The following is a 72,089-nucleotide window of genomic DNA, read 5'->3' as shown; positions in this document are numbered from 1 at the left end:
AAACATAGACTTCACTGGTTCGTGATGTTACCACAGCAATGGGTGCTTCAGTCACAGTGCTTGACCTGTCAACAACCCCCAGAACAAAGGCACATTTAACATAAAAAACTATATCAAAGAAAAATGCTTCCAGTCTGTTCCCAGAGAAGAACCGCCAATTATGGTATGAGAAAGTATGTTCTTTCTCGACAACTTATTTCAACCCTCTATCATAGCAGGCCTTGCAATTCCTGCCTCAAGGCTTCATCACAGCTCAGCCAGATCAGATTCCAGTCTGGTCCATAACACCTACACTTTTCAACTTTCAACATTCATCATGGTAATGATGTCCACTTCAGCAAGAGGATGAAATTATAGCCTTCTGTTTTCTCAGAAATGACTATCTGACATTTATGCGGATGTTGGCTTCTCAAGGATGCCAAAGGCTGCTTACTGGGATCAAACAATGCATGGACCAAAGAAAGAAAGACCCCCTGATGGTAATTTAAGAGGTATCACTTTTTACGAGTCTCCTGGCATTACCTTGGTCTTTTTGTAGGTGCGTTAAGCAGTGTGACTTTTTCCTCCATCTCTCTACCAAAAGAAAAGCAAAGATACATGAGTGCAAGAATAGGTTCCTACATTGTACCAGTGTCTCTTTAATACATTTTACAGATTTAATCCTCTATAAACCATGTGCCTCCACAACGTGACAATACTTTTGGAAAAGTACCTCGATATGATTCAAACAGTTATACGGGCCTGGCTTTGGACATATCATTAGATAAGAAAGGGCGAGCCGTTTGGGGCCATTTGTTTCCTCTCTCCAAGAAACATTCCCACCTGGAACAGAGAATCTAGGGAACCTGTGTTGCACATTTTAGATACCTGCTGACCTCTCTATCCAGGCTGCCCACTGACTTCCCAAACTCACCATCTCTAAACCTCAGCTCATTCTCTTTCTCCCACACAGCTTTTCTTTCTGACTCTCCTATTTCTGTAACTGGCACATCCCATTCTCCCAGTGACTAAGCTTAAAACCTCGGTCACCTTTGACTCAGCTGTCTCCCTTTCTTTAATATTTGAGTCCTACAGATTCTACCTATCTAACGCCCTTTATATTCACCTCTCCTCTCCAGGCTTGCCACGTTAGCTCTGGGCAGCTTTGCTTCCCACTTAGACTGCTGCAGCACCTCCTAACAGGTTTGACTTACCACACTGCCAAACCACTTCATCAGTCCTATACAAATTTAACACTGAGATTAGTTTGCTAAATGAGTATTCCTTAGGCATGCCCCTTATCACACGAAACATCCACTACTGTACTATAACTTGAATTAAGCACAGATCTCTTTGTCTACTAGCATTCAACAGTCTTTACCTACCTTTCCAGCCTTCTTTCCTTCTACTTACACCCCGTATTCTAGCCCAGGGCTCTCGTTCTGTCTAAAACACCTATAGCTGAATTCCTGGGGTGGTACTTAGGCATCAGTAGTTTTTGAAAGTTCTTGAGAGCCCCAGGTCTAGAACCACTAATCTAGTCAAATAGGACTTAGTGTTTCCTCAATAGTTTCCACATTTTCCTATGTCTGTGCTTTATCTGGAAAGCTCTTTGTCTTATGTTTTTCCACCAAAGTACAAAGTTCTAATGAAGTACTGTGTATAAATCTATAATTATTGCAATAAAAACTGCAGTTAAAAATTATCAATGGAAATATTTGAAAAGAAATTAAAATAGTGATTATCTGGCTGGGAAATAAGCCAGATAAAAAATTTAAATATGCTTAACCAGCACCAAAGGGTGATACTGCTGGAATATGCGTCAAACATAAGTGGAAGGTTGTAGTGCTGTTTCTGGAGTATTACTTGTAATTCGAGGCACTAAAACACTGGCTAGACCTTAACTGGACAAGAACCAGAAAAGGTTAATTAAATGACACAACAAAATAAAGGTACTGACCAAATGACAAAGATTATGGAATTAAGTATATACTTAATGTATCTAAGGGCAAGACTTAAAAAAAGAGCAGAGCAAAGGTTTGAATATTGGGAAAATATAGAAACAAAGAACTGGTAGGGCAGGAAGAAGGACAGTAAGAAAAATAGTACAACAGGATGAGAATAATAAAGAGGTGCCTGGCTGGCTCAGTCAGAGGAAAATGGGACTCTTGATCTCAGGGTCATGAGTTCGAGCCCGATAGCAGGTGTAGAGATTACTTAAAAAAAAAAAAAAAAGAATAACAAAGAACACATCTTCCTTTAAGTTTGGGTTTGAAGCCTCCTATAGGACATGAGGGATAAAGGACCTCCAACACAGAAAAAATCTCAGGAAGTAACACGGCAACAATCATGCAAGCTTGATTTCTGAAGAAGACTCCTCCAACTGCAACATACCATCTAAACGATGCACTGAAAAACAAAGGCCCACTCTAAATTCATACTACTATCTGACGATCGCTGAGCATCTTGTGAAAAGCCCTGGGCTGAGCACTTTATATGCATTCCCTCCTTTCATCCTTACCCTACCTGACTTGATAGAAGAGAAAACTAAAGAACAGAGATGTTAAATGACTTGACAAAGAAAATAATAGAACTCAGATGCAAACCTAAGGATGTCTGAGTCCAGAGCCCTCCTCTCTTAATGCCCTAACCCTAGATTAAAACTCACAGATGAGGGGAGTGCAGGGCTCTAGGGTCTCATCAGTACAAATTTGGAATAAAATAGCACAGGCTAAGGAGGTGAAAGTCAGGAGCTCCTCTCAAGCAGCAAAAGCAGAGATGTTGGTAGCAAATGGCACCAGAGCGGCCAAGTCAGGAAACGCTGCCCTCTCTTATGGTCCTCTGATCAGGCCTTTAACAATCATCCATAGAAAGACAACAGAGTGGACTTCTCTTTACTTTACCTCCTGCGTTTCCTGAGAAGGGGGCGATCCAGAAGTTCATCTGCTGTGGGTCTCTGCTCAGGATCCTAAAAAGTACAAACTGAGTTAGTTTTAATTTAAAGGAAAAGGGCAAAATGGGGTCTGAAGAGGCATTTTACTTCCTCTTAGAAGGCTGTATGCTAATTACTCAAAGATAACTGTGTATTATCCTTTTGTTCCAAAAAACAATTTCTTATGTCACATTCCATGTTTTATGCGTTATTATCTCATTATCATCAACATTTGTACACGAATGAGAGTGCACCTTCCTTACTTGGCCAGTTATGGCACCGCCTCTCAAACTGCCATACATATAGCACGTAAGAATCTCCCAGAGTGTTTGTTATAAAGATTTCTGGGCTTTACCTACAGAGATTCTGATCTAGTTGGTCTGGGGTGGGACTCAGGAATCTTCATTTTGTATTTGTAAAACTCCTCCATTCCCTAGCAATTCTAACACCTATGGTTCATGAACCATATTTTAAATAATACCAACCTAGAGCTACACTACTACATATACAGAACTATATATATTCTGCACACTAGGAACTCTAAATTACCTCTAACTATAATTTTGTAAAGTCAATCTATGAAAATTAATCTTGATCATGAAAAATGGAGCACAATTTAGATGGTAAAATCATTTCATAAATCAATAAAGTAAAAATAAAGCAGAATAAAGCAAAGGATTTGTTGCCTGAAAGAAAGAATTGCCATTGACTATTCTTCTGGGTATAGCCACAAATATATCCCACCTTGGGGAAGCGAATGTGGCTTTGTGCATGTTCATCTATGCATATCATACTCCAAACACTAAACTGAAATCAACATGTAAGTCACACTTACCTGGTCAAGGCATGCGTGGACCATTTGAATCAGTTCCAAAGAGTACTGACTAGAATCAACTTCCATGGCCCGGATTCCTTGTACAATCTTCACACACAAGTTGAGTGGATTCTATGACAAAATGATTATTCTCAGTTATATAAAGATTATAATCTACTAGTAGGGGCTCTGAAATGTCTGTGACTGTTTTTTGTTGTTGTTTTTTTAATGGCAATAATTCTGCATTAGGTCTGATTTCTTTTGTAACTATTAGTATGCATCAGCAAGAAATGGCTAGGGATACACTGTTGCTATCAGAAGGAATGAAGCCGAATGGCCAACATGGAGATATGACTATGTGGCCAACAGTATAATACTCAGAGCATGTTATAATCTGACCCTTCAACTGAATCCTAAGAAAAAGGAAAGCAAGATTAGCCATGCTTCCTGGCTTTAAGTACCTCCTTTGCCAAGTAATCTGCCTCCTAATTTATGTATCCTAATAATGGTTATGCAGGGGATACTCTGCTGCAACAGATAAGGCAGTAAATAATAAGATGACAATGATAATAATATTATTATAATAATACCATTAACACCTTTATTGAGAGACCACAGTGTACTAGGTAGGCACCCTTGCAAACCCCCTATAAGGAGGTTATTATGATTACCATTTCAGAGATGTAAAGTAACTTGCCCGAGACTACACAGAGAGTAAATAATGGAATCATAACTCCAACCAAGTCTGTTTTGACTCTAAAACTCATTTTCCTTCTACTATATTATTTAGAAGAATTAGATGATATACCAGAATAAACTTTAGGGTTTAGAAAAATAAATAGGTCTCGTGAAAGGTCAATGAATTTGCATTATCTTACATTTGGATTTTTCATATACATTATCACAGCATCTCTATGAGAAAGATATATTTTTTTCCCTTGTTATAGATAATGAAACAGAGGATCAAAGAAATTCTGAAACGATTGCTTAAGTTCTCACACAGGGTTTGCAGAGGACATTGGATGTGAATCCACTTTTGCTACTCAGATTGGTCCATGGACTAGCAGCATCAGCATCATGTGGGAGCTTGTTAGAAATGCAGAATGCTGGGACCCACTCCAGACCTACTAAAAAAAAGTCTGCATTTTAACAAGGTGCCCAGGTGACTTCCGATATGTGTGAAAGTTGAAGAAGCACTGCTTTACACTGGCCTTTACTTAGGAAGAAAAGCAAAAAGACTAAAAGGGATTTGTAGGTCATAACAACCTCTAATATAAGAGTCAGTGTGCAAAAGATCAAAACACTTCAATGAGTGTTACATAATTTGCCTTAACTTTAAAAAAAAAATGATGTAGCTGAAGCATATGAAATGAAATGGCTTATCCAAACTGCAGCACCACGTAGTGGATTCTAGAGCCAATTTCAAAATTATAGTCAACAAATTCAAGTACAATGCTCAAAGCACTTGAGTAAGATTATTTCAGCTGGGAACTGAAGTTAAAGATAAATCTGGTATATAGAGTTTTAATAATACACTACATCAAGCCACTGCCTGAATACATTGTTTGTTTGCCTATAGCCGATTTCTAAGGAAGAAATCAAACTCAGGGATAAAGGAATTTGATTTTCTCAACCAAGTTATACCATTTGCAAGGACAAGGTGGGGATAATACAACTTACTGTGGCATCGAATGTTCTCTTTAATGTGAGCAGTTCAAAAATGACACAGCCTACTGCCCAGATATCAGACTTGAAATTGTATTTTACTCCTTGGCAGAGCTCTGGAGACATGTAATATGGAGTTCCCACAAGCTGAACGACAAAGAAACAATCAAAGAATAACTTCATTTCTGAGGTTACTCTATTAAGATTTCAACAACTAAAGTAAATTTCCTACAAAATAGTGACAGCGACTATAAAGTAGTCATCAGCCTATCCCAAAAGTTTTTTATGAGATGATGCCACTATGGGGAGAAATCTTTTTTTCGTATCAAATTTCTTGGACCAATTATAAAGGGTAAAGGCACCGTGGTAATTTGGGAGGCACAACAGTGATTCCTAGATCACAGAGGCTTTAGGCCTACTGAAGACTTCACACAGATAAAGACATACTTAGTAAAAGTTCACCAATGGAAAAAAACAAAAAAACTGGCAGTGGGGAGATGATGATAAAGTGGTCAAAAGTTCTAACCGAAGTGCATGGTACTGAAACTTAGTAAATGGCTCAATTTGACCTCTGTAATAGTAACACAGCTAGGGAAATTAGTTTCAAATTTGAAAAAAAGATCTCCTGCCTTGAAGGATGGGTTTGGAAAAAAAAAAAATGTTCTGAATAGAGGTTGTGCCTCTCCCCAGATGAGACAATGAGGACCCCAGAAATTCTAATAAAACTGATAGCTATCTTTAACCAGAAAAGCAAAGCAATTTTTAGATGGCTTATATGGCATTTATAAATCTTCATATCATTCCTTCTTTACATTTAACTGGCTAAAAAAAAATCAAGTCTTGGTTTTACCAGATTATTCTTGATGAGAAAAATCCATATAAGGACATGATTGTTTCCTCAGAAGCTCAATATGGCAACATCGTACCAGCAGACTGAGTTCCTGAAGCAGACTCCCAACCCTGGCTATTAGCATCCTTGGATGTCTCTAAATTGCTTACAGGCATATCTTGACATTATCAAAAAACACAACAGGACAAAATTAATTTTATTAACTTACATTTTCAAGTTCTTTCAAGGACAGAGCACTGTGAAACTAGAAGAGTAATAACTGGGTTTCATAATTCCTAAAAGGATGAAATCACTGTCCTTAAAGATCAATTTATATCTACTGTTTACCAATGGTCTTTCTTAGGATCAGGTGAGAAGGGAGCCCTGCAGTTGAGATGGCGTATGATATTAACACCAGACTGTTCTCTGCACATCAGCCTTTATTTGTAATATAGGGCTTCTGAACCAGAAAAATTCAGAGGAAACACAAAAAGAGATGTCTAACATCCTAAGCTCAAATACTGTTTAAATAAGAGAGAAACTGAAATCTATAAAGAAAAGGTGGTAGAGCATTTTACGTTTTTATTTTTTTTATTTTTATGATTAATTTTTTAATTAAAGATTTTTATTTATTTATTTGAAACAAACAGTGAGAGAGAGAAAGAGCAGGAAGGAGGGGCAGAGAGAGAGGAAGAAGCAGACTCCCTACCGAGCAGGGAGCTCAACGTGGGACATGATCCTGGACCAGGACCCGATCCGAAGGCAGATACCCAACTGACTGAGCCTCCCAGGCACCCCATTTTCCTGTTTTTAGAAAGTGTTGGAAAGGGCTATGAGTTCAGAGCTGTGATGTGGACAACGACTCTTGAAAGAACACCTAAGCATGTAAATGACTGTTAGTAAGCACAGGAAAAAGACTCCCGAAGACTTGCTTTATAAATATGGAGAACTTGCAAGAATACTGAGGAAAGTGTGAGATTTGGAGTGGTGTAGTTATATCTCATAGTACTGGAAAGGAAAAGAAAAAAAAAAATTAAGACAAGGGCAACACATACTTACCGTCTCAGCCATGGAATACTCAGAATTAAGTTTCTTGGCTAGGCCATAATCTCCAAGTTTTATTAGGTTTGCCTTGGTCAGAAAAATATTTAATGTCTTTATGTCTCTGGAAAAAAAGATACTGTATATTAAACTCCTACAGACAATTGTTTTGTTTTATCCCCGACTCCACCCAGAATTAGTACAGAATAAAATGAGTGGTTATCACCGCTCACACTGTTATGGGATCCCAAACAGTGGTCACCACTTCCCATGTACTTTAACATTGAAAAGGGGATTTGGGGGAGTGGAGGCAGAGAATTAACTTCCTTCTCCAGAGCTTCATAGTACAAGCATGTCTCCCATATCACTGAGGATGTTAGGAAAAATTGAGAGGGCCAGATGGAAAACACAGTGCCCCAGGTAATCCTATAATTCCTATAAGGTGCACTGCCTCTTCAATTTATGCCTTGAATTGGTTGGTGTTCAAGTTTCAAATCTGTTACGGCAAGGGAAGAGGCTGCACATCCCAGCAGCAACAGGATTAGGCTGTGCAGCTCACCTAAATAAAACCACTGGATATTTTTCTAAAGATGAGTTGGTCATATGTAACACAAATAAACTGTGCCTGGTTCACACTCTGCTTCCTTAAGATGTGAAAAAAACAGAGTACTCTTTGTAACTTTTGAAAAGAAAATAATATGCAACTGTAGTAGCCATTCAATAGCTGTTGAGAAGCACATGTTAACTGAATGAACAAACCAACAAAAAAAGAAATACTGGTGAATCAACATTAATCTCTAGCAATGATCAGTGACTCACTTAAGAAGGGTATAATGTGAAAAAGTTCTAATAGTTCTTTCCTATAGCTAGAAATGAATAGAAAGCTGTTTTTCCCCAAAGATCTGGTAAAATTGTAAAATTACCTGTACAAAGTAGCTTTTTATCTAAATTAAGACTCAATTATAAAATTAAAAATAGATGCCAGTTATTATTGCTCATAGAAAACATTTACCGTGAATTCCAACTAATCTATTACCACTTCTCTTAGTGGTTTCTAGACTTTACTGATGAATTAATGAATTGAACTCTAAAATATGTCTTAAAAAAAATGACTGAGCAGTACTTAGCTACTGAGACTCTTCCTAGATCACACACATAACTTAACTTCAGGAAGTGAAGGTAACACCCCTCATTACTCACTCTTTCCTTCCTAAATTATATTAACGAAAAAGCCTTCACTGCTTAACCAAAAAAATAATAGTGCTGATGGGAGGCACCCAAAGTGGGGGTTAGACTGGTGGGGAGGAATCCATCCTTTTTTTTGAGTAGGCCCCCCACACCCCCAAGGTGGAGATCAACACAGGGTTTGAACTCATGACCCTGAGATCAAGACCTGAGCTGAGGGGCGCCTGGGTGGCACAGCGGTTGAGCATCTGCCTTCGGCTCAGGGCGTGATCCCGGCGTTGTGGGATCGAGCCCCACATCAGGCTCCTCCGCTGTGAGCCTGCTTCTTCCTCTCCCACTCCCCCTGCTTGTGTTCCCTCTCTCACTGGCTGTCTCTATATCTGTCAAATAAATAAATAAAATCTTAAAACAAAACAAAAGACCTGAGCTGAAATCAAGAGTTGGACACTTAACCAACTGAGTCACCCAGGTGCCCCTCCATACCATATGCTTTCATTCATTACCTATGAAGGATTCCAGCTTTATGGATACAGCTCACTGCTGAAACAATCTGAAATAGGTACCACACCACCATCTACAGAAAAAAAAAATATATTTGGATTGGAAACAAAACATTCCACTTAAATAAAGACACACACTAAAACAAACAAAACAAAGGAAGCTGCAACCAGAGGTTATGATTCAACATGACCTGACACCTCTTGCTTGGAGGTTGAGTAGGCAAAGAAAAGTGGTAGGGGTAAAAATAAAAAGCAGGTCATCATAAAACAGTTCTAATGCCATTATAAAATATAGTATGGTGAAGCAGAGTTGTGGAAAGAAATCCAAGAAGAATGCAAAGGTATAGAAAACTGGGCATACCAGGCTGCAGTAATAGAACCGGGAAAGAAAGCCCATAGAGAATCATGATGTGGAGGTAAAGCGTTTAGGAAGCAGCTATAGACAGCTTCCTTGTTAGAGGTTTCCTTTCTCATGAATAGCAACCAGAGCCTGGAAGGAGTCTGAACAAAAGGAAAAAAACACTCTTCATTGTTGGAAGAGTAAATATAGGCCTAGAATGCAAGAATCACAATACAATTCTAGCTTCCTTCCACAGAAGCATGAATTACCTCTTCCTCAAACAACTTGTCCTTCTGACGAAGGATTTTGTCATACAGGTTCCCTCCTGCAATTAAATAAGAGACAGGTGTGAACTGCTTCATAAAGATCAAAGCTTGGCTCCTGTACTCCTGTAGCTACTAGGGTTTTAACGGGTGACACAGGAAATGAAGGACTCTGCTTCCTCCCCAAAAGAAACCCCTTCTTCTCTCTTGGCTCTTTATAAAACTCTCCCCATCCCTCGCGGACTGTATCCAAAGTCTTCTTCAAAGATTCCCCTCCCTAACAAATGAGGCTCAATACAAAAATGGGAAGTATGACATTTTTAGAAAAAAGATGAATAAAGGCCATTCCTATATTATCCCAATTAGCAAAATACCTTGAATGTCTTCAAAATCAGAAGATGTTCTTTTCTAGAACTCCTTTTAAAGGAATCTGCAATATTGTTATAACAACTTTCTGGTGTGATTACTAAAACATTTGGGTTATACCTGTGATGTGGTTTTGTACATACAGGGGTATCTCATCGACAACTTCCTTTTTTTACTACTTCACACTGAAAAGGTTTCCCACAATTTAGGGGACACGCTAGACCGTTTCCACTCATTACTCCCTTTGCTAACTCCTTTCTGCAGAGTAAGTCTGAATTTGCTTCTCCCTTTCCCTTATCAAGTAACAGACTGCAAATGATCGCCATTCATGTTACTTCCTATCTAAAACTGTAACTCACACGCTAGTCCTGGCTCAGTTTCACAGCTTCTTTTCCCCTGCAATTTAGTAACTCCGTGTTTCAACAAATCTACCATTTGTTCTAGTCCCTCCTAACCACAAAGGAAGTTAACTGCTTGAGGCTTCTGCTACTTCAGAAATCTCTAATATAATCTTGTACACTTAGGTTTGATCAGAACCAGCAACAATCATGGTACACAAGAGACAAGGCAAAAAGTTTGAAGTCTAAGAGCTTTCCCTTAGAGATTTAAGTGAAGGATATGTTGGGACTTCTTTAGCAGGTAGCTTAAGAAAGGGCTTTGAGGGTTCTCCTATGTAATAAGGATAATAGCTAGTACAGTATGTATTAAAGATTTGCTACACACCAAGTACTATGCTAGGGGTTTTACATAGTCATTTAATACAACAACCCTAGGAGACAGGTACTGTTATTAATAAACTCATACTAAGATGAGGAAGCTGAGGCACAAAGAAGTTTCTTGTGCAAAGTTACGGAGTTAAGAAGTAGTAGAGCTTGGGATATGGGTTTAGAATCTATATGGTTAGCAACTGAGCTAATACTGCTATCCTACAAGCAAAATGGTCTAAAGAAATCAGAGACCAGATAAATTAAGGCCATGTTTTACTATGTGTCATTTTCGTTCAGCTATGAGCTTTGAACCACTTTTCAATTGGATAGCTTTGGCTGAATCAATATAAATATCACTTGTAAGATTTTGTTAAATATTACATCAAGCAGTGCCAAGCCACACTATGTTTCTAGTGCCTAATTAGATGCCTAACATTATTGCCTAACTAAAGTCAATTCATGTGAAAAAACCTTGAAAAGTGAATGTAAAATTCAACTGAATAAATAATTTGAAGATGGAAGCATAAGGGACAATTTGAGTATGCAAGGGGAAATCCCTCCCCTTATTTTGTAAATCACTCAAAAATTCTCCAAGAACTATTCTCTTAAACTATTTGAACTATTTCTCTTAAACTCTAGAAATCCATTTAAAGTTTTTAATCAATGTATATGCCTCTTATTTTCTTCTTCCCTTCAAGGTAAGTATAAGCACAACAATGTCTTGCCAGAGGAGGTCTCCCTGAATTCTACCTTACCATTACAATATTCCAGCTCAATCAGCAGAGTGGTATTGTCCATGAAGTGATTGTAGTAGGCAATAATATTGTCATGCTGCAGCAGTGCCAGGATAACAATCTCATTCAAGGCATCACGACGTTCCTTCTCCGACAGTCGGGTCAAATCAACTTCCTTCCACACAACCAATGAGTCATCCTACAACACAGTAATAGAGGTATCGTGCTTTCCTCTAGCCTGGCAGAGAATGAATCCACACCTTGATCTGTAAGCCTAGAAAGAAAACTTCCTAGACGGGCAGAGACTGACTCCTTTTATTTTTTCCTTTAAAGAAAAAGGGAACAGAATTTAAAGATTCTTCATACAATTGAGCATTATAATTTACTACAGGACTGAGGAAAGTAAAGCACTAAGATGCTGTTACATTGCCGCTATACTTAATTTGCATGATGTCAATTCCAGGTAAAAATATGAGACAGAGGTAGATCTCAAAGATTCTACTGACAGACATTATGACAAACTGCTAATCATGATAAACATTGTAGTAGGGCTAGAATATTGGAGAAATGAACTGGAGACAGTAGTTATCTAGAGCTGACCATAGTCTCTTGTAAAATGGAAATATTAAACTTACCTCTAATTTTATAAATTCAGATTTCTCTAGTGATTTGTTTGTGCTTTCTAGATAGGAATAAATCATGCCTAAGGGCTTAGAGTTCACTTCCCTAACCTGCCCTATTTTGCAACTGTGTATCTCCTATAACTTTAACATGTCATGCGTTTTCCTCTATCCATGACAATTTTTCTGCAGCTCCCAATATTCACTTCCTTTTACAATACCCAAATTCTTTACTGATACTGCTCTCCAGCCCAGGAGCATCCCCATCTATATCACTCTCCCTGTCCTTTAGAATGATTCTGCCAGGCCTTTTAAACTTTTGGGGGGATATCCTGATAAACCTTCTGTGCACTTATTCAGTGCAACCATTCATTCCTTCATTTTCGGAACTCAAACACTGATATGATATTTGTGCATCCTTTCTCATTTATATACACATACAACTTAAATGCTATTTGTTTTACTAACAGGGCTAACTTGTCTTCCCACTGAAATATAACCTTCTGGAGGCAAAGGGCTGCTTCTAATCAAACCTTTGTAAATTCACAAACCTAATCAACATCTGGTGATATGGATAATGCTATGCCAATTTTGGGAAGTGTAATCAAATTTAACATAAGCCAACCTCAATAATCAAGTTCAACATGATGGAAAAGCATGGGCGAGGAAATGTGAAACTCTGTTCTAGTCCAAGATTTACTTCTAATTTAAGTGTCAAGTGATTTAAATATACAGTCTTAGTTTCTTTAATTATAAAACAGAAATAGCAATGATCATCTCCTCTTTTTCATATTATGAGTACAAATAAAAAGATACTAACAGTAACCCTAAAATCATACATTAATCTTGCATTAAGATAAAAAAAAAACACTCGAAGATTTTCTCTTGCAACCACCCCTCCTCCGTCTTTCAGCCTTAAAAGTATGCTGGCTTGGAACACACCCCAGAACTGCAGATGGATCACTTATGGATGAATCATCATCATCCAAAGTCCTCAAGTTTAAGACTTCGGGGATCAAATCCAATTGGTGGTTAGTGTTTGGAAGTAGAGTCACCACTATGGGGTTTCAGATCAGTGTATTTCTGAACTTGGGGGTCAGTGATCCACGAATCTCTCCAAAGGATCTGTATATATGCAATAGGGGATAGGGGGAGGGAGGGATTTATGTTTACATCAGGTTTTCAAAGGAGTCCTTGCCTCCCCCCAACCCAAGTTAAGAAATAGTGGCTCAGAATATATCAAAAAGGTATTTCCCATGCATAAACACTGCCGGATGAAACACTGATGAAGAAAGCAACGACGAACCCAATGATCTTCTAGAAAAATCTCCAATTAAGTGTTCATACCTGAATTTAAAGATAAAGATAAAGCGGAGTTGCCACTGACGTGGGAATTTTGAAGCTATGCCCCTCCTCTCCACCCCGACCTTGGAGAGCTATACACATGAGAGGAAGGAAGTTTCGACAACACTTCACATTCGTATGCCACTTTAATTTACAGTTTGCAAAGTACCTTCGTTCGATTCTCAAAATTAAACTTAAAAAATAAAGATTATTTTTAGGGTAGTTATCATTAACCCCAATTTACAGATGGGGAACTAAAGCTCAGAGAAGGTTCAATGCCTTGGTCAGCTCCCCGGGTTCGACAGAAACGACCAGTCAGTAAAACCAGTGATCTAACAATTCCCAGTGCAGGTGAGCTGGAAGAATGAAGACCCTGAGACATAGACCGGGCGGCCACGCAAACCTCAGTGAGGACGAGGCGCAAGCCGCAGGCAAAGCCGGGACCCGGTCGGGGCTGGGAAGCGGGGCGGCGAAGGAGGGGCTGGGGCGGCCGGAGCCAGGGGCCGCTACCTCGGTGCGGCGGTACAGCGTGGCCTCCCCGAAGGCGCCGCGGCCCAGGATGCGGATGGGGATGTAGTGCAGCTCCTCCTGCTCCGCCGCGCCGCCGCCGGTTCGCGGCCCCGGGCTGGCGCTGGGCCCCGGGCCCGAGTCCCCGCCACCCCCGGACTCGCTCCCAAAGTCCGAGTTGATGGAATCGCAGTGTCGCTCGTACTCGCCCAGCACCGACATGGTGGCGGCTGCAGGACCGGCCTGCGTGTCCCCAGCGGTGCTGAAGGCACTACACCTCTCTCACTTCAGACGCCTGGCCGCGACTCCGTCAGCCTCGCAACCCCGCGAGGCTCCATGGTGGCTCCTTCCCCCTGACCCGGAAACAGTCCCGGGTGCTTCCGGCCCGGCGGGCTTTCCTCCGCCCTCGCTGGCTCACTCGCTTAGTCTCGCGGCCCCGGCTTCCCTCCCTCCGGGCTGGCGGCGCTTGACGGCCGCTGGTGTGCGCCGCATGGAACCGAAGGCCTCCGGCCGCGGCAGGGCAGTCGCCGACGGGTCTGTAGATCCCGCCCCTGATCCCTGGCCAGGTTCCCAACAGCTTCGCGGTCCGGAGGTCGCCCAGTCCCATCTTGGCACCAGGCCTATCTCAAGGGCAGTGATTCCACGTTGGAAAGTGCTCTTTGTTTAGTGAAATAGTGAAGATACTGTAGTAAGCGGAAATATTTGCCTCCTGTCATCTCATTGGGCCCAGTTATTGCTCCCAGAATCACCCTAGGTCCTTCTTCTTTACAACTGCAAAAATATTCGAAGTCAACTCTCCTGACACTCTCCAGATTTAATGTTCTCCTTCCATGTGTCTTTCCAAATCGTTGACCATCTGATCTCATGCGACATTCTTTGAGCACTAGGCACCGGTGTATTTGAGGGTGGGAAAGCTACAATAAGATGCTCCTTACCTAACCCTAACCGCAAGTCACTAAGAATTGTAATACAGTGAAAAAACATGTTCCATCAGGTACTGACCTTGGGCAACTTTACATCTCCAAGCTTTTTTTTAAATTTGTAAGGGTGTGGGAATATGACCAACATCACAGAGATAACCGCTAACTTTTATTAAGTGTTATGTTCCTGACACTATGCTAAAAGTTTTCTTTCCCTGAGTCATCCCACTTAATCCTCGTATTATTCACATTCTGCAGAAGGAACTGAGATAACCCAGGTTAAGTAACCTGCTCAATGTTACACAGCTAGTAAGGGGAGCTGGGAGTCAAACTCAGTAATCCGTATCCACATCATTCAGAGACCGTGATGTTTTGGGACTAAGAGAAAGTCATGTGGCTGGAGGCCAGGGTGTATGTGGGGTAGAAGCAAGAGAAGACGGGGCCTCAGATGTTGAGTTTGCCTTTCCTGTGGGCAATAAAAAATTATTCAAGATTTTTAAGCAGGGGAGTATGTGACTAGTGAGTATATGCCCTAATTTGCTGAGGAAGTCCCAGTTCACGCCTTTCCCCCCAGGCATAACGGAGCTTTATTTTGCTCAAGTGCCCAGCTCAGACAATAAACAATACAGTCACTTTACATGAGACCAAAGTTATATTTTGCAAAGAACTCTGATAACAATGTGGAGGACAAAAACTAGAGGCAGGGAGACCAGTTAAGAGGCAATTTCAATTCTAAGAAAAGAAGAGGCACTAAAATATTTATCAGTGAGAGTAGAAAGGAAGTCCAGATTTGAGAAATCCACCTGAAGAACACTTTTCTATAAAACTTTAAAAAAAGATTTTATTTATTTACCTGAGAGAGATAGGGAGAGAAAGCATGAGTCGGGGAGAGGGGAGAGGGAGAAGCAGGCTCCCTGCCGAGCAAGGAGCCTGATGCAGGGCTTGATTCTAGGACCCCAGGATCATGACCTGAGCCCAAGGCAGATGCTTAATGGACTGAGCCACCCAGGCACCCCCCATCTGAGGAACATTTAGAACTTTGTGATCAGTTGGGATATGGTTGATGAGGTAAATGTGAGTCCAGGAGATTCACTTCATGATTTTTAGTGAGGTGGATAGTGATAGTAAGGAGAGGAGGAAGACACCTGGTAGAATGGGATAGGGGAGTTGTGAAGGATGAGTTCACACTCCTATGACCTCTCTACAGCTCATCAATGACCCTTGTAAAGTATGATATCCTACACTCTGCATAACATTCCACATTGGCTTTGAATAGTAGAGCACAAGAGGACTTCTGTCTCCCTTGATCTGGATCTAATACTTCTATTAGTATACTAACCTTTATAATGATGGTCTCCTTATACCATAGGTGCACTTTACGAAGCCTCTTTTCCACATCCAAAGCAATCCAAAGTAACAAAGTTCTCCCACTAGATCACATCACTTCTTTGCAATGCTTATCTGTAAAATACTGATGTCTTGTTATGTTCTTTATTGACTATCTCTGACATTAGAATGTAAATTTCACAAGAGCCTGGATTTTATACTCATTTACAAATATATATTAGTGCCTAGAAAAGTGCTCAATATTATAGGCTATGTATAGAACATTTTTTAAACCTAAATGCCAGCCTGATAACTCCTGTCATATTTTGTTGGTTTCATTCCAGTATGCCAGATTATACAGATAATTTTAAATTGTTCAATTAATTCATTCAACAAACACTGAGTACCAACTTGTGCCAGGTGATGAGTTACGACAGAAAACAAAATAATGTGGTTCCTACTCTCATGGAGCTTATGGTCCATATAACAAATAACTAGGCAATTAAACAACTGTTTCAGTGCTAGGAGGGGCATCTTTCCAAGCCAAACTTGCTGGGTTGGTGAAGGCTTCCTGGAGAAATATGCAAAATGTTAAGTCAGTGATGGCTAAACAACGTAGAGAGATCATTCTGGATAGAGGCCATTTCATCTACCTTCTTCTATTCATTACAAGGCAACGTGAGGATAGGTATTGCTTCTTATTTATCTGAGTCCTCTCCAGAGTTTAGCTCAGCATATTAAGCAGAATATATGTTCAAAAAATGTGGGGAGGGGAGTTTCCGTTAAAAGAATGGAAAAAATAGTTACTTAAAATCAAAAGTAAATAGGTTTCAGCCACAGCTTATTCATTTTTTTCTGGCATCTTTGCCATGAGGCATGATAGTTTTCAGTAGCTTGGTTAGCCTGATATTATAAATTGTTTTAGTTATAATGCACAGATACAAGCTTAACAGAAAAATGTCCTGTTCTTTTAGAGAATACAGAACAGAAACACTCATGCTCAGTTCTTCGTTATACTAGATATAAATGAAACTAAACATCTGGCCTTTGAATATGCATAAGTCCAGAAATACTGAACATTCTAAAGGTATAACTGATTTCAAATTGCCTCTGGTCAAAAATGGGTATTTCCATGTTATATCTTAACAAGTAAATATTTAAGATGATATATAGCAGAAGTTCCCAGTTGTGAATGGCGGATCCCTGGGGCCACAGAATCACCGTAAAGACTAAAAAATCTACCAAAGTACCAAGCAAAGTCTGTACCTTCATTTTCCAATATGGTAGCTTCTAGCTACACGCAGCTATTAAACATTTGAATTGTGGCTAGTCTGAATGGAGATGGGTTGTCGTTGTAAAATGCACACTGGACTTCAAAGGCTTTATATGGTGGTAAAAAAGGAAAATATTCATGAGGTGCCTGGGTGGCTCAGTCGGTTGGGTGTCTGACTTCAGCTCAGGTCATGATCCCAGGGTCCTGAGATCCAGCCCCAGGTTGGGCTCTCTGCTCAGCAGGGAGCCTGCTTCTCCCTCTCCCTTTGCCGCTCCCCCGCTTGTGCTCTCTCACTCTCTAATATTTTTTAAAAAGTAAAATATTAATTAATCATTTTTATATTGACTACATGTTGAAATGCTATTTTGGATGTGTTAGACTATATTATTAAAACTACTTCCGCCTGTTTCTTTTTACTTTATTGTGGTACTAGAAAATTTAAAACTACACTTGGGGTTTATATTATGTGGGTTACCACTACAGCAGACTGAATAATAATATGCAGAACACATACTACCATTTAGTGTTAAAGTAGGATACTGCTGAGACTATGAAGTTCATTTAAAAGTTTTGCTGAACTCGTTCATTGTTTATGTTCTCTGAAAGTAAATAATCAGTGAGAAATAAGACATTTTTGTTATTAAAATAGTTATACTCAAATTTGGGAATCCCTACTTTATGGACTATAGATTCACTGACAAATTATCTGTTTTGGGGGGGGGAATGGAGGTTGAGGGTAAATAAGATACCAGCCTGTGAATGTGCAAAGCATTCAGGTGGATTCTTGGAAAGGAGCTTTATGAAAAATGTCCAATTGTAAGTAAAAGGAAGGAGAAAATGGCCTTAACCTGCTGGGCTCGGTTTTATATAGATGTGATGGGCAAAAAAGCAATTCCTGAGAGGTTCTAAATTGAGAGGGGTATTTTAAGAATTGAGGGTAAGGGAGAGAACACTCTAGGAATAATGCCAAAAGCAGTTTCCAAAAGAGAGAAGCTACAGAAAATGCTTGGCTTACAGAACCCTATTTTGCCTTTTTAAAAATGTTAATTATTATGATTATGTTTTTATACACATTACATATAGCTTACATATTTATATATAAAATTGTATTAGCTCAAATAAACTTTATCCATCTGCAGTAAATTACATACAACCTTTTCTCTAATTTATCACAGATAATTTGCCATACTTTAAAACTGAAGAATATGGAATAATTTTTACCAATTCAGACAAAGAGATACTCAAGAGTAACAGAAAAATACACCTAAAATGGTTTCTGCTAGCATTTATTTGAGAAAATTTACACAAAAATCCCCAATCCAACATTTACAAGTGAATCTATAGAAACCCCACATGCCTCTTTCCATTAAACAAACAGAAAAATGGCTTACGATAGGAGTTTATGACAATGGTACAACAGTGCTTAAACTGTATCATTCCTATCTATGTTATATAGACTGTGTTGAAAAGGCTCAAAACGGAGGAAAGCAGATAAAATCCCCATTTTTAAAGCTGATTTACTCTTTGCACTAGCCTTCTAACAAAGGCAAATAATTTTTACTTTTTCGATAAAATCAAGGTGTAATTATCAATGAACTTTAAACCAAAAGCACAAATGTCTGAGTTGGTATTTTTGGCATGAGAGTAAAAGGGAACGACATGGAAAAAATCCCAGCTGTTTCACAAAGTCACATTCGGGAACAAAAACATCAGTCAAAGAAAATATTCTCCTATCTTCTTCTTTGCCATTTTGTCAAAACAGAAGAATATAACCGAGTGAAGAACTTTCATTGCTTCTGAAAAAGGGGAAAGGCACCAGTCAGAAGTGTGAGTTTCTTATTCAGCTAATGGTACAGAACAAAATTTGACCTTTAGACCTCTAAGAATGGATCTGACCCACAAATTCGGTTATTCTCTTCCCTACTTGGATGTATCCTCTGTCATCTAGTATACGTAATACCACAGGTGGACTTTCTCAACATCCACTGTCCTTATGGTGAGGATTTGGCCTCCAGGTTCTCAGAAGCCGTACCTATCAATTCCTACCAGCAGATGGCAATGTTGCACAAATTAATGGAAGAACCACTCTGCCACACCAGAAAAATTCACAAAAGAAGAGGGGGAAAAAGGGCTTCTGGGTTCACAGCAGCTGGAACATTCACAGAACAGCCTGAGATTTTTAACAACATAACTCAATAACTCACTCCCTCTTCTACTTTTGTATTTTACCCTGGTCATCACAGCAGTGTTCTCTGTTAATTCTAATGCACTGCTTCTTAACTGCAAGCTATATACCCTAAGTCCTGTAATTCTTGCCACTATTAGACAAAGCCCGGTAACAGTCAGCAGGGGTTAAAAGAGATTACAGAAAGGACAGACTCCTATCCACTTATCTGGGCGAAATGGAGAAAATTTCAAGTGACAGTTTTCGTAACTGTTCACAAACATGGTCACTTGTATCCATACCTTCTCTTACTTAATGGCCTTTAGGCACCTTATATTCCCACAGCAATTCTTGGCTTTGCTTTCGCAAAATGCATTTTCAAGTATTTACTCTATTCATAATCCTCCCAGATGTGTTTTTTTTTATGCCCCATATGTCTTAATTTGCTAGACGGAACACAAGGGCAGGAATTAAGTCAGCAACTGGCCACATAAGAAGAGTTGGTAAATTTTACTTATATTTTTCTTACTAGAAGTTATGTTAAAAATTCAAGCAACCACATATCTGACAAAGGATTTATATCTAGGATATATAGGGAACTCTCAAAACTTAGTAGAAAAAACAAGCTAATTAGAAAGTGGGCAAAAAGGATAGGAAAAGATATTTCACTAACAGGGATATATAAATGATAACTAAGCACGTGAAAAGATGTTCAACATCATTTGCCATTAGGAAAATGCAAATTAAAACCATAAGGAGGCATTACTAGACACACCTATAAGAATGACAAAAATAAAAAATAATAACAATAGCAAATACTGGTGAGGATTCGGAAAAATTGGATTGGTCACAAGTTGCTGGTGGGAAGGTAAAATGGCAGTTACTCCGGAAAAAGAGTAGGATGGTTTCTTAGAAAAATTAACACGTGCTTACAGTACAACCCAGCAATTGCCCTCTTGGGCATTTATCCCAGAGAAATGAGAATTTATGTTCACATGAAAACCTGTACATGAATGTTCACAGCAGCTTTAGCAGAAATGGCCAAAAACTGACAATGACCCCAATGTCCTTAGATGGGGGAATGGGTAAACAAACTGTGGTACATCCATACCATGAAATACTACTGAGGATTGCAAAGGAGCAAGCTATTGATAAGATGCAACAACGTGGGTGGATTTCAAGGGAATTATGCTGAGTTTTAAAAGCCAATCTCAAAAGGTTACTATATGATTCCATTTATAAAACATTCTTGAAATGACAAAATTAGAAATGGAGAACAGATCAGTGGTTGCCAGAGTTGGGGTTTTGGGAAAAAGAAGGGAGGTGGCTGTGGTTCTAAAAAGGTAGTAGTACAGGGATACGAGAGTTGGACTGTTCTGCATCTTGTGGTGGTGATCACACAAATCTACACCTGCTAAAATTGCACAGAACTAAACACACATAAATACACAAAAGAGGTTCAGGCAGTTGAGCACAAATATTTTAATTCTCTAAAATGAAGTCCTCTTTAAGAGTTATGTACAGTTCAAAGCTCATTTCTATGACGTGTCCCATCTATCACCCTTTTAAGAGACATAAATTTATGAAAGGGTATCACCAGAAGCTACCTAAAATTTTCAGCTACGGGTCAAGAGAAAGTGAAGTGTGTTTTCACACAGAAATCCAAAGAGGACAATCAGAATGAAACAAGCTCAACATGGTCATACAAACCTTGGGAAAGGAACTAAAGTGGTGAAGCCCAAGCTGGTGAGAGAGTAGGAAAAGGAAAGAAAACATGGTTCAAACAGATCACAGGAGGAAACCCAGTACCAATGCTGGCTTTGGCATTATATCTAGGTAACCCCTATTTTTTGTCATAGGTAACTCCAATAATAGTCCTATTGTTGCAAAACCAGTCCAAATGCTACCAAGTTAAAAAGAAGTCCCTCATTGACTTGTTGGGTGTAGGTGGTAACCCCTGTCCTCCCACACCAAAAGAGATCAGTTCTGGCAAGAAAGCTCCAATGTGCCTTGATGGTGCTGTTAGTAGGATGCCTTAGGTCAGACACGTCCGAGTGATGTTCAGCTGGCTGAGATAAAGGTGGGAGGAAACTGGGCCTTATTACTCAATCAACTTCTTGGCCTTGAAGAAGCGACGCAGGTAGAAGACCTGCCAGGTGGCTAGTCCAATGAGGCAGAACATTGAAAAGATGCTGAAGTACAGGACCCGAGTGTTTGTTGACTCTAAAAAAACAAAAGTGTTATAAGGCAATGAAGTGAGTTGATGGTGCTGTTAGTAGGATGCCTTAGGTCAGACACGTCCGAGTGATGTTCAGCTGGCTGAGATAAAGGTGGGAGGAAACTGGGCCTTATTACTCAATCAACTTCTTGGCCTTGAAGAAGCGACGCAGGTAGAAGACCTGCCAGGTGGCTAGTCCAATGAGGCAGAACATTGAAAAGATGCTGAAGTACAGGACCCGAGTGTTTGTTGACTCATTGGTATCTCGCATCTCCTCTTCTCACTTCTTCATGTGGGGAGACGGGTGGGGGGGGGGGGGGGGGGGGAGGCAATTAATTAACTTCCCTCAGTCCCTACGCCTGACAGTAGGATTTTGGATTGTTTTTTCTTAAAATTTCACTCTTCTATATATAAATGTTAAAAATTACAAAGATTAGTACTATCAGTTTGATACACAATAAGCTGAGAATATGGTCAACTGCCTATCACAGAAATTTCTATTCTCTTGAAAATCTAACAAAGCTAATTTACCTGGAGAAGCAACAACACTGAAGTAAATGATCATCCCATCATCCCATTCCCCCATCCCCATTTGGCAAAACTGAAAAAAGAGCTCTGTCTCCTTTATGAAGAAACAAGAGCTGCCTTCCCCTCACCATTGGTATCTCGCATCTCTTCCTCTCGTTTCTTCATGTAGGCAAAATCATTAACGATGGACTCTGAAAGGTCTTCTAAGCGTCGGAGCTCCACCTCTAAAGGTTTGAGCTTCTCGACCTTGGCAATCTGGAAAAGAAAGGAATTATGAACCCACTCCTTGAAAAAATTGCTCTGGTCTAGAACATAAGGCAACAGACGAGTCTTTCACCAAGCCCGGGGCACTTGGCTGGCTCAGTTGGTAGAGTATGTGACTCTTTATCTCAGGGTTGCGGGTTTCGGCCCCACGTTGGGGTGTACAGAGATTACTTAAAAGTAAGATAAAATTTAAAAGTTTCACCAAACTTAAAATGTCTTCTGCTATCATTCTAACATATTTTAAAATTTGGGCTTCTGCCCTTCCCCACAAACTGTTCATGTGTTTCCATCTCAGACTTTGATACTTTAATTTTGATTAAAACCTCCTTGGAAGTACTGTAATATGGTAGGCTATAAAGTAAAATATGTTATTTTCCTAAGATTTCTGATTTTAATAAAGCACTTTACTTTGCCCTTCCACTCATGTCCAAGAAAGAAACAATATTATCAGCATAAGTGTGAGAGTCATATTAGACATAATTTTAAAAGAAAACCCTCCAAATTCCCAATAGACAAATGCACAGGAATGAGAGAGTATATGTAACTACAGCATTAAGATAATAACTGAAACTATAAAATGAGAGAATTCTGATTTGCTCCTTTAAATCCCACAACAGCTTTAGGGTTTATATCAGAGCTCCAGAGCCCAGATGAATCCTAGCTTTGCCAAGAACAAAAAACAACAACAACAAAAAACCCACTGCATTTTTTGTTTTTAGAATTACATAGCCAGTTATCGAAAGAAATCTCCAAGGACTTCCTTGTATGCTAAGGAATGAAGGATGTGAGAAAGAAATGAACTGTTTTCCTTTCTCAACCTAGACCACTGTGAAACCTCCAAGAGTATCTAGTAACTAAAGGCAGATATGACAAAAGCAAGGATTTCATTATTCTATTTTTGTTTTTTCCTATCAATCTTAGATTATGATTCGCTTTTAAAATGAGGATATACCACCAGAGTTTTCTAGATCTTAAAACTCATATACCAGTTGCTCTTAAATCTTTCCCACATAGAGAATTTATCAAAAATTCTTTTTCTAGAGGCTCCTGGTGGCTCAGTCGGTTAAGCGGCTGCCTTTGGCTCAGGTCATGATCCTGGGGTCCTGGGATCGAGCCCCACGTCAGGCTCCCTGCTCAGTAAGGATCCTGTTTCTGCCTTTCCCTCTGCCCCCCTGCTTGTTCTCTCTCTCACTCTCTATCTCAAATAAATAAAATCTTTAAAAAATTATTTTTCTATATCTGCTTTAACTCACTATTTATTGTATGTTCTCTATAGAACTCCCTACTTTTTCTTCTCTTTTGTCCAATTCACCTTCTTTGTTCTTTTTCAGTTAATGTTAACAGCAGTTAATGTGGAATGAACAGGGAGAGTTTAAGGGTGTTCTTATGTTCTCTTTGCTCATTTATATTCCTCACTGAACATGTGAAGTTATTTAAAATAGAAGTTATGTGGGGCACCTGGGTAGCTCAGATGATTAGGCATCTGCCTTAGGCTCAGGTCGTGATCTCCAGGTCCTGGGACTGAGCCCCATGTTGGGATCCCAGCTCAGCGAGGAGTTTGCTTCTCCCTCTCCATCTGTCTCTCCCCCTGCCTGTGCTCTCTCTGCCTCTTTCTCTCTCTCTCAAATGAATAAATAAAATCTTTAAAAAAAAATAGGGGCGCCTGGGTGGCGCAGTCCTTTAAGCGTCTGCCTTCGGCTCAGGGCGTGATCCCAGCGTTCTGGGTTCGAGCCCTACATCAGGCTCCTCCACTAGGAGCCTGCTTCCTCTTCTCCCACTTCCCCTGCTTGTGTTCCCTCTTTCGCTGGCTGTCTCTCTCTGTCAAATAAATAAATAAAAATATTGAAAAAAAATCTTTAAAAAATAAAAATAAAAGTTATTTAAAATAAAACTAGAAATTGCTGTTAGGATGGAGATATAAAAATTAAATTTATATTTAAAGAAGGTACATAAAATGTGATGAATTTGCAATGATCCACCTAAGTTTTCTTTCACCGGATGTACATTTTCTTACATTTGTAAAATGTTGGCTAGAGTTAATGGCATGACTGACAGCTACAAACAGAATGAAGCTAACTGACTACAACATTTAACTAACGGTTAATGTATTTAGATAACTCCCCAGCTTAATGCCCAAATGCCAAATTTTGTTACTAATCTAGAATACATATCTGTTGATCTCATATAGAGCCACAGAGCAAAGAAATTCCCCAGGGAAAAGATATCACTACAAGACATATATAATAAACTCAACTCTAGTCTATCTAACATTTTCCCTCCTGGTTTATACTTTCATCTCCAAAGCTTCCTGAATGAGATAGTATAAAAGCAAATGGCATACAATTTCTTTAGCGATAAATGATTTAAGGCTCTCTAAATAGAAACTTGCAAAAAGAACTGGAAGTGAAACCATGGCCATGCCTCTGCCAGTTGAAAATATATTTTTAAAAATATTTAATGTATTTATTTGACAGAGAGCACAAGCGAGCACACAAGCACAAGCAGGCGGAGCTGCAGGCAGAGGGAGAGGGAGAAGCAGACTCCCCACTGAGCAGGGAGCCCAGCGCCGGGCTCCATCCCAGGACTCTGGGATCATGACCTGAGCCAAAGGCAGAAGCTTAACGACTGAGCCACCCAGGCGCCCCTGAAAATATTCTTTTAAAAAATTACTTTGAAGACTACTTTCTAACCCTCCCCACCCTTTTTGTTAAATGACAATAGGCCAAATGCCCGAAAAATCAAATAAATTTGGTATTGATGATGGCCTTTGTAGATTATAGACCAAAAATCCTGCTCCCAATCCTTTTCTTTTCTGATGTTTCATTTATTTTTTAGTTGTACAAGCAACACATAAACATGTTCTCTCGCTAAAAATTTAAACTATTCAGAAGCAAAGGGAACAAAAACAAAAAGCCCACCTTCACATAGTGCCTCAATTTCTACATCCACACATTCCTTTTCAGAGGTAACCATGGTTATGAATTTGCTGTATATCTTTCTAGACCTCGCTAGAAGATACACACTATTTATGCTTTTGCGTGCATATAAATATACACAGAAACGTACAATTAAAAATATATTTATAAATTGGGGTCCTTCTGTACACATTGTTCTATGGCTTGCTTTTTCTCATTTAATAAGATCTTTCCAAAAATTTCAGTGCTTATAGATTCACCTCATTCTTCTTAACTGCTGCCCAGGATTCCATACTGCATATAGGCCACTGTTTACTTAATCATTCAATTCCCCAACTCCTTTTCCAGTATAGGTCCTACTCCGAACTCTTTAAGCTCTATTCATAACCAAACAGCCCAATTTCCATTCTCCAAGTTGATGTTATTTCCTCAATGAAATTCCTTACTCAACCCTGTCCTTAATTTGCTAAATTATTTTTAGCCTTCAATGAGTGGGATGAAGATCTCTTTCCCTAAAACACATCTCTGCCTAACAAATACCTTTATTAACTTGATATTAATTTTAAATCTAGGAAACTTAAAGAATTGCCAAGAGACTAAAACAATGTTGAAAACCAACTTTCTATTCCAACCATCTAACACATCCTGGATACTCAATGGAAAATAATAATAATAATGGATATATATTTAATCTAAACCTAGAGATTAAAAAAATGTACAAAGCGGTCTTAAAAAAAAAAAAAAGAAAGAAACATTTGAAGACTCTAACAATGCTTTCTTGAGTAGTTACTGTGTAAGGTATGAAGATAAATGATGATCTCTGCTCCTAAGAAGCTCACAGTCTGGTGGGGAGGCTCATATAAAAAGCTATAACCATAGCATAAGACATTATGTATTAACTTCTACAACAAAGATACATATTAAAAGTGAAAAGGAAAAAAAGTAGCACAAGATTAATCATAGTTGCAAGGATAAAGGAAAGCTTAACAGGAAGTGGGTGAGGTCTCAAATTATGCAGGATTTTGAAAGAGATGAGGGAGAAAGGCATTCAAAGCTGAGAACTTGCAAACCAAAACATGGAGGGAGGAAACTGTAGGCCGTGTTTAGACGGTACATAGTCTGATGTGCATATGTATGTGGGGGGGGGGCACTTGTGTCAACACACATACATGCTTGGGGGAGGGTGGTCGATAATAACATATAAGGCTCAAAAGTTAGGGTGGAGCTCAACAGAGGAAGAGGATAAGAAGGTAGTATAATGAATTAGACCTATCAGTATATATCCATAATGTGTATGTATTTTATACCTTGTAATCTGGCTTAACTTTCATAACCCTATATAAGGTGATTATTATCCCTAAATTTTTCAGATCAGGAAATTAAAATTCAAAGTGTTAAATAACTTGCCCAGGTTCTCAGAGCTTGGTGGAGCTGAGACAGGAATCCCAGTCTAAGTTTACATTTTATTCTGAAGGTACTAAAAATTTGATGAAGGAAACTAGCAGACTACACTAAGTTTTTTTCTGGATCAAAGGTGAAGTGATCAAGCTATATTAGGCCACAAAGATCTGGGTAAGTTGTCCAGTTTATTAGTCAAACTTTCCTGGTTTCATACTGCTATTATTCTAATTTTTAGAGACTAACAGAGTAAAAATTTTAAGCAAATTATCATCACTATGCTCAGGAAGACCCTCTTTGCTTGCCCAGGACTCAGTATTGAATGAATATCATCAAGACTTTTATCACTGTCAGCACAAAAAGATAACTAGAACACCTGTATCAAAATCCCCACCGACTGTTGTTCTGCTCTTCTGAATGTCTGATTTAATGTTCAAAGTGTAAGAATGTGAAATTATACATGTTTCATGACGGCAGGCCATTATTCCAGTCTACTTCTCTCTTCTTAGGCTGGAATACATACATATGTATGTATTTTGCCAACAGCTTGATCAAAGCAAAGCCTACTTGACAATGTCATGTACCACAGGTTCTCCACTAGAGGGTAGCATTCCCCTTGTAAGCTGCATTTTAGCCATTCAATAAAGACTTTTAGATCTACATGGGACCTCATTTTACAAACGAAACCGAAGATTCCATAGTTATCAAGTACTCTGGGTGAAAGAACAGGACTGGCAGAACCACAGTCTCTTGAATCCCTACCCAAGGTCACCAAAGCATTTATTCAGCATCAAAACTCCAAAGCTCTGCTGCTCTAAGATGCAAGCAAAACCGTACGACTTCCAGAAGCATATCCACTCAGTGTACCCAAACCCTAGCTCTCTTTCAAGCCTTAACCGTGACGCGTTCTTTAACCACTTCTGTCCACACGGACTCCCTCTTTCCTAAAGTCCTACAGCACTTAGACTGTGCCACAAAATTAACAATCATACATTGTCATATTCACATTGTTTTGATTTTTATCCTTTTCCCCCCACACTAGTTTGGCCCTTGAACTCAAGGAAATTAATACAACGTATACTTCGTATAGCATTCCCACTCAATGCCTTGTTCAAAGGAGCCAACTTTGGGCCTCTGTTGGTCCCCCGAAGAAAGGCTTCCTCAGAGCACACTCTGCGCCTACTTTCACCCACTGCCCAGGAGAAAGCCCTCCCTACCACACTATCACTCTCATCTGCAGTGGTGGGGACTGCTTGGAAAAGCTACAAGTCAGCAAGCCTTTTCCTGCGTATGTACGACACCTCCAAAAAACTACGAAATTACCCTTTTTAAGCCATATCCAAATCTTCCACTCCCCTAGTGGTGATTTGAACCTAGAATTCAGAGTCATGTGTAACTGCACCAAGGAAAGGTTTTAACTCTGAAAAACTGCTTCTTAAAACACACATGTGAAACCGATGTCTAGAGAATCGCTAGATTGTTTTCCTTGGTGGAGCACTGAGACTCAAGAGAAGCTTCTTATGGTAAGCCAAATTCAGTCAAATTGCTGTTACCTCCACACTCCCCACCACAGCCCCCAAAATTTTAGAAGCACAGCAGTAAGAGTGAAGATCATCTACTCTACGCAATCAAGAAAAAGAAGGCCAACCTATAGCCAAGGACAAGTCTACTTGTGTGGGGAGGTATGTGAATCACAGACCTCTTCACAGAAGCTCAAAAGGTCAAGAATGTGTCAAAATAAGGCCAGATAAATCTGCCAATTTTAGGGCTATCTGAAATTGAACATGATCCTATTTACTCTGTCATAGTTTACAGAAAGGGTAGGAGAAGGGAGCCAAAATCTACTGAACTAACCAAACTATGTTCAGGTGCCTTGCCCATTATGTTATTTCATTTAACTCATGTTGAGAAAAGGACTTTGGATCTAGTATGCAGAACCAGAGCGCCTCCTTCCCGAGGGCAATCCAAAAAGTAGAACTTTTGAATAGTCTTCAGCTGTTGCTCCAACAAGGGCGACTATGTTTTTGGTAGACATGTTGATAGCAAATGACATACTAATAGAACCCACAGGCACAACAAAATTTTAGTTGTACTGAAAATGCTGACATCGCCATCAAGAAGGGACATATACAGCCCCAGAGTGGGAGTATGTGTCAGATAGCTCCTTTTTTGTGGGATAGTTGTTGCCTTCATTTCCACAACTGCAGGATTAGACAATTAGTCCTCACAAGCAGCTGCTCTAGTTCACAGACCACAAACTCAAAAAAAAAAAAAAAAAAAAAAAAGGCTCAATTCACGTACTGATTCTATAAAGATGCCTCTCCCCCAATGGGCAAAAGACAGTGGTGAAAGGTCCTTAAAATTCAACAGAGGGAATCACAAGTGCTTTATTTCTGAGGACGTAAGCATTCCGAACTCTAACGAATTCAAACTGCAAGACTCTATGCTTCTTTACAATAGGACAACCATGCTAGCTTCTAAATATCATCTTACATTTGTATTGTTTACATAGCAATTCCACATGAACTGATTAAGTAAATCCTCTATAACAATTTAGTAGGTATTGTAGTACTCTGTCCAGCTACTGAAACACGGACTACTATTCAATTTTACAAAACCACAAGGGATTTCAGAATCATGAAGCCCAGAACTGTGAGGGAGATACTTTGGATGTGAAAAAACTTAAGAGAAATGTGCCACCTTCCCAAAGCCAAATGCTTATGCCAACAGGCCTAAATCCTCTGGAGATAAAAGCTCTCTATTACCTCAAGGGCCTGAAATTAAATGCCTCAAAACCTCTACATACGCTCAGTGCTCTCTGGTAATTAACCAGAGAACAAGTACTTCTATTATTCATGTTCTTGTCACAGGCATTTGCTGAGAGACAAGTAACAGCTATTTCTAAGCAAGATTTAAGCCACTGACTTAGGAAAGGGCTGCCTTTGGCCTGTGTCGAAACCACTTCTCCTCTGTCTCAGTTTGCTCTGCCTTTTTGGGGGGTGGAGGGGTTGGTGGTAAGATCGCCAAAGAGTAGTAGCAGGAGTTACTTGGTTAAGAAACAGGGTTTAGAGCTGTGTTGTAACCATGTGCGTAACGACACGCTTAGGACGTGCCAGACTTCCAAAGCAGGAAGCAGGCGAAGGAAGTGCTGTGGTTTCCTTTCTGCTAGGGATTCCCCTCTTGGGTTAAGCAAAAGGTCAGGAAAGATAAAGGCCCTTCCCTGATGTCAACAAAGTCCAAGGATGGTAGAAATTCCAGGAGGAATAGGAGTTCTAACATGCTCTGTGACAGAGATGTCCCCATCATTTTCTATGTAAACTCACAATAACGCCCTGTTTTAGAGGGAAAAATGATGTTTAATGTCTAATCAAATGCCCTATTATTTAATATAATGGCACTCATCATATTAGGAGGCAAAAGTTACAACAGGTAAAATTTCTGTTGTTCACAATGCATGCCGGCTTAGACAGTGGTCTCAAGTTGAGGATATACAGCAGTCCTCGAAAACTGAAAATCATCCTACCTATTCTACCTCAGAAGAACCGCAACAACATTTTTTCTCTTTTATACCTTACAATAGCATTTTAACATACATTACTTTATTTAAATATAATTAAGATTCTTCTCAACCATCAAAGTTTAAAAGGATTATTTCAATTTACTCTTCAGGTCATCAAATAAGGAGGCTGTCTTGCCTTTTGTGTTTTAACTACACCAGCTTAGACACAGAAACAAGCAATTCAGAGTCTCTACCAGGAACTGTCTTCCATTCACTACCTCTACCGCCTCCCTCGCTATTGTTGCTCACCTACACATAACTCAGCCTGGGCTGTTCTATTGGCAATCTGAACTAAGAAAAAGAGGAAAGACTTAGAGAGCTGCAATTGTACTACTACTTCCTGTTGCAGAATTAGCCGCTCACTTCCAATCTTCTTCCATTTTAGGACATTTCCTTCCCAGGTCCTGACCAAAGATGGAGCAACTTTCTGTGGGTTCATCAGTCCTAGAAAATTTTCTTAAATCACTTAAATCAACTTAAATCATGACCTGAGTCGAAGGCAGACGCTTAACCAACTGAGCCACCCAGGCACCCCTACACACCAACATGTCTATGGGATAGCTGGTTCAGTCATTTGACCAAAGGCAGAGCCAGAATTACTGTTCAAGGCTGTTAACACAACTTTTTGTATCAGTAAGATTGTAGCTGGCTGTCACATGACTGCTGAGAAAACAAAAGCCTTCTGGGCAAAGCACAGCCAGTTTGGCCTGACTACGTCACAGAAACCTCCTAGCATGGCACGCTACTGGCTGTTAGCAGGACATACCTCTTCGTAATTTTTCGCCTCCACTCCGTGCTTCATGTCTAGAATCACGAGTTGATCAGGTATCCGCCCTGTTCCTGAGAAAGAAATCAAAAGATTCATTGTGTAGAATATTTAAAATTCCGGGAAATCACCCACCCACCCTCCCTCTCTCTAACCCCTACCCTCTCAATAGAGGGAAACAGCCACAACTCCTCCTCCTACTCAGCTGCAGAAAATTCCTGGCTCTGGCTAAAATCACAAGCATTCCAGACAAAGCTTCTATCTGTGTGGGGTGCCGGAAAGCAACGAGAACATGCTGCTGGCAAACATCTCTGAGCAGGCAGGACACAAGACGCTGTCGCTGGTACTACAGAGAGACAGAATAGCAGAAGAGACAACGTACAGGCTTACTGGATTAGGAAATAAAATTCAAGTCAAAACAGTACAAAACTGAGTGGCATACAGACAATAGGTAGTGGGCACCAACTAAGATTGAAAAGGTACATTTCCACATCTGAAAAGGGTGCCCTGTCAAATTTTGAAGAAAAAAAAAAGGATTACTGGGTATTTGCTAAGCTTGGATTTACTTAATATAAACGTGAGTACTGAAAACAACACAGGATTTAGCTAATATTCCACTTTAATTCAAACATTTTGGTCAATGTAAGGTCATTTCAGTAGGTTAATAAAGTGTTATAGGACCCCCAAAACACTTAAAAGAGAACAGCCCAAGAAAAACACTTGTAAAGAAGAGTACAATTTTCAGGGATGCTACTTAGAAAGAGAAATGTCTATTTGGGATAGTGGGGCCAACAGAGGCAGGCTCATATTAGAAAAGGTAAACTGATTCAGATTGATCAAAAAAGAATTTAATCTTAAATCATCAAGCAGGAGAGAAAGAAAGACTCAAGAGTCCCAGAAAATTGCTCAGCCCCAATCTCCTGGAATTCACCTAATTATTTATGAAATAAAAAACTGCCTGCATGGGGGACGCCTGGGTGGCTCAGTCGGTTAAGTGTCTGTCTTCGGCTCAGGTCATGATCCCAGGGTCCTGGGATTGAGTTCCACATTGGGCTCCCTGCCCGCAGGGAGCCTGCTTCTCCCTCTGCCTGCCACTCCCCCTGCTTGTGCGCTCTCTCTCTCTCTGTCAGATAAATAAATACATAAATACAGTCTTTAAAAAAACCCAAAAAACTGCCTGCACAGAATTAGGAGTTTAGGAATTAAGTTAAGTGCCACTTAAGCATAGGAGTTCTTCAAAGTACAAGCCAGAGAAAATGGTACTACACTCTCTGCTGCCTGAACACTGGAGTTTCTGAAATGGACTGAGGTCAATTCAATAACGACTCAGTGAGAACTCACTGAATTATGATCTCTGCCTTCGAATATTTGATGGGGATCTAAGACAAACATGCATAACAGCTACAATGAAGATGCAAAGGAGTAAAAACTTTAAGAGAAAAAACTGGTTCAGATAATCCCAGCTATGGAGTAACTGTTAGAGAAGGGAAGGGATTAGTTGTGGACAGACTTCACTAAAGAGAAGGCACCTAAAGGCAAGGACAAAGTACTCTAGGCAAAGGGCAAAGCACAGTCAAAGGCTCAAATATTGAAATGAGTACAGCATGTTTAAAAGACAGTAAAGAAGTTCTTTCGGATAGATTAGAAAGATCGACTTGAAAGCAACAGAGGGGCGCCTGACTGGCTCAGTTGGTGGAACACGTTGCTCTTGGTCTTGGGGTTGTGAGTTCAAGCCCCATGCTGAGTGTAAGAGATTATTTAAAAATAAAAAAAAAAATCTTTAAAAAAATGCACATCAGGGGCGCCTGGGTGGCTCAGTCGGTTAAGCGTCTGCCTTCGGCTCAGGTCATGATCCCAGGGTCCTGGGATCCAGTCTGGCATCGGGTTCCCTAGGAGCCTGCTTCTCCATCTGTCTGCCACTCCCCCTGCTTGTGCTCCCTCCCTCTCTGGCAAATAAGTAAAAATCTTGGGGCGCCTGGGTGGCTCAGTCGTTAGGTGTCTGCCTTTGGCTCAGGTCATGATCCTGGGGTCTTGGGATCAAGCCCCGCATTGGGTTCCCTGCTCAGTGGCGAGTCTGCTTCTCCCTTTTCCACTCCCCCTGCTTGTGTTCCCTCTCTTGCTGTCTCTTTCTCTGTCAAAAAAAAATAAATAAAATCTTTTTAAAATAATAAATAAATATCTTTTTAAAAATGTAAATTTAGGGGCTCCTGGGTGGCGCAGCCATTAAGCATCTGCCTTTGGCCCAGGGCGTTATCATAGCGTTCTGGGATCGAGCCCCACATCAGGCTCCTCTGCTAGGAGCCTGCTTCTTTCTCTCCCACTCCCCCTGCTTGTGTTCCCTCTCTCGCTGGCTGTCTCTGTCAAATAAATACATAAAATCTTTAAAAAAAAAAACCAAAAAAACAAAAACAAAAAAACGTAAATTTTAAAAAAAGTGAGAGAAAGCAACAGAAATGACTACTTAGGTAGGACTAAGAAACTAAGTCACAGATGCCTTCTGAGCAATAATCCAGTAAGTCTCCAAAACAAAACACAAAAAGTGGCACCAAGAGAGGGAGATCTCTTTTCCCAAATCCAATGTGTAATCCTGATCACAGCATTGGCTCATAAGAGATGCAGTGCAGATTTTTGCTTCTCCTTCCTCATTTAAAAAACTATGAAACTGAATCAGCTCACAACCCCACCTGGCCCAAATGATTAAGATATTCTCTTCTTAACAGACTCTTCCCACCATCTCTCTGTTACCATAGCACAGCATTAGTACTATTCAAACACAAGTGAAACCACAAAACCACAGGCCTCTGGCTATTCTCAGGCTAGACCATACCATCTCTTGCACAGACCAGCTAGCCTATCCCTTTAGCTGACATCATGGCCCTAAAGGGTCCCTTTTGTGAAAAACAAACCAAAACACAAAAAACACCAAACTTCTCTGCATTTCTCTGTCAAATGGACAATTTTTTAAAAGGTGCTCCAAAGACTAGTACCTTCCAAAGAAAGGTATCACGTTTCCATATCAAAATAAATGAAACTAGAAACTGAGTGCTGACTATACTATGTGTGTATATATATACATACACATAGATGTTTTTAGAGGAAGGACGGGGCAAAGGGAGAGGGAGAGAGAGAATCTTAAACAGGCTCCACATCCAGCATGGAGCCCAACGCAGGGCTCGATCCCAGGACCCTGATATCATGACCTGAGCCAAAATCAAGAGTCAGCCACTTAACCAACAGAGCCACCCAGGCACCCCAACATAATCCATGATTTAAAAGACTAGAGTTCAGATTTGTGTGGTGACAGATACAGAAGATACTTTGAAAGAAGTATCAGTATAACCCGATGATAGGCTGAAAAAGGCAAAAATAATATCAAAGCGTGAGCCCAAGTAACTGGAAAGATAGTGATAACACTGATAAGAGATAAGAGAGGGGATAAGAGAGGGGAATGATAAGAGAGGGGAGTTTGAAAGGGAGGCTTGTGAACACAGTCTTAGACATCTTGGTTTTGAGGTAAGAGTGGCACAACCATGTGGAAATGTCTAGAATATAGTTGAGACATCCTGGAACTGGCACCAGTGGGAGCAGAGAGAAGGATATCAGTCATGAAATCACCATTAAAATCCTTTAATTTTTTATTTTTAATTTATTAGTCCATTTACTTCTGGCAAACTCCCTTAGCTTTTAGGCTACATTGACCAACTTTAGATCAAGGGAGTCGATTCTTGATTAACTGTCAAAAGCAGCTGGTTCGTCTGCCATTCTTGGGAATCTACTGGCACTGTTGGCAAAGGTGCTTGCTCTTCTTCTAGGATCCTATGTTCTGAACATTCTACAAATGTAAAACTGCCATGAGTCCTTTTGCTACTACACGGAGGAAGCCTGAAGACTAAAATTAAATGGAGGCAAGGAAAGGAAACACTAAGAGAGAGGTAGAGTTCCAATGATACCGTTAAAACCCCAGGATGCAGCTGTGCCTGAGGTCAGCACCACGTTGCAAACTTCCCAGTTCAGAGAGTCAAATGATCTATCCCTTTCTTTTTCTTTAAGGCAGTTTGAGTTTTTCTGTCCTGCAGCCCAAAAGGGTCCCAACTAATGTAACAAGTATAAATGCATTAAGCTTTTAGAATCTAGTGTCCTTTAAGCTAATGAATAGGGAGTAAAAAGGAATCCACCTTTTCACCCATTACTGAGCAGAGAAGCCATCAAGTAACAGACTAAAAGGTACTATGGGGTCTTGGCCTTGAGATGCACAGAAGAGTCCACAGCACGACAGAACTAAGGAAGTGCTCTGCAGACCAAAATTATTTCTAACTTTGCCATATATTGTTTGTCAGACAGACCCTATTTCTAATCCCTGAGAAAACATGTCACTAGCATATATACATAAATGCACTATTTTCCAGCATCTACACAAAATTCAACTCTATCCATCAAGCCAAATATGTCACGGCATTCAAGAAATGCCTGCTCCTGTACATGAACTCAGCTGACTGGCCAACTTTCACTTATATGTGTGAAAGACATATAAACAAATGAGGTTTCCATTTCCTCTTTGTAATAGCCCAAGAGAGAAAGTTCATGCTCTAACTTGAGAGGAGACACTTAATTCAGGGAAAACACTCTTCTGATTACTTACCCTTGCTCTCAAAACACACTTCAAACATGTCATAATCTTCAGTGGTGAAGGCAAATTTCCCCTTGGTTGCATCTTCCTTGGAGTACAGAATATGACCAGCAGAGTCTGTGATCTAAAAGAAAAAGTAAGTAAGATCAGGAAGCAAATAACACGGGGGAAGAGAACTTACAGAAACTGGAGAATGGAAAGAAACACTGTCTACAGAAGACAGTTGATATTTCTCATTACGATGACTATGTTCAGTTCATTCTTAAAGACAAGAATTGGATTAGAAGATGAAACCCAAAGACAGCAAATTTCATTTATTCAAACAGTATCCACACCGAAGGCTAAAATACGTCACTGCTATGGAATGTCTTTCCATACCAAAAAGGCGATACAGCTGATATAAACTGGCCTTATTAGCAAGTTTGCTATATAAAATGTATACCAGTATCATTACCTAGAAAGGGGCAGGTCACAAAAATGAAGTGGACAATTACTAGAAGAATGTACTACAAAAAGGAGAAAAAGAACCCACCTCTTCTGTAAATCAAATCTTGATGGGGTGGAGGTAGGGGCAGAGAATGGAAATGGGACACCTCATGCAAAAAGAGAAGAGAAGGCACATGTAGAGAAGAAAACAGGATCTGGAAGATCTATTCCTGCAAATTTCACATCAATTATGTCAATGGTCAAATGGGGTGGCAGAGAAGCATGGGGGGATAAACAAGAAATCTGTCCTAAAAAAGACATCCTTGGCTTCCACCAATGATAATTTCTTTCTTCTAAGTTGTTAGCTTTAGTTCTCCAAACTGAGAGAATGGCCTGTAAGCACAGATGAAGTAGCATACATGGGTAAATGAATGGACATATATAAAACACAGTAATATGGAATGACACAGTAGTACGACACACTGGATTGCAACTTCTTTTCTGGGGCCCATGGCTGCCCTAGCAGAAGGCACGTTTCAGTATTTAAGACAGGAAGCTACTTGCAATAGGGAACACAGAAGTAGTAGCTTCCTTATATTAAACTAGATGTGCTAATGCTGTCTGTAAAACAAGATTCATTTATAGGTGAGATTTTAAATAAAACTGAGTAGCACACAAAAGCTTATGCATTTAAAGCACTTTAATAACGCTAGTTTTTTTTTTTTTCTGAGTAGTAAGACTTCTTTATACTTGTATTTTTCTTTCGATTTTCTACAAAGGCATGTATCACTTACGGTCAGAAATAAAGGTATTTCATTTTGGGGAAAAATATAATAACTAAAGAATAGTTTTCACTGCTAGACTAATTTGAAACGAGAGGTTAATTAAAAAAGGTTTTATGGCACATCTTCTAAATTCCCTAATATTTAGGAATATTAATCAAGTATCTTCGGCCATGAATGATGTTGATCGTTCATTAATTTGTCAATGCTTAGATCTGTGCTGGTCACTGGGGATACAGGGATACGTAAGATTGCTCCTGTCTTCGAAGAGCTTATAAGTCTAAATGAGACGAATAAGAAACAAGACTTCACTGTAACGTGAAAAGTGCACTACTAGAGGTAAGCACAGGTGCCACGGGATACAGAGGTTTGGGGAGTGTACTGTGGAGGTGACACATGGGCGAAGTCCTGAAGAATGAGCCGCAATTAAGGGAAAAATGGGGATGTAAAAACATTCAGAAGGAAAGAAAAGGCAAATATGAAGACCTGCGGTCCAGAAAAAAACAAAACAAAAATACAGCAGTATCATAATACTAATAACTAATATATATTGAGCACTAACTAAAGGTTGAGTACTATGCCAAGTGCTTTATATGCGTTTTAAATTTAATTTTTACTATAATGCTATAGGTAAGAACTACTCCTTCTCTTACGTTCCATAGCAGGAAATTGAAACACAGAGAGGTTAAGTGGCTAGAGACATACCAGCCAGATCATGTAGAAATGCAACACCATGCTAGGGAGTTTCAACTTCACTTGGTACAAAGTGGAGAGGCAATGAAGAATTTGAAACAAGAGCGTGATGTGATTCAGTTTGCAATTCAAAAAGATGAATCTGATAATACTGCGAAGACAAGTCCCTTGAGCAGGACAACACTAGCGATAAAAAGATGGATTAGGACACTATTCCAGTACTCTAGGTTAGAAATGATGAAGGCTTTGGGTATGAGGAGAACGGGAAAATTTTGAGGGATTTTAAGGAAGGACAGCCCATAGGACAAAACCAAAAGGTCAGTGCCCACAAGGACCAAGTGAGCAATGTAACTGAATCTAATGGGCCAGTGTAAGTCCACAAGGTCGTGGACGATTTGGCAAAGTGAGAAGATGTGCTTGTCTCAAGAGAGAAACCAATGACTGCCATGTCACGCTGTGTTTTCAGAGCATTCACTTTTTCAAAAGAAGCTAGAAGTTTTAACTTTTATTTGAAATGTCCTAAGTTTTAAATCATCAAAGCTAATCCCAACATATGAAAAACTATCTCAAGGCCAAACAGAAGAGGTCTATAGAACCAAGTTCTTCTGGGCCACCAACTTCTGACCTCTGCATAAGACTAGAAGAAAGTTGACTAAAATTACATAAAAGGGGGCACCTGGGTGGCTCAGTCAGTTACAGACCTGCCTTCTGCTCAGGTCATGATACCAGGGTCCTGGGATCAAGCCCCAAGTCAGGCTCCCTCTCCCTCTACTCCTCCCTGCTCTGCTTGTACTCTCTTTCAAATAAATAAATAAAATCTTTTTTAAAAAATCACATAAAAGTATTTGCTGGGCAGCACTGAGGCTCAGCTGAGGTTGTGGACCATAGATTTCCAGTGGCAACACTCAGCAGCCAGGACGCAGGAACAAAGAAAAAAGTATTAAGTGATTTAGGCATGAGATTCTGCAACTGAGTGGTTTGGAACTGGATAAGGGGATTAAGGAATTATGTGATTAACTTTATACATAATATTTATTTAATCTTCACAACAATCCCAGAGAGGCCTTATTATCCCATTTTATTGATGAGAAAACTTAGTAACTTGCCCATCACAGGGTTAATAAATTGTCTATGCCAATTTGTAGTCTAAAATCCATGTTCTTCCTACATTCCATGTTGCCTCCCCACAAAAGGAATGTCTGAAAGGATGGATTGCACAGAACCCAAGAAAGACTAACAGAATGCGATGGATTCTTTGGGATGGTGCAAATAAGAGCGCCTGAAGAGTCCTCTCAAGTGGGACACTGCACTGCTCGGTCTGCCATTCTCCACCGTGGAGGGGTTAGCAGGCACTCAAAAGGGAGAGGCCCTGAAGTCAGCAATAACTAAATAATCTGCAAGGGGGAGGGAATGTTTAGCCCTGAAGATTCCTAAAGGCCTCTTGTTCATGTGATACTTTTCCTGAATCAATCAAAAGGCTTAAGAACAGACTTCTTTAGAACCTTGAACACACACATATTATAGGGCAAAAGGTCTGGGAACTAACCAAATTTCAAAGTAATATGTAGTTACCAGTGTGGTGTCACTCTTCCTCCTTTCTTCAGAATCTGTTTACCCATCAGATACTCACACATCCCCACTCCCTAGCTCCCAAAAGCACAACAATTCTTAAGAGCAAGGAGGAAGTTCAAAAAGACAGACTGCAGGAATAACAGATTTTCACATTCCAAGCTGATCTAAAAACTCTTAGTTTTAGCTCCTATGAGTAAAGTTGCAGAAAATGTAGAACTTCTCCAAGGCATATTTGGATAAAAATAAGCTTCCAAATTTGTTCACCACACTAGTTTAATTCTAAAAAAAAAAAGAAAGAAAGAAAAAAGATTTTAATTTTAATTTTTCCCCTGCCCCTATAAAGATTTTATTTTTAAGTAATCTCTATACCCAACGTAGAGTCACATATGCTCTATCGTCTGAGCCAGCCAGGTGCCCCTAATTTAATCCACAAGGCAGAAGGAAAGGATTACAGGTTATTAGAAATGTTTAACGTAAATGAAACCAGTAGAGAACAGCAGGGAATGGCATCAAGAATACAGCACTGAAAAGTCATCAAAAATGTCATCATCTCCACAGTCAGGCAAGGGCCTGGCCTAGGAAAAACCGGCCATGGCGCCGAGGTGGCTCATCAGTTGAGCATATGACTCTTGGTTTCAGCTCAGGCCCTGGTCTCAGGGCCGTGGGATCAAGCCCTGCAATGGACTCCACACTCAACGGGGAGTCTACTTGGGATTCTCTCCCTCTCCCCCTTCTCCCTCTGCCCCTTCCCATGCTCCTGCATGTGCCCACACTCTCTTAAATAGATTAAAAAATTTTTTTTAATTACTAATTTAAGGACAGGAGCCTCTCTAGATGACAAAAAGCCTAGATTTAAGTCAGAAAAGCCTTATTAAGGGGCACGTGGCTAACTCAGTCAGTGTAGCATGCAGCTCTTGATCTCAGGGTTGTGGGTTTGAGCCCCACACTGGGTGTAGAGAGCACTTAAAAAAAAATCTTTAAAAATAGAAAACTCTTATTAAGGCATCAGCAAAATCATCCACTGAGCACTCTGCAAAATGAATTAAGAAGTCTGCCATGTTTTTCTGAAAGACTCTGGTACTCAGAAGGGGTAAAAATTGCTTAAACTGTCCCTTGCTACATTGTACTGAGTAACTATAATTATAGTAGAATCACTTGTTTTGGTGATGTGACACCTAAAAGAGGACATTCTTCCATGACATCTGAAAGAAAATGTATTAAGGATTCATCCTAGGGCAAAGACTCAAATGCTTTACAAGAAGCTGAAGGCAAAGGACCCATCACTGCCTACACTTTTATTAGCATGAAATTTACTCCCCGATGGTATGTGGTAATGATCACATATCCCTAAGGGCCTTCACATTTCTATATTCCCCATGACCTTCAGTTGACACAACTATATGAAGGTTGCTTATCCAGATATCTGGAAATCCAGACAGGCAACATGACAACTTAACTTCCATTTTAGGCTTTTAAGAACTACCAGGCATTCTGAGATCCTAGAATTTTTCTAAGAATCAGTAGGTTTCTCATGTAGTTCATAACTTTGCAGCTATTTAGCAGGCAAGTTATTGATCTTTATGTGTGTGTGTGACCCAAGCCATTGATCTAAAAAAAAAAAAAAAAAAAGAAGTCATATGCACTAACCCCAACATAATTACATAAATCAGCAGGTAGCTAAAATTAAGAAATAGAAAACTGAGCCAAGCTCATGACTAGCCAGAGCTGGCAAAGTCTAAAAGGTTGAAATGATGGTTTAAAATTTCCTCTAATTAAAATGTTCTAATTACAGATCACCTTAAAAGATCATCTGGTTTCTCAAGAATTGAGAGCTTTCTATTTTTTCTTCTTAAATTCTACTAAAGTACTTTGGTATTATGATAAATAGCTGCCACTTTTACCTCCTGTAACAGCAAGTCCTTAAAAGAGTACTTACTTCCCTCTAAACAAAAAACACTTACAATATTTATTATAAAGTTCTTAATTGAACAAAGGTAATATGAAACCATTAAAATTTGCTCATATGACATCAAGGAATGGGAAGTAATACAGATTTGTTCTAGATAACACCTTCTGAAAAGCAAACCAAAGTTCACAACTTAGTAAGTAGGGAAAAAGTGTTAATTGTATAAGCAGAGTAGCTGATGTCAAGAATATGTGAATACTCACACTGAAACTGTCAAACAAGTGAAAATACAGGTCACTGGGAAAATAAGCTCATTTAGAATTGGATTCTCTTGGACCATTTTAGGCAGCAGCCTGAAAACAGGTTCTTGAGCAGGTCCTGCTCCTGAAGCCTGCTCCCATTTCTTCTATGAAACAGTCAAGATAATACCCTGTCTACTTGAAAAGGATCTTTAAGAAGCTTAGGCCAGGGACTCCTGGGTGGCTCAGTCGGTTAAGCATCTGCTTTCTGCTCAGGTCATGATCCCCGAGTCCTGGGACTGAGTCCTACGTCAGGCTCCCTGCTTACTGGAGAGTCTGCCATCTCTCTCTCCCCCTCTCCCCTGCTCATGCTCTCTCTCTCAAATAAATAAATAAAATCTTGAAAGAAAGAAAGAAAGAAAGAAAGAAAGAAAGAAAGAAAGCAAGCAAGCAAGCTTAGGCCTAAATATTAGGTAAATAAAGCAATTAGGATTAAAAGAATATAGAGTTCACCTGGGGGAAGAAACAAATAGGTACTTTCAAGAACCTGAATTGAGCAAATGATATGCACACAATATATTTGGCTCTAAGTTTTCTGGAAGCCAACATTAAAAGACTACAAAGAGAACCAAGCTGGTTACACATCATTTGTTTTCTGATGAAAGCTCACAAATTTATCTTCAGAGATAATTTTCCTGGAACTAGACACGAAGAACAATATATCCGGAAGGTCCTTGTAAAAGGACTGTGACCAATATTAGACTCTCCAAATTCAACCATGGCCTAGCTAAAAGATACAAAGACAGTTTGAATGAGTGTTTTTGGTGCTCCTCTATAATGGTGTGCCTGACCTAATGCAGAGGTGAGACGTGAAGGATCTAGACAAAGGCTCTGGTGCCCTGGTTCTCTGTCCTTCAGCATTACCATCTCTCTCCCCATCCCACCTCCCTTCTTAACTGCTCACAGAATTCTCACACTTACTCAAGTTCCAAGAAGGCTGGGACTACTTTTGGCCACTTGTTGAAACCACAAGTGTATGTGTGGGAGGGGGGGAGCCAGTAAGATAGGTCTTAAAAATAATACTATCTATCCAGATCTCGGTTTCTAATACCATTCTCCAATAAAAGAAACCAGGAATTCTTGGAGAAATGGTCCCAGGACTGGGGCAGAAAGTTATACAAGATGAGCCTGCAACATTTTTAAGTGCCAATAATTAAGGATGTGTTCAAAAACAAAACAAAAAACAAGAATGAGGGTATGTCAAAGGGACACAGAAGCCAAACGAAGGAGCTCCCAATAGCCAAAGCTGAAACAATTTGAGCAACAAAATAAAGTAGTATTTGACTGTAATCCAAAGCATAAGTATAAAATAAATATCCACAAATCCATACTGATATAAAGGATTAAAAAAGGGAGAAGAAACAAATCTCCCACGCAGAAAACTCAATTTATGTAGAAAACAGCACCCTCAAGAAGACCAGGATTGAGCAAACCTCCTCACTCCTCAACGGTGGGCGGCACATAGTGATTTCCTTCCAAAGAGTACAGCATGGGAAGGGGGACAAAAGTAACTTTACAGGGGAAAAACCCAACCAACACTACCTCAGCCAGATGACCAAGGTCAATAGCAACAATGATAAATCACGTTGATAGCATGCTCCCTTAACATGATGTAATGAAAACTGCACTTGACCTCTGTGGGCTTCCTCCCCAAAAGCCACAATCCCAATTTTATCATGAAGAAAACATCAGACAAATCCCAATAGAGAGGCATCCTACAAAATACTTGACCAATATTCCTCTAAACTCACAAGGCTGTCAAAAACAAGAAAATCTGAGGGGCGCCTGGGTGGCACAGCGGTTAAGCGTCTGCCTTCGGCTCAGGGCGTGATCCCGGCGTTGTGGGATCGAGCCCCACATCAGGCTCCTCCGCTATGAGCCTGCTTCTTCCTCTCCCACTCCCCCTGCTTGTGTTCCCTCTCTCGTTGGCTGTCTCTATCTCTGTCAAATAAATAAAGAAAATCTTAAAAACAAAACAAAACAAGAAAATCTGAGAAACTGTCATAATCTAGAGGAGTCCAAAGAGACATGACTAAATGTAATATATCCTGGATGGGATCTTGGAACAGAAGAGAGGACATTATGTGAAAACTAAGGAAATCTGAAGAAATATGGACTTTCGTTAATAATAAAGTACCAATATTGGCTCATTCACTGTGACCAATATATACTAATGTAAAATGTTAAGAGTAGGGGAAATTGGCTGTGGGGAATATGGGAGCTGTACTATCTTCATTGTTTTTCTGCAAATCTAAAACTGTTCTGAAATTTTAAAAATACTATTCAGAAAGATGAAATCAAATGCATATATACACACAAGTCTCCAGATTCTCAGCAAAATTTATGGTCTACTCAGAGCCAAGCAGGAATCAAACATCTTTTTTTTAAAATTATAGTGGGCTTTTTTTAATTTTTAAAGATTCTTATTTATTTATTTATTGAGAGCACATGCAAGCAGGGGGAGGGGGAAAGGGGGTGGGAGAGAGAAAATCTCAAGCAGACTCCAGGATGAGCAGAGCTCAGTGTGGGGATTGTGTGGGGCTCAATCCCACGACACTGAGATCATGACCTGAGCAAAAATCAAGAGCTGAACGCGTAACAGACTGAACCACCCAGGCGCCCTGCATCAAGCATTTTCACGAACTTTTCTGAGGTATATATAAATAGTTACTTTGGACAGAGTCTATACTTATGCCTGTAAAATAACACATGATACATGGGGAAGGTGGCAAGTCTGTCTTTGTATTGGCACAGGTCACACACTGCTTTCACTTGCTCAATCAGCTCCATACCCCATGAGTCCAAGAAAATGTTAAAAAACAACAAACAAAAACACTTCTCTTCCAGGACAGCTACCACAGCAGCAGAGGTAAATTAGCTTGCAGCTTTGGTGTAGCTGGTGAAAATCTGAAGATGTAATTCCTTCAAAGAGGATCCTCCTTGCACTCTGTCTCCCTCAGGTTTACAATCAGTCTGTGGTATAACATTTGAGTGTACAATGTGTACATCCTATTTTAAGGATAACTATCAACCTTTGTAGCTCCTGAATGACTCAGGAATTTAGAAACATCAGGTCCCTTGGAGAAGCTCTGTACACTGAAAAAAAGGAACTGAAACAGAAACACCTATCCTCTTCTCCCTTTGAGAGACAGCACAGCATAAGAGACTGAATGTTCTAGAGTCAGACCTCAGGTCTGTGTTCGAATCACAACTGTGTCACTTACTACCTGTAAACTTTTGGGTATATTCCTAAACCTCTCTGTTCCTCATATGTAAAATAAGGACAACAGCACACACTTTATGAGGTTATTGTGAGGATTATATTCAATACAGGTAAAGCACCTGGAACAGTGTCTGGCATATGGCAAGCACTCATTAAGTGTTACTATTACCATCACTGTTGTTAGCATTATTAAGATAACTACTTGTTAGTAACAACTCAGAACTCCATAAACATTTAGGTCACTAACCATACTTCTAACCTGACAGTGCTAATGGATGGCAAACTACATAAAATACACTACAATGACTAAACCCAGGGATAATTACAGCCAAATGGTTACTGCATAGAAACAGAAAAAGTCAAAAAGCTAACCTCTCAAGGAAGCAGCAGAAGGATTTAGAAACTGAAGGGATGCAAAATGTCTAAACAAGCAGGTGTTCAATGATACCTTTTAGCTGCTAATAAGGGATAGTAAGAAAAACAAGAGGACCCCAGCCTTTCCTGCATATGTGGTGTTTTTTTTTTTTTTAAGATTTTATTTATTTATTTGACACAGAGAGAGAGAGAAAGAATGAGTGAGAGAGAGATCATGAGCACTGGGAGTGGCAGGCAGACAGAGGGAGAGGAAGGAGGCTCCCCACTGAGCAAGAAGCCAGACTTGGGGCTCGATCCCAGGACCCTGGGATCATGACCTGAGCCGAAGGTAGCTGCCCAACTGACTGAGCCACCCAGGCACCCCTCCTGCATGTACTTTTTTTTTTTTTTTTAAAGATTTTATTTATTTATTTAACAGAGATAGAGACAGCCAGCGAGAGAGGGAACACAAGCAGGGGGAGTGGGAGAGGAAGAAGCAGGCTCATAGCAGAGGAGCCTGATGTGGGGCTCGAACCCAGAACGCCAGGATCACGCCCTGAGCCAAAGGCAGATGCTTAACCGCTGTGCCACCCAGGCGCCCCCCTGCATGTACTTTTTAACCTGATAAGTAATAAACTACATGCAGGACCCAACACTGGCGGGGAGGGGAGAAGGCAGTATTGCATGTGTGTGATTAGGGGTTGTAGGCCTATACCCTTCTTTTGGTAAAAGTTCATGAGTGAATCTTGAGCCATGGGGTCTATTACCCTAAGACATAAAAAATGAGAACACCAAATCACTGAGGATGCTGTAGTTTTAGACTAGAAATATAGTACAGTAGTCTGCCCATGTCCTTGGTTTCACTCTCTGTGGTTCCAGTTACGTGTAGTCCTCTGCGGTACGGAAGCGGATGGTCCTTCGGATGTATGTTCAGAAGATCAATAGCAGCCTAACGCTACTTCACCATGTCGAAGTCACTCACCTCACTTCATCTCATCACGTGGACATTTCATCACCTCACATCATCACAAGAAGAAAGGTACGCTACCACAAGTCACCACTGTTTTCAAACTTGAAGACCACGGGTAACTGATGGCCTAGAAGCTATATATGATGGGCATAAAAGTAATTTACCCCGATCTTTAAATAAGAGCAAGTACCAACCAAGTCTACCAACTGCATCCCTGAAATGAAAGGATCACATCTAGATTATACCCAGAACAAAGTCAAACTTAGAAAGGCTACAAGCAGCATTTAGCAACACTAAATTCTTCCAAATTTCCAATACAATTCAACAATGACATAGCACAGCACAGAAGTACTGCTTGAGGAGGCTTGTCGAAGTGTTGAAACTTGGGGCACCCAGGTGGCTCAGCAGGTTAAGCATCTGACTCTTGGTTTCAGCTCAGGTCATGATCTCAGGGTCCTGAGATTGAGCTATTATCAGGCCCCGCACTCAGTGGGAAGTCTGCTTGAGATTCTCTCCCTCTCCCTCTGCCCCCCCCTAAAATAAATGAATAAATAAAATCTCTCTCTTTTAAGATTTTTAAATTTATTTATTTGTCAGAGAGAGAGCACACGGATATAAGAGTACAAGCAAGGGGAGCAGCAGGCAGAGGGAGAAGCAGGCTCCTGGGTGAGCAAGGAGCTCAATGCAGGACTCGATCCCAGCACCCTGGGATCATGACCCGAGCCTAAGGCAGACACTTAACCAACTGAGCCTCCCAGGTGCCCCAAATAAAATCTTAAAAAAAGAAAAAAAGTAGTAGTGTTGAAAACTAGAAATGGAAAATTTCCAGGCACTGGGTATGGCAATGGATAGATGCTCTCCTCCTGCTTCTATCAACATTTGCTACATTAACTCAACACAGGCAAAACGTCATGCTTGACTGGGTGGGGGGAGGCGGAGGAGTTGGGAGGAAGAAAGGAAGAAAGAGAGGGAGGAAGGGAAGGGAATGAGAACGAAAGACCAGTTGCTGCCCTAACAATACTACTGCGGGGGTGAAGCCAGATCAAATGTTTTTTTTCATACTGTTCCAAAGTTATTTACGGTAAAAACCTCCAGTGTGACCCTTTTAGGCACAAACAAAGCCTTGTTCTTTCTTAACAACTAGTCCCTTGATTTCCCACACGTTACGTTGAACAATGAGGTTGGGGGCACAGGATAAAGCAGATGACATCAACCTCCCTCAAGTTGGAGGCTTGTTTGGGAGCCCAAATTCTGGCCTGTGGCCAGCTAGCTGATTTCACAGAGGGCTCTACTGTCCAGACTGCCAGGCTGAGTATGCGTATGGGGGCAAGGGCTCAGATCAACCACCAGTCAGCAGTTCACACAAGAAACAGCAGAGAAGTCACTGTGTTCTGCTAGATTACCTTCACAAATCTGTTCCACTTTCCTAGAAACTAGGCTCAGTCTTCAGAAGTCATCATAAAGACATGGCATAGCAATTTCCATTTCTAAGCAGCCCTCTTTAAGTCAGTTCAAAAGAGCAGGCTGCAGACAACTGTTCATCCAATAAGAGATTTAAATGAAGTAACAGACTGTTTAACTTCTTCAGAGAAGGAAACACAAGGTCAGAAATCTTGTATACGATACAGAAAGAAACTAACTTTTAATGCTATTAAATGTTAAGGTATCAATTAGCCTTCTGTACTAAACCACCTACTTATTGAACTGTTTCTAACCCATTGGACAATAGTCACATCAAATGTCAATTTCAAAGAGACAGATTTTTCCCAAAAGAGAAAGATCAGCCCTCACTACAGATGCCAGTAATAAACTGAACTGTTCTAAATGAAAGAATCTCAAAACTATAGCATATATATATATGTGTGTGTGTGCATGTGTGCACACACACACACACACAATCCTTCCACAGCTTTCAGTGGGCAAAAAAAAGTTAAAACCAATGGTTTCCCAGCTGCCAAGATGCTCCTTAATTTTTAGGCTTAAACTGTGATAGGCCTATGACTCAAGGCTGAACTCTTCAAATGATCTGTTTGGCTTTCTATAAGCTAGTTGGGAGAGAGTGGCACCACATTATGATATAATATATAGAGATCCAATATAATATCCAATGAAAAATAATTGCATTTAGCAAAATGAATTGTTAAAATGACAATGAAATACAAGTTAGACTGATCAGATTATTTGGAAGAGGCTGAAGCATAAATCATTTCAGTTATTACCATTAAGCTTTTCTTTTGGGTGATGATGATTAGGACAACTGCTCACAACTAATTTTCTCTCTCTGCAATCTATTTCTAAAGTATAAATTGCCCTTAGGCAACAACTCATCTCATCCCCTAAAACTAATTCATCCTCCAATTTCCACTATTAACAAGCATTCTAAATAATAAATGGTACTGGAGCTTATAAAACTATTACGGTATCATCTAGTCTTAATGAAAATGTGGTTTTCAACTCAAAAATCAACAGAGTTGAGATTTTTAGTCCCTACAACAGGCTTTTTATGGACCTGAAGCAATGAAGAAAATTTATACATTCACAATAATGATGAGTCAATACTTCGTGCTTCAATTTTGTGTAGCGAAGTCTTTAAATCTGAAACTACCTACCCTGAGTTAGCCTCACTTTGTGAAAAGAAGTGGGAAGGGTGATATGGGATAAATTCACTGGAAATCTCAACACAAAACACATAATATAGGCCTGAAGCAGAAATCTTAGCAGTAGAGTCCCACCCATCATTTCAATCTATTTGTCTGTTCAAAAAGGCCTTCTCAGACCACTCAAATACTCTTTACCCTTCAGTCACTCCCTACCCAATACTGTTTGATTTTTCTTTATAGTATTTATCACTACCTGCAATTGTGTGTATTTTTTGAACTTGTTGTCTTTGTTCCCCGTTAGAGCTCAAGGACCTTGTCTGCTGTACATCCCCATTTCCCCAGCTAGGTCTGGCATACACTAAATATTAAAATATTTATTGCATGAATAGGAGAATCACAAACAAAATCCTCAGAATTCTCCTCATTATAATATACTTTATCAGGTCACTACAATGACATAAAACAGGGGAGTCAGATTAGCAATTAAATTTTCATTCAGTAGAGAGGAAACAGAAGAGTACTAATATATATGACCCATCCCCAAATAATAAAGAACCACCTCAATGAGTCCTTCCAACAATTCTATGAGATCTGTCATCCACATCGTACAGATCAGAGACCTAAGGAGAAGAGTTAAGTAATTCCCTTAAGACCATACACCCTTTAAGTGGTGAAGCTGCTGAGATTTGAACTCAAATCCGTCTGTCTCTAGATCCAGGTTCTTTCCACTATACTTCTATTTAATAAGGATTTCTATTTAAAACGACTAAATATATTTAAGTCCGTTGTACAACAGTGAGTACACAGTACATTAAACTTAAGACACAAAGATGAATGAGACATTAAAGACTTCACAAAGTAAGCACCATACTACATCCAAAATGCCATGTCAAACAGGTTATAATGGAAACACACTGGAGGGGTGTACGGGCAAACACCAGTCCTGATTAAGAGACCACTGTACTCAAGGAACTGCACAGGGTTCAGTATGGTGAGAGTCAGGAGTGGAAGAAAAGAAGTGAAGAGGAAGAAAGAGGAGAAAAAAATTAGAGATAAGGTTAGGACACTGCCAATTCATTTGTTCATTAACTCTTTATGTTGAAGTCCTACATGTACTACGTGCCAGGCACTATATTAGACAGGCATTTCAATGATGAGACATAGTCTCTGCTCAACTACATTCACAAAAATCCTTATGAGAGACTGCCTCATGCAGAGCAACAACAGAACATCAAGTCCAGTTGGCTAGGTTTTGCACTTCAAAAAGCCTCCAGTTCCCCTCTCGGGGCGCCTGGGTGGCTTGGTCGTTCGTTAAACGTCTGCCTTCGGCTCAGGGCGTGATTCCAGAGTCCTGGGATCGAGCCCCACATTGGGCTCCTCTGCTGGGAGCTTGCTTCTTCCTCTCCCACTCCCCCTGCTTGTGTTCCCTCTCTCGCTGGCTGTCTCTCTGTCAAATAAATAAGTAAAATCTTAAAAAAAAAAAAAAAAAGCAAGCAAGCAAGCCAGCCTCCGGCCCCCCTCTTAACCTCAACCTAAATGCTGCTTGAACCAAGGGTGGACAAATGGCCAAAGAGAAGACATCAACAGGCCGTAAGAAACCTAGAATGTGGCCTGGCATATAAAAAGAGTTAAACCAATCAGATCATCTCACTCAAGAGGTGTTCTTCAGAAGCAGAAATGATGCACAAAGGAATCCTTGAGCAGAGTTTGGGACATGAGTGGTCAAAAGTTAAGAGAATGTGAAGAGATGCTCTGAAAAAGGTTGCACACTATGATAAGGGACTGGATCAAGCCCACAAAAGTGTTCTGTGGCCTGTACAGAATATTAAAAATTTTTAAAATGACACCCAGCTTGTGGTCTCTAAAATACTATTCCCCACAAAATGGACCAGAACTCCTTGAAGGAATAACTGCTTCCAGGTCAGGAGTTGGACAAACAAAAGATGAGCCTACGATACCCTGGCTGTCTCTCTCTCCATCAAACAAATAAATAAAATATTTTAAAAAAACAAAAACAAAAAAAACCAATGACTCTAAAAATGGAAACGATAACAAAAAATAATTTCAGTGTAATACTTAAAATAAAACAAATAAAATAAAAACCTGGGGCACCTGGGTGGCTCAGTCAGTTGAGTGTCCGACTCTTGATTTCAGCTCAGGTCGTGATCTCAGGATCTTGAGATCAAGCCATGTGTTCGGCTCTGTGCTCAGTGGGGAGTCTGCTTCTCTCCCTCTCCTCTGCCTCTCTGCCCCTGCTTGCTCTCTAACATAAATAAATAAATCTTAAAAAACAAAAAAGAAACAACACCTTCTTTGGACTACATTGGAAATGACAAGGGCATTTGATGACAATCTCTTACTCTGAAAATTGTAAATAAGAAGGAATTAATTCTGTGTTTATCCTATAAATTTTAGGGTAACCAAATGGTCCTAAAATTTGATGAATTTTTGGGGCGCCTGGGTAGCTCAGCAGGTTGAGCATCTGACTCTTGATTTTGGCTCAGGTCATGATCTCAGGTTCTGGGATCAAGACCTGTGTCGGGCTCCATGCTCAGTGGGGAGTCTGCTTGGGATTCTCTCTCCCTCTCCCTGCTTGTCATGCATGTGCGCTTGCTCTCATTCTAAAAATAAATAAAAAAATCTTTTAAAAAAATTGATCAATTTTTTAAGAATAATTCCAGCTAACAGGCACCTGGGTGACTCAGTTGGTTAAGTATTTGCCTTTGGCTCAGGTCATGATCTCCGGGTCCTGGGACGGAGCCCCAAGTCAGGCTCCCTGCTCAGCGGGGAGTCTGCTTCTCCCTCTCTCCACTGCTCATGTGTACTCTCTCTCTCTCTCTCAAATAAAGAAATAAAATCTTTAAAAAGAAAAAAAAAGAATTCCAGCTAATAAATATGGAAGGAATAACAAAATTAGAAAATCATCATTATACAACCTTAATGAAACAATAAATTCACACAGCAGTTATCAAGGGACTGATAGATAAAAGACTGATGAGAAGTTTTACAATGGAGGCTTTAGGCTGTTACCACCTTGGTAGGTAGAATAATGCCCACCTCCCCAAAGATATTCACATCCTAATCCCTAGAACCTGTGAATGTTTTATTACATGGCAAAAGGGGTTGTGCAAGTGTGATAAGAGTCTGAGATAAGGAGATTATCACAAGGGTCCTTACAAGGGAAAGAGAGAAGCAGAGGAGAGAGGGAGGGGTGGGAAAGAGGGAGAGAAAGAAAGATTTAGAGATACTAATTACAGGATTGGAGGATGGAGGAAGGGGTCACCAACTAAAGAATGCAGGTGTTCTCTAGACGCTGGAAAAGGCAAGGAAACAGATTCTCCCCTAGAGTCTTCAGAAACAACACCGCCTTGTTGACACTTTGATTTTAGGACTTCTGACCTCCAGAACTGTAATATAAATGCGTCTTGTTTTAAGTTACTTAGTTTGTCATAATTTGTTACAGCAGCAGGACACTAATATACATGTGAACCCACCAATCAATCTTAGCACTAACAGGCACGAAAAGTACTGTGTGCTCTGCCATGATGCCACATGAAGTACTCTCACCCAAAAGATAAACCTGGATCTAATTACATCTTTACAGCTGATTCCTTTTAGAAGAAATATGGGGGAACTGTTTAAATGATACCTCAAGGAAGTAAACAGACAAATCCAAAATGTGGGACATTCTTTACGGACAACTGACTCTAACAATACAACTGCAAGCACAAAAAAGAAAAAAAGGAAGGAGGTTGAGTGAATTGCTCTAAATTAAAGAGACTTGAAAGATACAACAAATTATATTAAAAACATATTTCTGGGACAAGTGGAGAAATCTGAATATGAATTGAGTATACTATTAGCATTGTTTGTTTTGCAAGCTGTGATTATAGCCACATAACATTGTGATTATGTTCATATTTTTAAAGAGATTCATGCTGAAGTATGCAAGATTGAAATACCATCATATCTGGGATTTACTTTAAAACAATTCAGCATAAAATGTGAAGGGGGAGGCAGTTTCAATCAAAAAAGTGCGCCAACATCCTGATAATTACTGAATCTGGGTACTGCATTTGCAGTAGTGGACTGACCGTACTCTTCTCTAGAAAACTGTAAACCAGGGGCGCCTGGCTGGCTCAGTCAGTAGAGCATGCAACTCTTGATCCCAGGGTTGTGAGTTCAAGCCCCACGTTGGCAATGGACCTTACTTAAAAAAAGAAAAGGAAAAAAACCCCACCTGCGAACACATCATGCCAATTTCAATTAGTGATATTTAAAACTCAGGAGCTTTCACATCAAAATCTGGATTTCTGACTTCATATGAAAAATTAAATATGGCAACAAGGCCTACATCAAGAGATTAGTACTGGCTATTCCAAATTAACATTTTCTACTACTCCCGGTTATCCCCCATTTCTCGTCACTGCTGCTATTTTTAAACATATGTGGCCCAATTCATTCATAGAGATTGCCTACTGGGCATCTGGGTTTAGACCCCCAGGAGTAGTTCAATTAAGCTGGCTAGAAGCAAGAGAACAGAGGAGACATGGGGAGGGCAACTGAGTGATAACAAAATGCTAGCGTGTAGATGTGGAGACTCCTGCTATTGAGGTCTCTCCAGCAACCTTGGAGACAGATGTAATTCCCATGAGGCCATAAAGCTACATTATGGTTCCTGTGTAAGTGCTCACTAGAAGCAAGGCCATATGCCTGATATTCTGGAAAATATGAGCATGAAAATAATTCCTGCCCTCAGGATACTAACAGTCTAATAAGATATAAAGAAAAATAGCTACAATGTAAGATGAAAATAAATGAATTTCGGGTATTGTTCAGGGTGGCTCATATAAAATGCAAAGTGGAGAGTATATAAAGCTTCAGAAACAGATCATAAGGAGTAATACAGAGCACATTCGGAAATTTAAACTTTATCAGATGAGCAATAGCGAGCCACCGAAGGGTTCCAAATTAGAAGTACAAATCAGAGGGGCAACACTGGAGATAAGAGTAAAGTCTCCCTCATTGCTCAAATTCTCTTATTCTATGCACTATATCCTTTGAGGAGCCAGCAGCATGACCCCCTAAAATGTTTGTATCTAAGCCTCTAAAATTATACAATCACAGCTTTCTTAGTCAGACAGAAGTTTGGTACCTGAAGAGAATAATAAAGAGAGGGTCACCGAACAATACTTCTAAAAATAGTTTATATCACCCAAATAAAGTATAAATAAATTGCATTTTGGGACGCCTGGGTGGCACAGTTGCTAAGTGTCTGCCTTCAGCTCAGGGCGTGATCCCAGCGTTATGGGATCGAGCCCCACATCAGGCTCCTCCCCCGGGAGCCTGCTTCTTCCTCTCCCACTCCCCGCGCTTGTGTTCCCTCTTTCACTGGCTGCCTCTATCACTGTCAAATAAATAAATAATCTTTAAAAAAAATTGCATTTAATACCACTACTGGGTTCCAATACCTTAAACATAAATTATAGTCTTATTACACCTGAAGCTCTATTTTTCTTTTTAAAGACTTTATTTATTTATTTGACAGAGAGAGAAACAGCCAGCGAGACAGGGAACACAGTCACGGGGAGTGGGAGAGGAAGAAGCAGGCTACCAGCGGAGGAGCCTGATGTGGGGCTTGATCCCAGAACGCCGGGATCACGCCCTGAGCTGAAGGCAGACGCTTAACCGCTGAGCCACCCAGGCGCCCCTACACCCAAGGCCCTATTAAAAAGTAAAATGTTTCTTCCTATTTAGTCTAAGACCCATTTTGTTTCAAAAAAAAAAAAGCAAATGCTTATTGTGAATAAATAAAGCACAATCAAATCTTGACTAAGATCATGTTACGTTAACGTTTCAAAGATTGGGCTGGTCATCCTAATAGCAAAATAAAACCAATCTGGGGGCGCCTGGGTGGCTCAGTCATTAAGCGTCTGCCTTCGGCTCAGGGCGTGATCCCAGAGTCCTGGGATTGAGCCCCACACCAGGCTCCTCCGCTGGGAGCCTGCTTCTTCCTCTCCCGCTCCCCCTGCTTGTGTTCCCTCGCTTGCTGGCTGTCTCTCTCTGTCAAATAAATGAATAAAATCTTTAAAAAAAAATAAGACTAATCTGGCATTATAATATTAGCTGTCACCATCCATCCAAAAGTATCTCTGAAATTTACATAAAAATTTAATTTAAAAAATTGACAAAAAAGAATTACATAAAAATTGGCCAAATCCAGACTCTGGGGTACCACATTACAGACTTAGATTTTTAATGAATCACAGGAATTACAAATAAAAAGCAAGGAGAGGATAAGATTGCAGCACTTTTCTTTCACCTTACTTAACTCCCAGACTAAGAATTCCAGCTCACATTAACTTATTCTACACCTCTCTGAGCCTCAGTTTACTCACGTGTAATAGGAAGTCAAGAGTACCTACTTCATAGGGCAGAGCATGAACTAAATAGTATCGCATATAAAGTGGCACAGGCCCTGATACACAGCTAATGCTCAATCAAAACAGGTTTTATTATTCACAGTAAGCGTCAGTGCCTCCATGATTTTCCTGCAGGTATCACTCTGTCTTAAGATACCCACAAATACTCAACATCCAGAGACTTCTTTGGAGAAACAAGTCACAGTTTAAGATCCCTAAGACCGAAACTGGTACAGGACCCCGACCACGACCCAAAGTCGAGGCCGCCCCAGCCCAGCTGTCACCACATCCGCCAAGGCCTCGCGGTTCTTCTGAGGGTTCCCTGGCATTGGCGCCCGGCCCCGCCCCGCGAACGCCAACGAGCGGGGTGAGGGGGCGGTCTCCACAGCGCACCCTTAGTGCTTCGGGGAAGCCAGGCCGCCCTCAAGGCCTCCGCCCGCCGGCTCCCCTCCCCATCCTCGGCCTCCCTTCGTCGACGCGTACGGTCTTCCCTCCCCACGCAGCCCACTGCAGCACCTTGAGGTGGGTACGCAGGCCTCCAGCGCCCCCAGACTGGTCGGTGATCTCGTACGCGCCCGTCACCAGCAGGTCCTTGTGGATCTCCTCGCGCAGGCACTTGCGGGAATTAACAGGCAGATGGAAGGAGATGGCGAGCACCGAGCTGGGGCCGAGAAGGAGTAAAAGCAGCACTGCTGACGGGCAAGGGCCACGCTGAGCTGGTGGGCCAGAGAAACCAGACATGGTGCCGGAGACTGTTCACCCCCTCGGGCCTCTACCGCGCCGGAACCGGGAGGGCCCACGTGATTCACCTCTGACCTAATACCGTGGGCGCCATTTTGGAGACTGGCAGATAGACGAGGACTGTATGATAAGTCTTTTGAAAGGGAAGAAAGGATACGACACCACCTAGTATTCACAAGTTAAAGTGGTTAAATAAGATTTTCTAGAAATTAACCGCAAAAGTTTTATTTTTGTTGATCTTAGTGACTGCTCAGTCAGCCGTAACAACTATGGGCAGCCCTGGAAGTAATTCTCCTTTAACTTCCGGAAGTAGTACCCGCGAGTTTTTTTAAGGTCGGTGATACCACAGCAACCAAGCTCCAATAGGAAACAGCCACAAGGCCCTTCGTAGGGCCCACCCACCAGCCGCCAAGGCGCTCCGGGCGGAGGCAGCTGTGCAGTCGCAGTACCTTGCAGTCTCGGTGACAAGTGGGACCTTGAGCACTTAAGAAGAAAACTTTGAGAGGCTGAGCGCAAAGACTCCAGTTTGGCTAATAGGCGAGCGGGGCCAGTATCTCAGATTAGGTGTGCGGGTCACCTGGTGAATGTGAGCTGGGCGGCGTCCGATTCATGCACTTGAGCACAGTATTTGGGCTGGAGTGACGGCTTTCTGAGTGTGTATCTTATTTGGTAAACCTTAGGTGCCTAGTATGTTAGGTAACATTCAAACTAGATTTGGGTTTTTTGGCTTTTTTTTTTTTTTTTTTTTTAAGATTTTACTTTTAAATAATCTGTTTGTCCAAGGTGGGGCTCGAACCCACAATGCTGAGATCAAGGGTTGCATGCTCCACCCACTGAGCCAGCCAGGCGCCTTTGTATTTTGTATTTAAATTGAATAAAACAGTGTTTTAGTTCAGTCTGAGAGATGGAGCTGATGCGGTTTACCAGATAAGCGCTGTTAAGTATTTGTGTGTTTTAAATGCATAAACACCTTAGGGATCAAACAGGCTCGTCTGTAGTAAGTAAATTTACGCGATAATCACTCATGTGCTTCTTTAACAAATATTTCTTGAGTACTTACTATGTGGCAGACACTATACAATGCATAAATACTAACATGTATTGATTTAACGAATCACTATTGCCATCACATATTCAGGGCTGAAGAAAATGTGAAGATGAAAAGGGAATACACAACAGCCTATGTTTAGAATCATCTACTTCGATTAGTGTTCATTGAGCATCTACAGAAATACCGAAAAGATGGACTATCTGCTTTTAGTGATTTAAATGATTGTTCAGTGTTTAATAACTCCTTTCAGTCCATCTATTTCTTTCACTGGAACTGAAGTCCCACAAGCAAAATAAGAACAAACATAAAGGAGCTGTAAAACATTTTAAAATTTGACAAATGTCATACAATAATTATTTTATGAGGTGTCCATTTAGGAACATTTAGTTTGATTATGATATCCCTGATCTAAGATAAGATTGCTAGGGGCGCCTGGATAGCGCAGTCGTTAAGCGTCTGCCTTAGGCTCAGGGCACGATCCCGCGTTATCGAGCCATCGAGCCCCACATCAGGCTCCTCCGCTATGAGCCTGCTTCTTCCTCTCCCACTCCCCCTGCTTGTGTTCCCTCTCTCGCTGGCTGTCTCTGTCAAATAAATAAATAAAATCTTTAAAAAAAAAATTGCTAGTCTACTCAGTACATGCTGATAATTTGCATTGGCCTTTTCCCTGCCAGTGCAGGGGATCAGTACCAAGGAGTTATCTACTTCATTGTTTACTCTGCTGACCATCAGCCAAAGATTTGCAACCCATAAAATACTGGGTGTGTGTGTGTGTGTGTGTGTGTGTTAATTTCTAGCTTACATTTATATAATAGCTTATATGTTTTAAAATATCTTCACATAATTATCTCACTTGACATTTTCAATCACCATAGGCTAGGCAAGTCTGTTCATTCTACAGATGAGGAAAACTGAGGTCCTCAGAGGCCAAAGAGCTTTCAGACCCCAAATCCCATTGTTTAAAAGTGACAAAGTCAGGGGCGCCTGGGTGGCACAGCGGTTAAGCGTCTGCCTTCGGCTCAGGGCGTGATCCCGGCGTTATGGGATCGAGCCCCACATCAGGCTCCTCTGTTATGAGCCTGCTTCTTCCTCTCCCACTCCCCCTGCTTGTGTTCTCTCTCGCTGGCTGTCTCTATCTCTGTTGAATAAATAAATAAAATCTTTTTTAAAAAAAGTGACAAAGTCAGTCTGAGGGTCCTAGCCTTCTTCAGGAAGGCGCTATTATTTATTATTTTACAGATGAAGAAACTGAGACTTGGAGAAGTTGATTTACTTTCCTAAGTGGCAGCCCACATGTACTTTCTTGTCCTATATTCTCACTTATCCTGCATCCACCTATTTCCTTTTTCCCTTCCCTCCTTCATATTTTTCTCCATAGCACTCACCACTATTTCATACGGCATACATTTTACTTATTTATCGTGTTTATTAATCTGTGTCCCTAGCTGGGGTATTTGTTTTGTGAGAGGCAGAGCTTTTTCTCTATTTTGTTCACTGCTTTATCTTCTGAATCTAAAATGGGGCCTGGTCTACAATAAATACTGGCTCAGTAAATGCAAGATTGATTCCTTAGCTCCTAGCAAAAGGCCTAACAGCAATTTCCCTCCATTATTCCTTAGCTGTTTTCACACAAATGTATTGAATCCATAGCGTATCTAAAGTGTAGGTACAATTTCAGTTTTACAAACTGAACAAAATGGGTACCTTTTTTTTAAATTGAAAAATGTGTTATTGTTTTCATATAAGGACACAGAAAAAAAAAACCCAAAACCATTCTCCCTCTATACTGTGCACCTAGACGGCTGAGTAGATACTCCTGGGGAAACTGGGGAGCCCAAACTTTAAACTCTGTATCTGCATTAAAGAAGTTGCTATTTTACATCTGTTGTGGGGAAAAGAGAGCAAATGGAAAGTGGCCCACAACCAGAAAAAATGTTTCTTCTTAGCCTCACTGTCTCTGCCATCCCATCAACCTGAAACTTCCCCAGCCAGACCCAGGTTCCCAAGATTCCCAAGATCCTGGAGGTGAACAGATGTCAACAGGACACACTCTTTACCAGACTCTCCCTTTGCCACAGCTTTCTCAACATTTTGTTGATATGAGAGGGAGCATGTTTAAAACACACCCCCCCCCCACCTCTGGACCGTGAATCAGAAGCTCTTATTAAGAATCTGCATTTGTAGTACTTGCTGGGCCATTCTGTGGTCAGAAGTCCTTGGAAACGCTTTTGCCTTTTCGATGCCTCCTTTAACTGGCCTCATCCTCCAGTGCGGCTTGAGGCTCCCCCCTCCAACGCAGAAGCAGTGAAGAATTCCTAACTCTGTGTCCCTGCCCATTCGTGTGTACAGTCCCACTCACAGTGCGTATTTAAACAGCTAACACAAGATGGGTTCTGTGAAGATACAAAAGACCCTTTTGGAGAGCAATTTGGCAATATTTGTCATGTGTCATACTCTTTGACCCAGAGAGTGATTTCAAGGACTACTATGGGTCCTCTAATTTCTACAGTCCCCCTGGACCTGTTCCTGGAACCTTTGTGCTGCATTTGGAGGTGATCTCATCCAGTCCCATGACTTTAAATGCATCCATAGGCCGATAACTCCCAAATGTGGATGTCCAGCCCTGACCTCTCCTCTAAACTCCAGAGTCTATATCAAGCTCCCTACTTGACATCTCCAAATTGGATGACTAATAGGCAACTCATACTTAACTCTTAATTTCCCCTCTCCCCCCACTCCCAAATCTGCTTCTTCCCCATCTCAGTAAAAGGCACCACCTTCTACTTCTTCACTGAGGCCATCCTTGTTTCCTCTTTCTCTTACCCCCTCCCCACACAGTGCCAGTTCATCAGCATATCCTACCCGTTCTGTGTCCTAAATATATGGCAATTAGTTTCTACTTCTCTCTAAGCCAAGATTTGGCAAACTACTGCCCAGCTAGACAGGTCAAATCCACCATGCAAACTCCTGTTCTTGTATTACCTAAGAGATTTTGTGGCTTACAAAACCTAAAAGGTTTACTATGTGATTCTTTACAGAAAAGAGTTCCTTCTCTCATCTAGGCAAGAAAACAGCCTCCCTACTGTTGTCTCTGCTTCCATTCTTGCCTCCACTATGCACTCTAATACACCTTTAATGATTTTTCAAAAACAATGTAAATCAGATCAATCAGAATATAATACATATACCTTATCACAGCCCCAAAGCCCCTGTGGTCTGGCTCCTGCTTACCTTTCTAATCTCATTTTACCCAGTGATCATTCCCTCCCACCACCCAACCATTTACTCTCCTATCTATAGTCACATGGCCTCAGGGCCTTTGCACTTACTGTCTACCTGGAGTGTCAGATATTGTCCCATGAACTCTGGACTTGGCAGGCTGCTCTTCATCATTCAGTTCCCAACTCCAAAGTCTCCTGCTAGAGAGCCCACCCTGCATAAATAACACTGTCTCTCCAGGTTATTTTCTGTCCCACAATCTAGTTTTATTATCTATATAGCACACATTGTGTTTAAGAGTATCTCGATATTTCTTTTCTTATTTATTACCACCCAGCCCTACTAGCATTTTAGCTCTAAGAAAGCAAGGTCTTTGTTTTGTGCCTAATATATCCCTAGGCCAGGTACACTACCCTGTAATTACTGGGTGCTCAACAAATATTTGGTGAATGAATGAAAGAATACAACATAAAATAAAGCATTTAGCACATCAACATAGAGCAGTTGCTCAATAAATGCTAGTTCCTCTATCTAGTATTTTAATTGCCATTTTTCATATGGAGAAGCCGAGGTCCAAAACTGTTAAGTGACTTGCCTCAAGCCATATGGTGAATCAGTGTTAGGGTTGAGAATAGAAAGGAGAGCTCCTAACTACACACCAATTTTCAGACATAGTTGTCACTACATTTGATAAAACATAGCACTTTTTATTTAGTTCCCACACTACTGAGAAGTTTTAGATTCCTTTTTTCTATCCTCACTTGTATTCATAATTCAACTTTTGTGCTTAAGTGAATTTAAGTCTTCCAGAATATCCGTGAAGTTGTCAATAGTTGGTGGGAAACTGGTAGCTGGTAGCATCTATTAGCATCTCCCCTCAATTCACTTACTTGGGAAAAAAAAAAAAAAGATTTATCTTCCTCTCCAGATTCCCATGGTGCTAAATTTTTATCTTCCTAGGTGGGAGACAAGAACCCCTCACCAACTCTCCATGAAAATTAACATCTTTCATCAATGTTGTCCATAGAACATGTCAAGATAAACTATCAGGACCCTGACTTATATGTTACAGCCTATAAATCCTGACTACCAGGATCAATGTTCTAGTAATATGTGTAAGCTGAGAGCACTCAGAAGTCTGATTTAACAAAAAAAATTATTAGGAATAATTTTAGAGATGATGCACGTAAAGGATATAAAATGTATCCCAAAAGAACAAGTTTCAGAAAGCTTAAGAGCCATCACATGAACCATCACCACTACTCACTGCCTTGAGAGCAAACCAACATTGAAAATACCAACTTTGGGAGTTGAAGATGGGAGGCATCTCTTCTGCCCCAGAAGCACTGTTTGTTCATGGAGAACACCAGCCACCAACCCTAGAGCCCAGCGCAGAGAGGTGACGTCCCAGAGCCTGGGAAGGCAAAATCTCAAGGCAGGTATGAGATGAAAAGAAATCCACTGGACCAGTTGGAGTGGAAGAACCAAGCGACAGAAAAGAACAGCTGTGAATGTGGGACTCTAGGAGAGAAGAAGTAGGGTCAGGGAGGTAAGATGGGAACTGCAGGGGCCCCTTGTTTACCTTATGTCTATGGCCACATATGCTACAAAGAAGAAAAAAAGTATTGAGAAAGAAAGAAGAAATGGGAAAATTACTCAGTGGTTTGTCAAGTAGTCGCAGAGTTGAGACCCTCGAAAGGAGGATTAACAGAGAGCCAACTGCATCTACCTCCAAACATCAGCTACACTCTGTGTCTGGACACAACCGTGCCTGAAGCTTGTCCATATGCAGATCCTGAGAGGGCTTGGGATTACTTCGAAAGTGCTCTAAGACCTTAAAGCTGGGTGACCTGGAGCATAGGACTACACTGTTTTCGGCCTTCTCTCTTGATTCTGACAACGTTTTGGGTTTTCTCTCCAGTGTATTTTCTTTGATACGCTACTAAGCGGTCAACATCTGGTGTCCACCATCACCAGTTGTCTCTGAAATCCACCAATACTCATTCTCCTTCAACCAAAGCCCCATCTTGTGAGAGACATGGACCGTACGGATGGGACAAGAGCACCGGCTGCAGAAACCTTGATAATAATGCCTGTATGACTTCCCCGTTATTACTTAACTTGAATCGCCTTTGCACACTGGAATCACTTGAGCAGCTTTTTAAAAACTGCCAATGCCTAGGACCCACCAGGAACCCACTCCACACCACTGAAAACAGAATATCTGGGTATAATTTCTAGGAATAGCATATTTCAGTGATTCCCTGACTTTGCTGCCCACTGGAATCATCTGGGGATATTTTAAAAATGCTGATGCCAGACTCTCACTCTCAGACATTCTGATATAAATGGTATGGGGTGTAGCCTGGGCATTGGGATTTTTAAAAATTTCCGGGGGACCCAACATGCATCCAGGGTTGAAGACTAATGCTCCTCCCTAACCCTTTCTAACCTCATTCCTATTTTCAACACCTATCCTTTCAATACCTTTTAAGTAGTGTGCTCTCAAGAAATATTTCTTGGTTTGAGTTCTCCNGCTGAAGCCCTGCTGCCCTTTCTCCTAGAACACAACACAAAATAGTCCTCTGGTAAGCAGAGTACCTGGAACACCAGCCTGGGGACAAGGTTCATTCCTTGGCTGGCCTCTTTCTACAGCCCAAGTGTTATAGAGAGGGAGGAATGAGAAGCAAGGGCTTCAGATGAGGAGGAAGCTCTCTGCAGGCACATGAGGGAGTCTTTCTCTTCTCCCTGCAGAAAATCATTGTGGCACGTGGACAAGAAAGTATTAATAACCTTTCTAAAGAGGTACTTCTCCAAGATTTGGTGTTTCACAGACCACAACCAGTGCTCTCAGTTCTACAGATGGCCAACTTCTGCATTTCAGATGGCAGCTTCCAAAGATAGTTCAACTTGCATCCCTAAAGCAGAAGACCCAGCTATGAGGAAGGAAACCATCCGAATCTCTAAGTCAGAGGTCAAATGCCACCACTCACATGTCAGTCAGGGGCAAGAAGACCGACCACCAAGCAAAATAGTTGCAGATAATTGAGTCTTTTGGAGTGAAATTAAAGTAACAACATTACAGCATTACAGCAATAACCAGGGCTTCATGGCAAGCCCACATGGAGAGCCATGGACTGAACATCCCATAGGAGATGTATGTTCTAGATAGGGGTCCTGGCTCTGCCCTGCCACCACTTACTGGGTGACCTTGGGCTGGAAATTATGCTTTCTAGGTGTGACTTCTTCCTTTGTAAAATATGAAGCCAGAAGACTGAGCCTTTCTTTGACTTCTCACGAGCCTTCATCCAAGGAGAAATGGAGAAGTCGCAAGCGTGCAAAGGGGACGCCACCAAGTCACTAACAGGTGTGCTCCACCACCCTCCTTTAGGGCCTGGTGTCCTGGGTGGGGATCCGCAAGCACAGCTGCGTTGTCCGCAGGCTGTGACCTCCGCAGCTCAGTGTCTAATCACAAAGACCGCCCCAGGGTGAATGGTGTGAGTAGGACGAAAGCGTGTGTTAGTTTCCGAGAGCTGCCGTTACAAATGACCACAGCCTGGATGGCTAAAACAACGGGAATGTACTGTGTCACAGTCTGGAAGCCAGAAGTCTGAAATCCAGGTGTCAGCAGGTAGGTACTCTGTCTGCAGACTCTAGAGAGACTCCTTCGCCTCTTCTGGCTTCTGGTGGCTCCATGCATTCCCTTGCCTGTGGCTGCATAACTCCCATTCTCTGCCTCTGGGTTCACATAGGCTTCTCTCTGTGTCTCTCTTCTGTCTGTCTCTTATAAGGACACTTGTCTTTGGATTTAGGATCCACCTGGATAATCCAGGATGGTCTCCTGTCAAGATCCCTAACTTCAGTACATCTGCAAAGACCCTTTTTCCAAATAAGGTCACTTTCACAGGTTCCCGGGGTTAGGACTTCATCATATCTTTTGGGGGACATAATTTAACCCAATACAGCCTCCAAATGGAGAAGGGTAGAGGAGTCTACAAAATCCTACCCATCCTTAAAGCCCAGGTCATCATTTTGCAATGTATACAAATATTGAATCATTATGTTGTGCATCTGAAATTAATATAATATTGTATGTCAATTACAACTCAATTAAAAAAAAAAAGCCTAGGTCAAATGCCACCTTATCCGGGAGACCTTGTCACTTCATGCCCCTCCGATCTTATCCCCACCGGACCATCTAGTTATTCCTGCATTGTTCATGTGTTCTCTTCCCACCTCCAGACCACCTGCATCAAAGTCACCTACCGGGCTGGTTAAAAAATACACATTTGTGACCTTCCTGCTCCAGCCCCTATTACCGTCCCTGCAGCCCGAGGCAGGCTTTCTGGGCAGGGGGTCCTGGAATGTGCATTTTAGATCATCTCCTGGGACAGTATGACGTCCCGGAGGTTCGAGAAGCCCCAGGCTACGCTGTGAACTCTGTGACCCACTCTCGGCTGTATCTCTGATGTCTTACATTTATTTAAGCTGATGAGAAGCAGGCTGTACGTGTGTGGGCCTGGTGTCCAAATGCCTGAGTTCTGCTGCCCCCACCTGTGTGACTTCAGGCTGCTTACCCAAACCCTCTGTGCCTCTGCTTCCTTGTGTCAATGAGGTTAAGTATAGTGCCTACTCACCAGGTTGTGGGGAGGATTAAGTGAAATAAAACATCAGCAACATGGAATGGTGTCAGGCACATACAGGGCACTCGGTGAACCTAAGCTGTTGAGGAACAGAACAGGCTGCCAGTGGCTTCTTTTTTTCACTATATTCCTAGATCCCTCCTTGCCGGAAACAAACCCTGATCGTCCCGCCATCATCCATTACTGCTAATATTTACCGAGCCTTTCTATTTTCCAGGCATCGCGCTGAGCTCAGTACGTGCTTTATCTCATTTCACGGGCACAACGATGGCAAACGCGGCAGCTGGTATTACTATGACCTCTCATTTTACAGCTAAGGAAACTGGGGGTCAGACAGGTTAAGAAATTTCCCTTAAGTCCCACAGTCAGGGAATGGTGAGGCGCGGACGTGAAGTATCAGCTTGGGTCCCCTCTCCCACTGCTTCCCTGCCCTCCTATCCCACCCCGCCCTCAGTGAGGGATTCCCTGTACCCTCACCAGGCCAGCTCCCTAAACCTCCCCCACAGTTTCCCCACACCAAATCCCATCTTTTCTGATCCCTCCGAGCCATGCTTCCGTGCTTTGCCTTCTTGGTATGGGGTCCTTCAAGAAAATGTCCTCTTCTCAGAGGTATTGAATTAAGTCATTATTTCTCCTCCATCTTCCTGGAAGTGCCTTCAAATCCCCCATCCGCCCTCAGGGTCTCCCAAAGCCAAATGCCAACCCTGCCTCTCACATAGCCACTCTGACTGGTTTCTCCCACAGCCTCCAGGTGGCCCTTGAATCCACTGAGAGCCTGTCTCCCTCTTCCTTGCTTCTTTCGCTCCTTCAAGTGGGGGAATCCTGTAGGCCTGGACGTCAGGGAAGCCAACAACCAGTCAACCCTCAAAATGTCCCTCCCATCCTTCCCTAAATTCCAGGTCTCTTGGCCACCCCTAATTGTTCCATCAGCCCCTGTCAGAGAGGGGCCTTTTACCCTGTCCCACTCTGCTGCCCACCCTCCCACTTCTTGTCCCTGGCCCAGGGCATGGGGCCACTATCAGGCACACAGGCCTTATCACTACACAAACACTTCCTCTTTCCCCAATACTGGTTCTCACACAATAGGTAATCAGGGTAAACTTCCTCTGACAATTTACTGAGCAAACACTCACTATGCCTCTGCCCTATGCTAAGCCCTGTGGGCAATCCAAACCGGTCTCCACCTTGAGGAGCCTTGAATCTGGCCGAGCTGAAGCACAGAAATGAGGATCAGATGCTCTGGCGCTTAGTGGCCCAGCACACCTGGGTTCCAATCCCATTTCTACTCTCTATTAGCTGTCTATACCTTGGAACAAGTTACTTACCCTTTCCATCTTGAGTGCCCTTAGCTCTGAAATGGGAATAACGCCGCCTAGGTGTGCTGTGAGAATGAGCTAAAATAAGATCCATAAAGGACCTGGCAGAGCGCCTGAGATAAAGACATTATTAGCTCCAGAGTTCCTGGGGGACTTGGAGGGGGAAGGGTCGGCCAGGAGCCCCAAGCTTCCTTCAGGTGGGAGAGGAATGTGGTTATAGGCATGGCTTCCTCCAGGGACTAAATTCTGCTTTGAAAGCCAACACCATGAAGAACGGCTTCTGCCTCTAGCCCCTGCTCTAGTGAGGCCTAGTAGATGTGGGTGCCCCCTTTCAGGTGGCAATTGAGTGGTCCCTGCATATGGCAGGATTGGCCAATCACTGAGTCAACAAGAGCCATTTGCAGCTCAGGGTTGAGGAACACAAATGCTGTATAACCCCTTGAGGGGTGCTTGGGTGGCTCAGTCTGTTAGGTTAAACGTCTGCCTTGGGCTCAGGTCATGATCTCAGGGTCCTGGGATGGAGGCCCGAGTTGGGCTCCCTGCTCAGCGGGGAGTCTGCTTCTCCCTCTGCCTCTCCCCTCCACACTCCGCTCATGCTCACACGAGCGCTCTCCCTCTCTCTCAAATAAATAAATAAAATCTTAAAAAAAAAACAAAAACAAAAACCCAAAACTAACCTCTTGGTTTAACAAGGGCTGTAGGGGGGTGGGCGGGGGTAGTTATAACACGTCCCTATGCAACAAGAGAAACTTACAGGGTACATTGATTTCCTAGGTAAGTGCTAACTCTGGGGGCACAGCCTAAAATAAGAGGTCACTGTAGGCCTTGAGTAGTTGGGAAATTTCTCACTGTCGAATATGCATGCAAAGTCACAGCAAGCCAGGCAAAGCAACCAGCGACATATCAAGACACGAGCAAAAACAGTTCCCTCTTCCTGCTCCTCTGTCAAAACATGTCAGCAAAATGGACCACCTTTTAACCTCCATACTTTGTTCTTTCTTAATACTGTAGGGTTGTTTTGTGCTCTGGTCCGGGTTTGTAGGAAACATGGGGGGGGGGGAGAGGAAGAGGACAGGGGCACAGTGGGGGGCGGGTACTGGTAGGGGGCACACAGTGCCAGGAGAGGAGTAGCAGCAGTTGGAAAGCTGGCTCCTAGCATCAAATGGGGTGACATGGGGAAAGGGGTGATGCTGATTAGCCCTCCACTGAAGGAAGATTCTAGAGGGAGCACAGTGCAGTGGTGGGCAGAGCCTCAGCAGTGGTGCAAGGCCGACTCAGTTTTCCTCAGGCCCTCAGCACCGAACAGCGTGTGACCTTGGCCAGGTTACTTTACCTCTTTGAATCTCAGCTACCTGATCTCTACAAGAGTAACAGCATCTGTTTCACGGAGCTTTTGTGAGGACCGCAAATTATAGAGCACAGAGTCTGCCAGAACGCAGGTGAGCAAGTTCCCTCCCCCTCTCAAGCTTCTAAGAATGCTCCAGAAATACAAGACTGACCATATTTAGTGTCTGGCCCCCTCCCCCACCCCCTACCAATCTGTGGTTAAGTTAGAATTTAACTACTTATGTGAAAGCCCCTTCCAATGCTCAAATTCTCTGGTAATACAGTCGGACTGGGTCGAGTAGAATACTCATAGGTTCACCTTCCTTCTGGAGGCCCTGGGCAGAGACTGGGCTCTGAGTAGCACACAGTGACCCTGGGTGGAAGGATCTGTTAGAATGGAAACCTACAGGGGGTTGGAGGGCATACCCAGAAGTCTGACAACCTCTTTCCTTTTCTTTTTTAAAACTAATTAATTTATTTGAGAGAGAGCGCAGGGGGAGGGGCAGAGGGAGAGAGAATCTTAAGCAGACTCCCCGCTGAGCACAGAGCCCCACACACCAGCTTGGTCTCAGGACCTGAGCCAATATCAAGAGTTGGATGCTTAACTGACTGAACCACCCAGGAGCCCCCGATCACCCCTTTCCTATCCAGGGTTCCTGCATTGGCATCCGGGTTCCTTCCCTCCCTTTGCAGAGATCTGCCTTGGGTGCAGGGAAGCCCCACTGAACAAGAACATTGTAGCAATGGGATGTCTGACACCGGAATGCTAGCTCCTGCCCTGGACAGTTAGCCCAGACACAGTGAGTCTCAACTCTGGATGCATATAAAATATCCATATCCCGGGGAGTTTCGTAAAGAAGATCCCGTAAGCCTGGCCCCATCTATGAGATTTAGATTCTCTTGGCCCATGGCAGTGGCTGTAGACCCCTTGGAATTTTACCTGTGCCTCCAGGTGATTGCAGTGTGCAGGTGGGGGTGAGGACCAGTGTTCCCCAGGCTGGTGACCGCCCCTACCCGCCCCCCCCCAGGAATTCCCACACCGCTGGGCCAGAGCTGCTCTGTACTCCTTTCTAACTCTGGGAGTCCACATGCCTGGTATCATGCGTACGTAGTCATGTGGACTGGCTTCCACCCTGGCCCTTTGCAATCCGCTCTGGGACACAGTAGCCAGAGTGGTGCTTTTTAAACCTAATCGGATCCCATTCCTTCCCTGCTTCAGCATCTCCAGTGTGTCCCATTTCAATCCCAGCACCATGACCAACAGGGCCTGCGTTCCCCCTCTTACTCTCATCCCTCCTGGCACTGGGCATTTTCTGTTTCTCAAAAGCACCAAGCTGCCTCCCCCTCCTCCTCCCCAGGGTTTTCCTTCTGCCTGGGGGTTGGTTTGTGGCTGGCTCCGCCCATCCTCTGGGCCTCGAAGCCCTCCTTTCTAGAGAAGCCTTCCTGCTTGGTCCATGTGGCCCTCCGTCCCCACAGCTGCGGCTCCTCAGCACAGGGAATACTCCCTACTAGAGAATACGATCTATGAGAACAGGGAACTTGTCCAACTGGTTTATCACAGCGCCCAGCACAAATGGATTCCCAATAAAACTAGTGAACATGTACATAGAATATGTTTACACGTTAAAAATCATGTGTTTTTATGTACACATTTCCTGTATATAATGTGATCAGAGGTCTGGAATGGAAACAAATGGAAGGTATTAGGGAAGAGAGCATCGAAGGAGAAGGGAAAGGAACATTTATTGAGCCCTGACTTAGTGCCAGGCACTGTTCTGGGGCTTTTCATACATCTGATCCTCATAACAACCCACTGTTAACAAAATTCCAAGGATCGACAGCCGCCAACAGAATCAGAATCTTGGAGATGGGGGCCAGTGTTATTGTCCCCCTTGTACAGATAAAGAAACTGAGACCTAGAGAAGGAAAATTACTTACTCCAAGTTAAACTACTAACAGGTGCCAGAGTAGGTTATAAGCCCAAGTTTATTGGACTCCAAGGCTGTCTCATTCATTGCATCATTCTGGAAAGAGAAATTACCTTGATTGTTTTCTTTTTCTACTCTGAGGGAATAAAAAACCTCTGGAGACTGTGGACCCAGATAGCAATGGCTAATTGGTGACTGGAGCTAATTTAGCAGAGGGAGCAGCACAGATAAGGAAGGAGACTTTATTAACAGTTTTGCCACTAGATCAGTTTAAAGTCAACTTAAAATCGTGTTTCTTAATTTTATTGGTGATCAGCTAAGAATTTGCACTCCTTTTCTTTCGTTAAAAAAAATATAGTTTGTTTAAGTTCTTAAAACTTACTACTTATGAGTAAGATTTCCTGGGTCATCAGAATGTTCTGAGGGTACAAATAACCTTTCTGATCATCAAAAGGCATAACCTGGGGGTTATATTATGTAAACCCAAAGGCGTTTGGCCTCACTGACCATCAGTGGGCTAGTTCGTTTGGGTCCTCTATCTTAAACTTCCAACTCTAATTTCTAGCCATAGGACTAGAATACACCTTTAGAATACACTTTAAAAATATTCCCAAAGGGGCACCTGGGTGGCTCAGTAGGTTGGGCTTTCTGACTCTTGATTTCTTTTGGTGCAGGTTGTGTTCTCAAGGTCCTGGGATCAGCCCTGCATTAAGCTCCCTGCTCAGCAGGGAGTCTGCCTCTCCTTCCCCCTCTGCCCCTCCCCATGCTCCTGTGCATGCACTCTCTCTCTCTCAAATAAATAAACAAAACCTTAAAAAAAAATCCCCAGAATTTGGTTTATATCCAGATTCTCTATAATCTTAGTCTCTGGCAACCATTTCTGCTCTGAGCCATAGAATGCGTTTTGTTATTTTTAAATGTCAGAGCTGGTTCTCAATTAAATCTGATCAAAATACATCAAGCCATCTAGAATGGGACAGAGATGAGTTAGACACCCTACTTGCCTATAAAATGCAAGTAGCGTAATAGCTAGCCTATAGGGATTGTTATACAGAGGCTTAAGCTTAGTTAGGGAAGAACCATTAAGTGAGATAGAAACACAATGTGGAGAATCTGTAACATAGGATGTGAAGTTTGCATGCTTCATTCTGTAGACGATGAGCTGTATTAATCAGTGCTCTTCAGTTTCAGAAGGCAGGAACCAATTCTGGGTTAACTGAAAAAAAAATGGGCAATTTGTTGGAAGGACATTGGGGAGTTTACAGAATTGAAGGAAAAACTGACCAGGCGAGAGGGGATCTCCAGAGGATGAACTCATGACTCAACTGCAAACCTCCCATCCCTGAATCCCGACTCAAAATTCCAATTTCCAGAAGAGACTGATTGGCTTACCTTGGGTCATGTGTCCACCTCAGACGATCTGGGATGGATTGCCCTCCAGAATTTTGCAGAACAGGGTAAGGAAGAGAGTTCCTGAAGGAAGAGCAACTAGCCAGACAACCACTGGATGGTCTAGTAGCCACTGGATGCTTCTAAGCATAGAAATGATGTGATTAACATAGATCACATGTCACTAGGTGCTTGAATCAATAGGTTTGTTTTTGTTTTTAAGTTATATTTATTTATTTGACACAGAGACAGTGAGAGAGGGAACATAAGTGGGGGTCGGGGGAGTGGGAGAGGGAGAAGCAGGCTCCCTGCTGAGCAGGCAGCCCAGATGCACGGCTGGATCCCAGGACCCTGGGATCATGACCTGGGCCGAAGGCAGACGCTTCATGACTGAGCCACCCAGGCGCCCTCAATAGGTTTGTTTGATTCTTACAACAACCCAGTAATGTGGGCACATTTATTAACCCCTATCTTTAAAATGAGGAAAATTGCAGATTTGAGAGGTTACATGACTTTTCCCAAGAAGTAAAGCTCTTTTTGAACACTAAATCCTGTTTCTCTTTCCTGTGATTTTCCTATTCTTTACAGTCATTGGTTCAGCTCTCAAGAGTTTAAAGAAAGAGAGAGGTAAGAGATGGGTTAGTAAGCTGTTGGAGTCACCCAACATGGAAGGAGTGAGCCAGGCTGGGCCAGCAGGAAGAGGAAGGAAGCAGCTAGACGTGAGGCACAAAGGCTCAAAAAGTCATTTGCAAACTAGACCGAGCAGTAGAACCATCAGGCACCTTGTTAAAAACACATTCCAAGAGTCCATTTCTGACCTGAACCAGAACATGCCCTGGGTGGCGACGGGAGTAAAACACGCCCATCCTACAGCGGCAATCATTTAGCAATATGTAAGTATATCGAATCAACACGCTGTACGCCTTAAACTTACACAATGTTATGTGTCAGTTATATCTCATAAAGCTGGAAAAAATTTTAAAAAACACATGCCCATCCCCGATCTAGGTGATTATTCTGTAGCCAGCTGGACACTGGTCTGTAGACAGGCATTTGGAAATCACTGCCCTATTAGACCCTGTTTTCTAAATGTCCTCTAGTCCACTTTCTTGTCTTATCTCCCTGCTGTTGCAGGTAAGCATTATCAAGGTATAGCTTTGGAGTAGTTGCAATTCGTACTCATTACATTTAGAGTCATATATCTGCAGTATCTCTACTGAGCTCTGAGGGATGAAAATAAGGACAAAGAGGTAGGGTGGCTCCTAGCTGTCCCCTTATTTTGTCAGGGTGTCTGGGGCTTGTGGCTTTTGATGGGGACCCTTAGGGAGATGACTTTGCCGGCTTTCCGTTTGGAGAGAGTAATCCTGGGTTCTCACCCTTCCGTTCACTGTAGTAAGTCTCCGTAACAAACACACCCAAGTCTGGTATTTCTGAACTTATGGCTG

At 41.5% G+C, this 72,089-nt stretch overlaps 2 protein-coding genes across 2 annotated transcripts in view; both read right to left on the bottom strand.

Annotated features, from left to right (window-relative positions):
- The window catches only part of NEK9 (NIMA related kinase 9), a 36,032-nt gene extending 21,858 nt beyond the window's left edge, over positions 1-14,174 (bottom strand). The window contains exons 1-10 of the mRNA XM_040641640.1: positions 13,830-14,174; positions 11,377-11,554; positions 9,555-9,610; positions 8,949-9,019; positions 7,279-7,384; positions 5,406-5,537; positions 3,747-3,857; positions 2,883-2,947; positions 523-573; positions 1-65 (exon numbers count right to left, since the gene is read on the bottom strand). The exon at positions 1-65 is cut by the window's left edge and continues 128 nt beyond it. Coding sequence (XP_040497574.1) covers positions 1-65; positions 523-573; positions 2,883-2,947; positions 3,747-3,857; positions 5,406-5,537; positions 7,279-7,384; positions 8,949-9,019; positions 9,555-9,610; positions 11,377-11,554; positions 13,830-14,048 — 1,054 coding nt within the window. The 5' untranslated portion in view covers positions 14,049-14,174. The remainder of the gene's footprint in view (positions 66-522; positions 574-2,882; positions 2,948-3,746; positions 3,858-5,405; positions 5,538-7,278; positions 7,385-8,948; positions 9,020-9,554; positions 9,611-11,376; positions 11,555-13,829) is intronic.
- Positions 14,175-18,615: 4,441 nt separating this feature from the next.
- Positions 18,616-56,481, bottom strand: TMED10 (transmembrane p24 trafficking protein 10). Its single transcript, XM_008699578.2, has 5 exons — positions 55,548-56,481; positions 35,797-35,908; positions 31,158-31,231; positions 22,384-22,510; positions 18,616-21,732 (listed from the first exon to the last, which is right to left on the bottom strand). The coding sequence occupies exons 1-5, from the start codon at positions 55,770-55,772 to the stop codon at positions 21,611-21,613; spliced, it is 660 nt and encodes a 219-aa protein (XP_008697800.1). The 5' UTR covers positions 55,773-56,481; the 3' UTR covers positions 18,616-21,610.
- Between the last annotated feature and the right edge of the window lie 15,608 nt (positions 56,482-72,089).

The sequence above is a fragment of the Ursus maritimus genome, unplaced genomic scaffold, assembly GCF_017311325.1.
Source record: "Ursus maritimus isolate PB19 unplaced genomic scaffold, ASM1731132v1 scaffold_25, whole genome shotgun sequence".
NCBI lineage: Eukaryota > Metazoa > Chordata > Mammalia > Carnivora > Ursidae > Ursus > Ursus maritimus.
This window is presented reverse-complemented; position numbering and strand designations above follow the sequence as displayed.

Bases quoted from the DNA above. Each gene is read 5' to 3' on its own strand.
- TMED10 (XM_008699578.2), bottom strand. From the start codon at position 55,772: ATGTCTGGTTTCTCTGGCCCACCAGCTCAGCGTGGCCCTTGCCCGTCA. The intron at 35,909-55,547 runs GTGCTGCAGTGG...TTTTTCTTTTAG, and splicing joins GCCTGCGTACCCACCTCAAG to ATCACAGACTCTGCTGGTCA. The intron at 21,733-22,383 runs GTGAGGGGAAGG...TTGTTTTTTTAG, and splicing joins AGAGATGCGAGATACCAATG to AGTCAACAAACACTCGGGTC.